General features: G+C 35.9%; 3 protein-coding genes and 1 pseudogene across 8 annotated transcripts; 1 reads left to right on the plus strand and 3 right to left on the minus strand.

Annotated features, from left to right (window-relative positions):
- Nucleotides 1–17,180: 17,180 nt before the first annotated feature.
- LOC114391521 lies at nucleotides 17,181–18,555 on the minus strand. Its single transcript, XM_028352524.1, has 2 exons — nucleotides 18,505–18,555; nucleotides 17,181–17,528 (listed from the first exon to the last, which is right to left on the minus strand). Exons 1-2 carry the CDS (start codon nucleotides 18,553–18,555, stop codon nucleotides 17,181–17,183), a joined length of 399 nt encoding a protein of 132 aa, XP_028208325.1.
- A 1,859-nt stretch (nucleotides 18,556–20,414) lies between these two features.
- Nucleotides 20,415–23,380, minus strand: LOC114391522 (annotated as a pseudogene).
- A 787-nt stretch (nucleotides 23,381–24,167) lies between these two features.
- Nucleotides 24,168–44,635, plus strand: LOC114393363. The gene is made up of 24 exons (XM_028354669.1): nucleotides 24,168–24,506; nucleotides 25,799–25,908; nucleotides 26,588–26,753; nucleotides 26,853–26,953; nucleotides 27,115–27,187; nucleotides 27,298–27,433; nucleotides 27,605–27,765; nucleotides 28,016–28,140; nucleotides 28,213–28,312; nucleotides 29,431–29,527; nucleotides 30,478–30,529; nucleotides 31,145–31,246; nucleotides 31,332–31,478; nucleotides 31,648–31,810; nucleotides 31,895–32,131; nucleotides 32,259–32,419; nucleotides 35,870–35,998; nucleotides 36,263–36,380; nucleotides 36,514–36,709; nucleotides 38,834–38,945; nucleotides 39,028–39,182; nucleotides 41,268–42,690; nucleotides 43,067–43,261; nucleotides 43,848–44,635. Exons 1-24 carry the CDS (start codon nucleotides 24,374–24,376, stop codon nucleotides 44,322–44,324), a joined length of 4,869 nt encoding a protein of 1,622 aa, XP_028210470.1. The 5' UTR covers nucleotides 24,168–24,373; the 3' UTR covers nucleotides 44,325–44,635.
- Nucleotides 44,636–45,819: 1,184 nt separating this feature from the next.
- LOC114392294 lies at nucleotides 45,820–51,563 on the minus strand. Of its 6 annotated transcripts, none has more exons than XM_028353363.1 (11): nucleotides 51,357–51,563; nucleotides 51,160–51,268; nucleotides 50,768–50,869; nucleotides 50,513–50,629; nucleotides 49,514–50,035; nucleotides 48,609–48,973; nucleotides 48,424–48,523; nucleotides 48,224–48,283; nucleotides 47,661–47,744; nucleotides 47,400–47,516; nucleotides 45,820–46,371 (listed from the first exon to the last, which is right to left on the minus strand). In XM_028353363.1, exons 2-11 carry the CDS (start codon nucleotides 51,217–51,219, stop codon nucleotides 46,069–46,071), a joined length of 1,830 nt encoding a protein of 609 aa, XP_028209164.1. In that variant the 5' UTR covers nucleotides 51,220–51,268; nucleotides 51,357–51,563; the 3' UTR covers nucleotides 45,820–46,068. The 6 variants fall into 6 exon arrangements, with proteins under 6 accessions (XP_028209164.1, XP_028209165.1, XP_028209166.1 ...); XM_028353364.1 differs by having other exon boundaries at nucleotides 51,160–51,271; XM_028353365.1 differs by having other exon boundaries at nucleotides 50,768–50,866; nucleotides 51,357–51,562.
- Nucleotides 51,564–72,089: the final 20,526 nt, after the last annotated feature.

The following is a 72,089-nucleotide window of genomic DNA, read 5'->3' on the forward strand; positions in this document are numbered from 1 at the left end:
AGAATTCGCCAAGGACTAACCGTCTGAATTCTTTTTGTGTCTCTCTTCTCCCTTTTCCAAAAGAACGAAGGACTAACTGCCTAAATTCTTTTGTGTCTCCCTTCTCCCTTGTCAAAGAATTCAAAACGACACAGTCTGAGAATTCTTTTGATTCTTCCCATTCCCTAATACAAAAGTGTTCAAAGGACTAACCGCCTGAGAATTCTTTTGTATCCTCATTCACAAAGTATCAAAGGTTTAACAGCCTGAGATCTTTGTCTTAACTCATTGGAGGGTACATCCTTTGTGGTACAAGTAGAGGGTACATCTACTTGGGTTTGACTGAGAACAAGAGAGGGTACATCTCTTGTGGATCAGTTCTAGTGGAGGGTACATCCACTAGGTTCAAAGAGAACAAGGGAGGGTACATCCCTTGTGGATCTTTGCTTGTAAAAGGATTTTTACAAGGTTGAAAGAAATCTCAAGGACCGCAGGTCGCTTGGGGACTGGATGTAGGCACAGGTTGTTGCCGAACCAGTATAAAAATTCTTGTGTGTTTGTTTCCTTCTTCCCTACTCTTTTACTTTCCACTGTGCATTTAATTTCCACTTTTACTTTCTGTTAAGTTTCTCTTCTACTCCATATTCTCTTAACAATTTAGTAAAAGCCTTAGAAGAGTAATTTTTTAATTAGTAAAGGTTTAGGAATAATTAATTCAACCCCCCTTCTTAATTATTTTGAGGCCACTCGATCCAACATAACTTATTGTGATGACTTTAAGACCACTAGGACATTCAAACAATATCCTTCAAATGATGAAATCATGTCATCATCACAATACATAATAACAAATACATTCTTCATGTTTTAAGCAATATGGTAAATATCAAGCAAAGGTGTTAAGTTGCACCAAATCTCTACTATTATTTATATTATATGATATATTGTTCTCTTGTGAGCCATACTAATGGTTGAGATTGCACCAACAATGTAATTGGTTTGCATTGTGTCTATATTTAATACGGTTGGTATGCATATTAGAGTAAAACAGTGTTTAATCAATACGTCTAAAAAAACCAATATTCAATCAATAAATGCAGTGTTGCACTATTTAATCAATAAAAACACTAATGTGTTTATTTTTTTTCATTTTTTAAAACAATACAACAAAATCTAGATTCTATTGTTTAATTTCTTTTCACTTCAACAAAAGTTGTTATGTATGGGGTGATAAAAAAAATATACAACAAAATTATAATTTCATTATACATTATACAACAAAATCACAACTTTGTTGTCATAAAGGGGATGCGAAAATGGTTGCGTAATGGAATCATGATTCTATCATGCATTTTATTTAAGAGAATCATGATTCCATGATAAAGTCATTTTTGAAATAAAAAAAGGAATCAGCTCCTTGGTAGAAGCAAATATCAACTCCCTACACCCACACCCTAGCCCATTCACTCCTCCATCCGAAAGATGGGTGTTGCTAGGTGCACCGAGCACCATTGCTTGTGCACCCAACAATTTAAGTGAAGTGACAAAAATGCCCTTCACTTAAATCTTAAAAACCCTTCCTTCTACGTTGTGTCTATACGCCTTAGCAACCCTGTTCTTCCTCTTCTTCCTTCATTCTGCATTTTGTACCGCGCCGCCAACGTCCTCAGCTTCCATTGCCACTATTGAGGCTATCTCCACCATCGTCATGTCGTTTCTGCCGTTGAGGTAAGTTTTCTTTTATGATTTTAATGGTTGCTGGTGGGCGTTTGGAATCCGTATTTTTTTTAATTATTAATAAATTAATTTTATTTACGTTTTTTAATAGTGAATTTTTTTATTTACAAATATATTATTTTGATTTTTGTTTTTAAATAGTTATTTTTTATTAAATATAAATATATTATTTTGATTTTTGTTTTAAATAGTTATTGTTTATTTTTTAAATAAAAATAAATTATTCTGAATTATATTTTTAAATAGTTATTTTTTTTAATTGTAAATATAATAATTTTATTTTTTAAAATAGCTATTGTTTATTTTAACTATAAATATATTATTATGATTTTTGTTTTGAAATAGTTGTTGTTTATTAATTATAAATATATAATTTTGATTTTTTTCTGAAATAGTTCTTTTTTAATTAAAAATAGATTATTTTGAATTATGTTTTGAAATAGTTATTTTTTTAATTAAAATATATTATTTTGAATTGTTTTTAAATAGTTATTGCTTTTTTAATTATAAATATATTATTTAGAATGTTGTTTTTAAGTAGTTAATATATTTTAATAAAAAATAGATTATTTTCATTTTTGTTTTGAAATATTTAGTTTTATTTTTAATTATAAATATATTTATAATTATTATATATTAGTTTATTTGTAAAAAAAAGGCAAGGAAACCTATTTTTTGTTTTTTATGTAATTAATTAATTATAGTGTTTTTTAAGTTGCTTCTTAATAAAGAAGTTATTTTGATTACATAAAATTAATTAAAAAATAGATTTTGAATATATATATATATATATATATATATATATATATATATATATATATAATAATTTTGTTTATTTATGAATTATTGTATAGTAATTGATTGAAGTATTATTTGAATTTTGACATAAATTTTTATGTATGTTCAAATTTGCAGATTATGGTTAGAATCAGAGGTTTGGGTCATGCTTTAGGCAGAGTTATAGGAAGAGCCCTGCGAAGAGAAGATAATCGTGATTCAGATGAAACTCCTTAGTGGCGAAGGCCCATAACATCTGCACATAGGTAACGAGAAGCTGCCCCTGTTGCTGAGGATGTTCATCACGTGGATGACGTAGCTAATGAGGTCTTCCAACAGCCTCAAGAAGCAGTTGTTAATGCCCACGGTTTTCTAGGCGGGCCGCATGACACATCAGTTCTGATTGGCTATGTTGATCATGTTGCAGTCATTGTTTGGAATGAAGAGGTATTTATATTTTTAAATAAATTATATTTCAATAAGTATTTGTTATTATTGTTAATTTTTTTAGGAACATCCTGAATTGAAGCTATCCTCCCATGAAAGGAAGGTTCAGAAATTTGAGAGGCCTGCTGCAAAGATTGAAGGGTTAGTTGCTGCCACAAGATTGAGTCCTTTGATCGCATGTTCATTGGACACTGGCGATCGAGGACTTATATCGACTTTTGCAGAGAGGTGGCACAAGGAAACTAGCAGTTTCCATCTTCCTATAGGAGAGGTGACCATCACCCTCGATGATGTGGCCTCTTTGCTTCATTTGCCCATCACAGGCGCCTTCCATAGCTTTGAGACTCTTCATGTTGATGAAGCGGTGTTGCTGTTAGTGGAATTACTTGAAGTTAGTCAGATGAAGCCAAAGCTGAGACAATATAGTGTCATGGGGCATATGTACAACTATCATGGCTACGAGACATTTATCATAGCAAATGTGATGCCGCACACTGGATTGTAATAGCTCGAGCTTATCTGCTGCATTTGCTAGGTTGTTCTCCTTTTGCTAACAAGAGTGAACACACGTGCAAGTGGTGTTCTTGGATGCCTTTCGAGACCTCACTCAGAATGGAAGCTATGCATGGGGAGCTGTCGCCCTAGTGCATATGTACGATAATTTGAATGATGCGTCTAAGAGCAGCAACAGATAACTTGTTGCATATATCACACTATTGCAAGTAATTATAATTGAATTTATTTTTTTTGTTTTTTATTTTTTCTATGTATTGATTTGATTTTTTTTGTTTCGAAAATATGTGTAGTGTTGGATTTATGAGCATTTTCCATCTGTTACTGAGGTTATTACTATTGAAAACTATTATGAAAGGAAACCATGTGCCTACCGCTGGACCTCTGGGAAGGCATTACCAATGTCGACGTATCGAAAATGTCTAGATTGATTGACGTCTGATGTTGTTTGTTGGATGCCTTACGCTGACCACCGTGCAGTTAGAGAGTTTGAGCTTATTTCTTATTTTTCCAGACATATACGATAGGGTCCCGTTGTTATCATACATCGACCAGAGAGGGTTGTGCGGCAGTTTGGGTATGTTCATACTATTCCTCCACACTCTTCGGATTCAAGATTATGCTTAGAAGATATTAATGACAAATGGAAGTACTTCTATGAGTACCTTGAACCGGTGGGTTATATTTGTGTTGTGCCTAGACAGTGTGCATCAGACTACATTGATTGGTTCTACATCATTTTGCATCCCTTCATGAGGCCGACACAACCTTGGGATCCAGTTAGACATCCACCCGTCATTCAAGATGACACATATGTCAAACCAGATATGTTTTAGTACCCGGTGGCGGCAACAGCTATGGAGGAAGCACCTGCACATGCAACTTCTCATGTGGAGCAGCCTCGACATGTAGTGGTAACATATATATTCATCTTACTCTGAATTTCATTTTATTTAAACATGCAATATGTATAAAACCTTATCCGTTGTTGTGAATGTCATAGGAGGCTTGCCAAGCAATAGTTGAAAGGTTGGAGTGGTTGCTCAACCTAAGAATAGTGACTGAAGGCACAGAAACATATGATGTCATGGAAGATTGCCTAAGGATCGCTAGAGGTGTGACTGCGGATTGCAATGTATATGTGCGGTCGCGACGAAGGGGCCGCATGGAAGATGCATGAAGACATTTAGAATTTTTTAGGAAATGTGTAGACAATGTTTATCATTTTATTTTATTTGACATCATTTTTATTTTTCCAATTTTATTTGATTTTTTTATATTACTATCAAGCCACTTATATTCCACACGTAACAAAAATTTTAATAAGTTTCGAAGTAACCCTAAACTGTAACTAGTGATGTCACACTAAACACTAGTCGGCAAAACCCCTACTTTTTGATGTACCACTAAACCATGGTCTTCACGTAACAGTTAACCCTAACAACATGCGTAACACTAAACACTACGTATTATAGTAACCCTAAACCGTTTGAACGTAAAGTATAATACATAATTATGTGAATTTCCAATTAAACAGTTGTATATTATTGTAGTACATGACAATTACATAAGTACCTAAATCTTCACTCTTTACTTAAATCAACATAGTTTGTTTTCAACATCATTTGATTTTTGTACTATTGCATTCTACTAATATATGGAGTTGGCCACTGCTTTGCCTGAGGATGACAATTCCTAGGCCATAACAAAGCCAGAGGCGGTAAGGGACAATGGTCTTTTTAAATAAACCTGTTATACATGCACAAACAATTTCAAATTATTATAACACAATTTGTTTCCTGAAGTAATAAATAAGACTATGATGAATCTACCTGAACAAAATGATTGTCATACACTTGATCAATACATATTACGCGATGCACAGAAGAATCTTTTGGTGGTTGATTTCTAAGAGGAAAAAACGTCATGCTTTGTTGGAGAGACAAAGAAATAAGGATGACATTGTGATGTAGCTCCATGTGGAGCTTGTAGGCCTTGGATCTTCATCATCAATGGAGTCCTTTGCTTCTTGAAGATGAATGGCAGCAGAATGGAGAAGGAAGAAAGATGATTGAAGACGCCACTTCAAGGAGAAGATGAGTCTAGAGCAAGCTCACCACCATAGGAAGCCATTGATAAGAGCTTGAAGATAGGAAAAGACGAGTGGAGGGAGAAGGAGGGAAGGAGCACAAAATTTTGTGCCTCAAATGAGGTCTAAACTTTGAAGTGTAATTCTCAAATGATCAAAGTTCAAAAAATGCACACACATGACCTCTATTTATAGCCTAAGTGTTACACAAAATTGGAGGGAAATTTGAATTTCTATTCAAATTTCACTTGAATTTGAAATTGAATTTGTGGAGCCAAAATTTCACTAATTATGATTAGTGAATTTTAGCTATGATTCAGCCAACTAATCCAAGATTAAGTCCAAGATTCTCCACTAAGTGTGCTTAGGTGTCATGAGGCATGTAAAGCATAAAGGACATGCACAAAGTGTGACTATATGATGTGGCAATGGAGTGTAGCAAGCAAATTCTCACCCCCTCCTCTAAAATTTAATTGGATTGACCTTTTCCCAATTCAGTTAAATTTATTTCCTAACACACACATCAAATATTCACTTAATGCATGTGAAATTACAAAACTACCCATAATACAAAAACTAGTCTAGGTGCCCTAAAATACAAGGGTTGGAAAATCCAATATTTCTAGGGTACCCTACCTACATTATGGAATCCTAAATATAAGGTCCAAAAATAATGAAACCTTAATCTAATATGTACAAAGATAAGTGGGCTCATACTTAGCCCATGGGCCCGAAATCTACCCTAAGGCTCATGAGAACCCTAGGGCCTTCTCTTGCATCTCTGACCCAATTTTCTTAGAGTCTTCTATCCAATGCCCTTAGGGGGGAGGGTAGGATTGCATCACATTGTACGTTGATGCAATGACATATCCCATGTCAGCTATATTCATCCACTTATCCATGCTAATCTGCATGTTATAGTTATGATTACATTTATTTAAACTAAATTTTAAATAAAAAATAACAAAAATTACATACCATGGATAATCCATCAACAAGTAGGGACCACTTTAATTCCTCAAATCTGTCTATACCACCAAGGAGGTTGATATACTCATCAGACCATTTGTCAAGTTCTTTAAGCAAATGGTTGCGCACCAAAGAGCATGAATCTTCACCTATACCTAATAAGGCAGCAATTGCACGATATCCACAGTTATCGTCAGCTTTGACATTGACAATGTTTTCAATAGAATCGTGAATGCATGATGAAATTGATCCAACATCGGCATAGTCCTTCTTGGAATTGCTTGGTCAGATGATGATGCACTACTGTTAGTCGGTGAAAATGACTAACTTTTGTGTATAAAACTTGTGTACATTGTATCAAACTTCTCCAATTTATAGTTTTTTTATAATATTATAAGTACTTTATGTTAAATATAGGTAATAGATAATTTATACTTTTGTTTTGTGTGTTTAATAATCAATTTCTCTCAATTTCAGGTTAATTAGGCAAATTGGCAAAAGTGTTGTTTTTCACTCTTTCGCTAAGCCAAGCTGCTGGCTTAGCAAGAATTCGCTAAGCGCAACCTTCAGTGGCTAAGCGCGAGGAAGAATCCAAAAGAAGATGAGCTGTCAAGTTCGCTAAGCGCACCGCTCTTGGTCATCAAGCGCACCGCTTCAGCTCATCCGCTAAGCGAAACAAGCGCGCTAAGCCAGAATCCACTTATGCGCGCTAAGCGATCCAGATCTACACTAAGCGCACAAACACGAACAAGGCCACCTTTTAAGCCTGAAATCAGATTTGCAAGGGGAGTTTGGCATTTTTCTTGAAGAAGCCTCTGCTTGCACGAGAGTCTGACCTTGGCTTGAAGCTTTTGCATATTTAGGAAGTTCTAGAGAGAGAAAGGTCCAAGTTCTAGAGAGTTCTGAGAGATTTTGCTGTGTGAAGATCTACAGAGACGCGAGTTCAAAGCGGAAGCCGTTCTATTAGATCTTCCCTGTAGGTACCTGATGTAAATATATTTCTATCTATGTAATGATGTTTTGTATGTTCTCTGTGCTATCTGCTTTTCATTCCAGTGTGTTTTTACCTTGATCACGTAGATGCATGCTTTGTTAGGGTCATTCAACAATGGCAATTGATCTGATTCTGAAGTCCTTGATAGTGTGGGACTAAGTTGTTGTGCTATCACGAGGGATCGGGGTACAAGAACTTAGTTGTGTATGTGTGTCTTAATGCGGTCTTGGTTGAGTTTAGTCTTACAAGAGGGATCTGCGGACGAGGCTTGATCAGGACTAGGCTAGGCTATCATGAGGAATCGGGGTCTAGCAGTCTAGGAGACAACATAGGGAACGCATGAGCATTGTTAAATAGAGAACATCCTTTTAGCATCAGGAACCTATGAGGAAGACCAACGCTTTCTCTACTTGTTTTTACACAACATTTCTCTTGCGTGATTTTTCTTTCCTTTTTCCTAGATAATTTAAATACCTGTTCATAACCACAACCATATTTTCATACCAGACGCCTATTCATCGAAATAGCTTGCCAGATAACACAAGTTCCCCGAGAGTTCGATACTTGGCTCTTACCGTTTTATACTACTTGTGTGACCCAGTGCACTTGCCGGCTGCGAACAAGTTTTTGGCACCGTTGCTAAGGAACTTTTTTTTATTTGGGAAGTTAGCTCATTTTTAGATGTCTATTCTTTATTTTTTATTCTTTGATTGTTTCTGTGAATATTTGTTCTTTAAGTTATATTTATCTTCTCTAATTAAACTGGATAACCACTACTTTGTTAGTACTGTTTATGCATAAATCTCCTACAGGCACTTTAGTTCCTTTGGACTTAGAAATAGAAGCTACACTAAGAAGGAATGGGGCCTTTTCTCATTTTCACTAGCAGGAGAGGCCAAGAGGTGGCTCCACTCATTCAAAGGCAACAGTCTTAAAACTTGGGAAGAAGTGGTGGAAAAGTTCCTAAAGAAGTATTTTCCAGAATCTAAGACTGCTGAAGGGAAGGCAGCAATATCTTCATTTTATCAATTTCCTGATGAATCCTTGAGTGAGGCGTTGGAGAGATTCAGAGACTTACTAAGAAGAACTCCCACCCATGGATTCTCCGAGCCAATCCAATTGAATTTGTTCATAGATGGGCTGAGACCACAAACAAAGCAATTACTAGATGCTTCTGCTGGGGGAAAAATAAAGCTGAAAACCCCAGAAGAAGCAACTGAGCTCATAGAGAACAAGTCATCCAGTGATCATGCCATTCTGAGGGAAAGAACCCATCAACCCACAAAGAAGAGCTTGTTGGAACTAACATCACACGATGCTTTGTTGGCACAGAACAAGTTGCTATCTAAGCAACTTGAGATCCTAATGGAAACACTTGGTAAGCTGCCAGCTAAACTGTCAAGTGGAAAACCTACACATTCTTCTGTTTTGTAGGTCACATGTTGTACCATGTGTGGTGAAGCTCATGAGACAGACCAATGCATCCCCATTGAAGAAAACACTCAAGAAATTCATTTCATGGGGAATTAGCAGAGGCAAGGGTACACTCAATGAGGGTTTTCAGGCTTCCAACAAGGTCCTTATAATTAGCAAGGATAGTGGACGACACACCCTGGCAACCAATTCAATAAAGACCAAGGTGGATCCTCAAACAGGCCAATTCAACAAGGGCCTAACATCTTTCGGAGGACAACTAAGTTAGAAGAGACCTTGACTTAGTTTATGCAGGTAACGATGTTGAATCATAAGAGTACTGAGTCAACACTAAAGAACCTTGAAGTACAAATGGGACAACTGGCCAAGCAGATAGCTAACAAGTCATCAAACAACTTTGGAGCAAATACGGAAAATAATCCTAAGGAGGAATGCAAGGTTGTGATGACCAGGAGTAAAAGGTTTGTGGAAGCTGAGGATGAAGAAAATGTGGTAGACAAGGAACAACTGAGTGAAAAGACAGGTGCTGAGGTTAAGAAAAATGATGTGAGGGGTAAAGAGAATCAGGAAAAGGGAAGAAAATAATGGTCTAGAATAAAGAGATGGAGGAGCAAGAAAAAGAAAAAGAAAGAGAAAAAGAAATAGAAAATGAGAAAAATGAAAATGAAAAAAATAAGATTGCAGAGAAGAGTAGAAGTGGAAAGACCGTGGAAGAAAGTGTGGAAGTACCATATCCTGTGGTGCCTTCCAAGAAAGAAAAATATCGTCATTTGGCAAGGTTTTTGGATATTTTCAGGAAACTGGAAATAACCATGCCCTTTGGCGAATCTCTGCAGCAGATGCCACTCTACTCCAAATTTTTGAAAGATATGTTGACAAGGAAGCACAAGTACATTCATCAGGAAAACATCATAGTGGAAGGAAATTGTAGTGTTGTAATCCAAAAGATCCTTCCACCTAAGCACAAAGATCCTAGGAGTGTAACCATTCCTTGTTCAATAGGAGAAGTCAATGTGGGAAAGGTTCTGATTGATCTGGGAGCCAGCATTAATTTGATGCCACTCTCCATGTGCAGAAAACTGGGAGAGTTGGAGATTATGCCCACTCGAATGATGTTGCAATTAGCTGACCGCTCCATTACAAGGCCCTATGGAGTGATTGAAGACGTGTTGGTCAGGGTAAAGCATTTTATCTTCCCAGCAGACTTTGTGGTCATGGATATCTCTGAAGATATTGACATCCCGGTAATCTTGGGAAGGCCGTTCATGTTGACTGCAAGCTGCATAGTTGACATGGGGAAGAGAAAGCTGGAGTTAGGTTTTGAAGATCAGAAAATTGATTTCGACTTGTTTGTGGAAGACAAGCCTGCTCCAGAACACAATGTTTGCTTGCAGGTAATGGGAGAAGGTCAAGAGGTTCTAAAGGTGAGAACCAAAACATGAGATTGCCTAGAGAGGTAAAATGTCAAGCTAATGACGTTAGAGAAGCGCTTCCTAGGAGGCAACCCAGTTTTAATCTTTGTTGTGTTTGTTTTTCATGCATTTGATCATTAGGAACTTGCTTAATAATCTTTACATGGAACATATCAACCTCTCTTTGAATGTGAAATTAAGGGTTTTAATTTCTTGGGAAACGACTAAGTTATAACTCAGAAAAAAAAATCTTTTTGAAAATTAGTCCTTTCGCTAAGCGCCTGCTTCTCGCTAAGGGCATAATCACTCATGCGCTAAGCCACGAGTTCAAGCGCTTAGCACACCACCCTGGCACCTGAGTTTGATTATTTCCGCTAAGCTAGCCAAGGTTTGGCTAAGCCAAAATCAATTCGAGTTGAATTCCGCTAAGCGACAGACTGATCACTGAGCGATGGCTTCACCTTGGCTAAGCGAGACCCAATGTCGCCAAGCGCGATTCATTGCAGTCAGAATTGAGGGCCATGAGGCTGAGCGCATAATCTACTAGCTAAGCGGATAATCTTGCGGTTTAAACTGGATTTGATTTAGCTTAGCGCCATTCATATCTGCTAAGCTTAATTGCTTGCGGCAACTTGTGCTCTAAGAGGATCTCTTAACCGCTCAGCGCTAGCTTCACTGCACATAAAATACATGATTTCTGCTAAGCGGGCTCATATCTCGGCTTAGCGAGAGTTGTAGGTTTTCTGATCTGCAGATCTCGCTAAGCGGTAGATTTAACTCGCTAAGCTAAGTATGTGTGTGCTAAAAAAAACCCAAATGACTTTCCCGCTTTGCGCGAGCCCCGCTAAGCGGCTAGCCTTGGAAAACCAAACGACTCTCCCGCATAGCGAAACATTCGCTAAGCGGGAGCGTCGAAAAAGCATTGGTTAAGTGTAACTTCAGCACAATGACAAGTGCTGAGTGTAGGGACAACTGGAGAATTTTGCATAAACCATACCATCTTTTTCTCCCTCTTTCATCTAATCCAGCATCTGCATTGGGTCAATTGTATCAGCGATTCAAGTAAGTTCCTCATGATCCTTATCTTTGTTATTTTGCTTAACCTTAGGATAGACAACTTTTAAAACTAGCTTTAGGAATTATAGGATTGTAGTATGTGTAGGAGTAGCTTAAGTTTAGGTGTCTATATAGGGTGTTTGTTGATAGGTATGTTGGAAACTTTGTATGCGTAATCTACCTGTTAGAGGTTTCAATTTTAGAAGAATATGAACTGCGTTTTCTGCTATTTTCTGGAAATTTGCAATGAACTCGCTCAGCGAACCTTCAGCGCTCAGCGAGTTCATTTATATTCATTGCATACAGGAATTTCCAGTAGAACTTGCTGAGCGCACCCTTTGCACTGAACAAGTCTATCAATAATAGTTGTATTCTTCAATAGAATTCGCTGAGCGTAATTGGCGCGCTAAGCGATTGGATCTGTAGAGGATGAATACTCATCCTCTGGATAAGTACTTGTGGCTAAGCGAGGTTGATTCGCCAAGCCCAAGTAACTTAGAATTTTTCTTTTTGTCATGATAGTCGTGCGCTAAGCCAGTATCCTTGTGCCAAGCGAAGTTCTTTAGGGCAGTGACTGAGCTGAGCGACCCATTTCGCTAAGCTCCCACAACTTAGTAGAATTTATGAAAATTTTACTGGGTAATACCGCTAAGCGTGGCTCAGGGAAAGCTAAGTGCACATCATTGCGACAAGTTTTAGGCTTAGCAGGATCTATAGGTCGCCAAGCGGGTATAGTGTTTATTGTGAAGACTCACTAAGTAAACCCTTTTTCGCTAAGCGGTCTATATTCTTTGGAAAGGACTGCTAAGCGAATGTTGTTTCGCTAAGTGACCTTTATCTTTCTTCTAAATTAAATTTCTTTCTAATGTTCACATTCTTTTCTTACAGATGGCCTCAAGAAAGAGAACAAGAGCTGAAAACATCCCTTCATCATCCAACCCACCTCCTCCAACAGCAACCATGAAACCAGATGGCCTACAAGCACAACCTATAGTTCCTATGTTGCACAGCCTATTCCGGAGGCAGCTGATTATTGTCTACAACCAGCAGTAGTTGGCTCATAACAGGCCAATAGTATCCATGGAGCAATTTTTAGATAAAGTGGCCTGGCCTGAAACTGAGCTGCCGTTAGGAAGATCTCCCGAGGTTGTGCCCCCCAGTCCCATACCAACAAGGACAGAGCCTGCACCAGCTGAGTCGCAACCACCAGTAGTAGACCCACCGGCTTCCCTGAAAGTTGAGATTCTACCACCTCCACCAGCTCCATCGGCACCACCTTTGATAATCATTCCCGATGACTCAGATAACAAAGTTGCAGCTCCACCTGACTCACCAGCCTACTACCTAGAGGATGGTTCAAGCTTTTCTAACTGGATGGACTAGTGAGGAAGTTGTGGTCCATCTTGACAAGAATGTGGATATTTCTGGAGATTTTATGCTTCTTTTTGTGATTTTGAATTATTAGTATAACTTTGATGTTAGTACATTAGTTACTTTTTGTTAGTTTTGTGCATGAGTAGTATAGTTGCTCATCTTGAAGCATCGTGAACAGTTTAACTTAACTCTTGATGGTATGGCAGTGAAACTTGTTATTTATTTTGTGAAAATGGTTGTATACCTTGTTTTAAATTGAATGCATGCTTAAGATGAGATGTGTGTTTCCTTTCATGAATTTGAGCAAATGTGCATGTTCAACAAAGAAAGAACAAGAGTGTGAACTTATAATAGAATGGTTAGTCACTAGACAGACTGATTGTGAAAGAAAAGCTTGAACCAAAAACCGGTGAGAGTGTGACCTTACCCTGTGAGTGAACGACTAACTGTGAATAATGATCTTTGCATAAATCTCTGAATTCTAGAATGATTTGTATAACTCAAAACATGATGAAGGCCATGAACTGTATATACACAAGCCTTTTGACCAAAAAGCTTACTTTGAATGATAATTGCATCCTTTGCTCCCAGTATAAGCTGAATGATTTTATCATAAATTGAACCCTGAATTTAAATAATTATCTCCTGATACCTTGTTTAGATTCTAGGAGAGCATATGGTTCAAGGCAAATTTACTCTAAATTTGGGGGAGGGAAGTCAATTCAAATGAAAAGAAAAAGGTTAAGCATCAGCACACACAACAAATAAGTTGTATGTTAAACAAAAAAAAAAAAAAAAAGAATGTGTGTTGTTTCAATAAGGTCAAAAGCAACTTGAAAAAAAAAATATAGTGAAAAGGCTACGTGTATAAAACAAGAAAAGATCATTGGGATTAGTCTAGGACTTGTGCTCTCTTAGAATCTAAACTTTTGAATCCTAGAAAAACCAGTGTATTTTTGTAGCCAAACCTCACTACAAGCCTGAGAAAGTCCTTCTGATTCTGTTTATACATTTCTGACTTGATGGCATGAGATGAAATGCAAAATTGGACATCCTGTTAGTTGTTATCAATGAATAGCTTAAACACTTGTGCTTGAGTGAAACAGTAGCCGTGAGACTGTGGTTTGAGCTATTTTCCTTGATATCTGTCTTATGATTAACTTCATCTAACTGTATTGTTCACATTTTGTTCTCCTATTTGTCTAGCTGCATATTCTGTGAAAACAAGTGATAGGTACACATTGTTTCATCTTTCTCATCATGCAATCAATAAATTTTGATGCATACACCTTTGTACATAAACACTGCATGTTTTACCACTTGAGGACAAGTGAGTTGTTCTCTTTTGCTTGAGGACAAGCAAAACTGTAAATTTGGGGGAGTTGTTAGTCGGTGAAAATGACTAACTTTTGTATATAAAACTTGTGTATATTGTATCAAACTTCTCCAATTTATAGTTGTTTTATAATATTGTAAGTACTTTATGTTAAATATAGGTAATAGATAATTTATACTTTTGTTTTGTGTGTTTAATAATCAATTTCTCTCAATTTCAGGTTAATTAGGAAAATTGGCAAAAGTATTGTTTTTCACTCTTTCGCTAAGCCAAGTTGTTGGCTTAGCGAGAATTCGTTAAGCGCAACCTTCAGTGGCTAAGCGTGAGGAAGAATCCAGAAGAAGATGAGCTGTCAAGTTCGCTAAGCGCACCGCTCTAGGTCATCAAGCGCACCGCTTCAGCTCATCTGCTAAGCGAAACAAGCGCGCTAAGCCAGAATCCACTTATGCGCGCTAAGCGATCCAGATCTACACTAAGCGCACAAGCACAAATAAGGCCACCTTTTAAGCCTGAAATCAGATTTGCAAGGGGAGTTTGGCATTTTTCTTGAAGAAGCCTCTGCTTGCACGAGAGTCTGGCCTTGGCTTGAAGCTTTTGCATGTTTAGGAAGTTCTAGAAAGAGAAAGGTCTAAGTTCTAGAGAGTTCTGAGAGATTTTGCTGTGTGAAGATCTACAGAGACGCGAGTTCAAAGCGGAAGCCGTTCTGAGAGCTTGAAATGAGTTTGTTAGTGATTGTGAGATCCTGGAGGTGAAGGAGACATCCTTACTACTTGTGTTTTTGCAGTCTTTCATCTTGTTATTCTCTTTGGGTTAAAGGAGGTTTCCGAACTATGGAAAGCTAAATCCTCTATTAGATCTTCCCTGTAGGTACCTGATGTAAATATATTTCTATCTATGTAATGATGTTTTGTATGTTCTCTGTGCTATCTGCTTTTCATTCCAGTGTGTTTTTACCTTGATCACGTAGATGCATGCTTTGTTATGGTCATTCAACAATGGGAATTGATCTGATTCTGAAGTCTTTGATAGTGTGGGACTAAGTTGTTGTGTTATCACGAGGGATCGGGGTACAAGAACTTAGTTGTGTATGTGTGTCTTAATGCGGTCTTGGTTGAGTTTAGTCTTACAAGAGGGATTTGTGGACGAGGCTTGATTAGGACTAGGCTAGGCTATCATGAGGAATCGGTAGCAGTCCTGGAGACAACATAGGAACGCATGAGCATTGTTAAATAGAGAACATCCTTTTAGCATCAGGAACCTATGAGGAAGACCAACGCTTTCTCTACTTGTTTTTACACAGTATTTCACTTGCGTGATTTTTCTTTCCTTTTGCCTCGATAGTTTAAATACCTGTTCATAACCACAGTCATATTTTCATACTAGACGCCTATTTATCGAAATAGTTTGCCAGATAACACAAGTTCCCCGAGAGTTCGATACTCGGTTCTTACCGTTTTATACTACTTGTGCAATTTGGTGCACTTTTCGGTCGTGAACAACTACGTTTGACTGAAGAATTACTATTTTGCACAGAATGTAAAATATCAACATACTCCCAGTAAGACGGATGATGCTTTGCTGATCTTTGATGTTTGGTCATCGGTTTCTTTTGAGCACCTTTGGTGTTGACCTTTTCTGGAAGGGGACACATAGAGTTTAGATTAGGATAGGCAATTTCCGAGAATTTACTCTTTAGAGTAACCTTGCCACAAACATCAAGCTCTTCAAATTGTTTGGATATGGTTTCCATCTCTTCGGTTATGCTCACTTGGGGCTCATATAACCCTTGGTCTGAAAAACTTAGCCTCTGCCAAAACATATGGATTGTCTCAAGTGGTATGGTACTAACAACATATTTGGATAGCTCACATGCACATGGAAGACCGTGAATAATTCTCATGACACATCCACAATGAGAAAGGTTTTTGCTAGCATAATGTACACGCTCAAACTCAGCAACAATCTAATTTAAAGCATACCTTGATATCATGCCAAGTAGTCTCTTGTATAAGGTAACTTTAAAAACATGTCCAACCACATGTGTACTTGTCTCAAAAGATGCCTTAATTTCAGTGTGTTGTAGTGTGACCATGTTGTTCATGGCTTCCCAAATACTACATAGGTCTCCAAGACTATTATGTAATAGTCTTTTTAAAGCCCAATGAGCAAATTCAACCTTACATATGAAATACACAAAAAAAAAATACAAGTATTTTTATCCATTAAGTCCTAAACCCTAATAACAAAAGGACAATTTTCATACCTATTTGTTGTTGTGTTTCCTAAGTGCATCACCTTATTCGTCCAAGCTTTAACAATTTTTTCTTTGTGAGGAATTATCCATGTTTGCTTGACATAGTCAACAAACATTGATCATGGTGAACAAGCAATTTCAAACTTCTTAAGGCAATCATCGAAGTGATCCTCGAAAGGACAATCAACCAAACTCCCTCAGGCATCCATCATATAATCCCATGCATTTTTTTATCCAACCAGGGATTTACATTTTTCCTTGACATTCTTGTCAATGTGAAACCTACACAACAAGTTGGTACACTCAGGGAATACAGTTTTCACTGTATTCATCAATGTTAGGTCTCTGTCAATAATAATAACCCCAGGGAGGGAATCATATCTTAGAAAAAGACCATATTATTTAGACGTTCTCCCTCAAATAGGCAAAACCAATAGAGAATGTCATCTTCGTTGGTGTCACACCAACAAAGTCAAGTAACGGGAGTCTGTATCTATTTGTTTTGTAGGTACTATCTATCAAAAACTCCAAATTATGGGAATTGTAAAACTTCACTGCATCAGGATGACACCAGAAGATATCACGTACAACATCTTCATCCTTTAATCTATGCCAATGAATATACTGATCCCTTTCAAGAAGCTTCATTAGTTGTTGCATTTCAGCATCATTGTCTCTTATGGAAGAACGATATACACTTCTTGCATCGTATATTTGTTTGATTGTTGTATAACTATTGACATTGTGCTCCTTCAGCATTAATATAATATTTTTCGGTTTCACCATTGACTTTGTCATATCAGCAACAATTATCTCTTCATCCTTAGTCGACCAGCGTATGGATGTCCAACTAATAACTTTGCCATTTCATAATTGTGACTCCCACATATTAACTTCACCATCCATCCTTGGCCTCCAACCACTGATTTCCCACAAAGCTTAAAGGAACACTCACATTTCCTACTGTCAGTATCGCTTCTTACAAAATCTTTCTTCCTAGACATATACTGACCACTCCTTTCACATCCAATTAAGACAAATGAAGTTCTTCCTCTCATACCAGTGTTTGTGTCTGGCCTCATAATCACCGCCACAAATCCAATTTCATAAGTAACAGATCGAGCCCAATGTAGAACATCATCTCGGGTAGCAAACACCTACAATGCAATCTACACAAGTTTAGTCTTCAAGGGACATTCATTTAATTACTTTAATAACTAAATCATATTAATACCTAAGAAGTATTGAACGTATCAAAACAATCAACACGTTCTTCATTCACACTAGTTTTGTCTTTATTTTGTTCATTCATATCAACTTTTTCAGACATTATACTGTTATACATCCATTGATCTTCATTTATTTTAATAACATATTAAAAAATTTCAATCACAAACAAATAACTCCTAACCGCACCATACATATACTATCACATAAAATCTTAGGTAATTTTTTTACTGCACATAATATTAAAAAACATTAAAATTCATAACCCTATATATTAAAAACCAATAACAACAATTTTTTCTACTTAAAATTTATAACCATATAATAGATAAAAAAAAATTATAACCTAACCATATGTACTAAAATAAATTATATTATTCAACTTAATTCTAATTCATGAAATTATAACCACAAAAAAAAATCAATTTTAGACCACAACAACTCAAATAAATTATACATAAATTATAAGTGTAAATTATTTTACAATTAATACAATTTCCAAAATATAAAAACAAATACTTACAAATTAATTATCAAACTACACTTATTTAAAAATATTTAAAATAATAATATCATTTACATTTTAGATAAACAAATAATTTTTTTATACACATTAATTTTTATAACAATCATATTAATATATTTATAATCTAATAAAATTTAAAAAAGCAAATATTTATTTTAATTAAAAAAATATAAATCCGTATAAGTCATACGGATTAACGAATATACACAAGTAATCCGTATAACTCATACAAATTGGTTAATCCTTAAAACTTATACGGATTGACAATCTGTAAGTTATATAAAACTTAAGGATTAATGAATCTGTAAGTTTTATATAACTTACAAATTCTTTAATCCATATTTTACACAAAAATAAAAAAGAAAATAATGACGACGTACCTTCGATGTATCTCCGTTAACAACCAAACCAACCATCACCACAACCACCATCGACGTATCTTTGTAACACTTTCACCTCGATCGAAGCGGCACAATGCACCTCTCATGACAATGAAAAATCGAGTAGAAACTGAGAAAACGAACGAATGAATGTGTTACCGTTAAAAAAGTAACTTAAAAGGAAGAAGAAAGAACTAAGGGTATTTTCGGAATTAAATTTTATTGCTGGGTGCACAAGCAATATGGAGGTGAACCTAGCAAAACTCCCGGAAGAGCTAGGCCCGGTAAGGAAATTCAATTGACCCCAAAAGAAACTCAAAATAACTTGAGTGTTGCTAGGTGCACCCAACATTATTGCTGGTGCACCCAACAAAGCTATTAAATGGCCTAATTGTCCCTGCTTGTTTTTCTTCTTACGGATCAAGGTGATCCGTACGTTGATTCGTAAGACACTTACGGATCAACTTGATCCGTAAGTGTTTCACGAATCAACGTACGGATCACCTTGATCCGTAAGAAGAAAAACAATTTATTAATTAGTTTGTTATATATAGAAATCTATTTTTTTTAGTTGAGATTCTTGTAATTGAAAACGATTATGCAATACATGAATTCAAACAGTACATTAACTTCAACATAGTCGAACGAAATTAAATTTCCATCAAATACTACAACTAACTAACTCATGCTAATTTTGCGACAATGACAACTCGTCTTCCATTTGCGATAAAGGTTTACTGAAAACAGCTAAAATTTCTATTGGCCCAATCTTTTTCCAGTAGTTAGACTCAATGAGCACCTTCATCACGTCCTCGTTGGTTTTGAGTTCAATTATTTCAAATTTTATAATTTTTTCTGAATACTCATGGTGACTTGGTTTCCGAAAAAACAATCGTGTTACCATTTGTGTTTCATCAACACCATAAGGGGGAATCCCACGAGGCGCAACTTGTTTGATCAAATCCTTCAGTTCATCCATGGTACATCCGGTGGGAATGTCAAAGTTTTTGGGATTTTTTCCTGTGAACGAGTAACCTACAAACTCATTTTGGTGTGACATTTTCCACCTCCCATTGTAATATAGTAGGGCATCATGAGTAGGGGTCATAGTAGTTTCAAGTAAGTTTAAAATACCATCTGGCGTTCTAGCAATGCTACATAATAACTCAATCGGACCAACAAACGAAAATTCATGATTACACATTAACATTGTGTTAACATCAGCATCATCTTTCAGTTGCATACATTGAAACCGAAATTGATTACCTGCATACGTGAAAGGCTGTCGGTAGTAAATTTCATCCAAAAATTGCTTGTCGGTTAGCTTAAGGGTATTGTGTATTTTGGTTTTTAACGTTTGAAAATCACACCCGTTAGGTACTCGAATAGGAACTGGAGTGGAAGCTTGGAAGGAAACATCACTGTCGTTGTGAACAATGGATCCATTTGGAAAAATAAAACCTAATGTGGAGTTCACAACTGTTTGACTGCTTGTCTCTCCCAAGAATGCCATAGTTTTTTGTAAGACTTGGGTTGATACTGAAACTTGTGCTTTCTTACAAGGTTAGGTTGCGCCATATATATAGATGAGTTTTAATATTAGTGCTGCATTTTTTAAAGATTGAAAATACGCATGCACATGCTTTCTGTATGTGTTGTCAACTACACGAATGGCATGACATGCTTTAGCTTCCATCAGATCTGCATGTGTAGTCATGCTATGTAGGGTCCTTTCACACGCTTTATGTTAATGCAGACAACAATTTATCATACACGGTTTTCCACAATGTGTAGTCAAGTCAGACAACGATATATCATACATGCTTTTTTAGAATTAAGTAATAATTTTGTTGTGGACGTAACAAATAAATTACATGTTCAAAACGATCATGAATTTATAAATTACATGTTCAATCATCATTTAAGTCAACATAGTCTCTCTTGAACATCACAAAGCTCTTGTAATGCTGCATTCTGCTAATATATGGATTTGGCCATGACTTCGCCTGCGGATGACAATTGCTAGACCATAACAATGATACAGGCGGTAAGGGACAACGTTCTTTTAAATAAACCTATTGTGTATGCGAAAAAAATGTTAACTCAATCCTACGAAAGTCATTGCATAATCATAAAAAAAAACACTTCATATCTACAATGTACCTCAACAAAATGATTGTTATACACATGACCGATACAAATTATACGATGCAATGAAGAATTTGTCAGCGGTTGACTTCTAAGGGGAAAGAATGTCATGCTTTGTTGTTTAGACAAGGATACAACAATTACGTTATACCTTGATGCAATGACATGTCCCATGTCCGTTATATCCATCCACTTATCCGTTGTCACCTGAATAAAACAAATATACACGTCAAACTTAATTTCAAACTAAAGTCTTAAAAATCAAATTCATAAATTGCATACCTTGGTTAACCCATCAACAAGTAGTGACATCCTTAATTCCTCAAATCTGTCCGTGCCACTAAAGAGCTTGATATAGTCTTATGAGAAATTGGCAAGTTCTTTAATCAGATGGTTGCTGACCACCGACCAAGAGTCTTGACCCATACCTAATAAACCGGCAACCGACCAATATCCACAGTTACCATCACCTTTGACATCAACAATCTTATCAATGAGGTCGTGCATAAATGGCTGAAACTGGTCCAACATGGGCATCATTGTTCTTTGATTCGGTTGCTCATAGGATGATGCAGTACGTCTCACGGACGAATTGCTATTTTGTTGTGATTCAAAGGCATCTAAATACTCCCAGTAAGATGGATCGCGCTTTGTTGACCTTGGGTTCCTACTCGTAGTTTTCTTCGGTGCCCCCTTTGTGTTAACCTTTGCTGGAGGAGGACACATCGAATTCTGATCAGGGTGTGCAATTTCCCAAAGTTTACTTCTTAGAGTAAACTTGCCACAAACATCAAGTTCTTCGAATTTTTGGTATATTGTTTCCATTACGTCCTTGATGCCCACCTCGGGCTCAGATAACCCTTGGTCTGAAAAACTGAGTCTCCTCCAAAACATATGAATTGAATCAAGTGGGATGCAACCACCAACATATTTGGATAGCTCACAAGCACAAGGAAGACCAAGCGTGGTTCTCACCACGCAACCACAACTTGAGGGATTCTTGCCAGCATAGTGAACACGCTCAAATTCAGCAACAATCTGATTTAAAGCATACCTTGAAACCATTCCAAGCAGCCTCCTGTATAAGGTTTTTTTGGAACACATGTCCAACGACATGTGTACTTGTTTCAAATGATGCTTTAATCTGTGTGTGCTGCAACGTAATCATGTTGTTCACGACATCCCACACACTACATAAGTCTCCAATGCTATTTTGTAACAGTCTTTTTAAAGATGAGTGAACAGATTCAACCCTACATTTCAAATACACAAATAAAAATAAACATATACAATAATACAATTCCATAAATTTTTCAACGTTAATAGAAATAGTTGAACAGTTTCATACTTGTTTGTTGTTGTGTTTCCTAAGTGCATCACCTTATTAGTCCAGGCGGAAACAAATTTTTCCTTGTGTGGTATTATCCATGTTTCCTTGACATAGTCAACAAATATTGGCCAAGGTGCGCAAGCTACTTTGAACTTCTTCAAGCATTCATCAAATTGCTGTTCTGAAGGACAATCAATCAGAGATCCTCAGCAATCCATGACATAATCCCAAACATTTTTTTGTGCAATTAGTGATTTACATTTAGCCTTCACATTCTTATTTATGTGAAAGATGCACAACAAATTTGTGCATTCAGGGAATACATCTTTCACTGCATTCATCAATGCTTGGTCTCTGTCAGTGACAATAACTCCAGGGAGGGCATCACGCTTTAAAAAAAGGCCTCGGAAGCGTTGTAAAGCCCATACCAAATTATTAAAGCGTTCACCCTCCACATATGCAAAACCGGCAGAGAATGTCATCTCAATCGGTGTCATCCCAACAAAATCGAGCAATGGGAGTCTATACCGATTTGTTTTGTAGGTGTTGTCTATCAAAAACACCAAATTGCATGCGTTGACTAACTTCACTGAATCAGGGTGACACCAAAAGATATCACGAACCACGTCTTCATCCTTTATTCTGTGCCAATAAATATATTGATCACGTTCAAGAAGCTTCATCAGATGTTGCATTTCTAGATCGCTTCCTCTTATGGAAGAACAGAATGCACTTCTTGCATTGTATATCTGTTTAATAGTCATACAGCTATTGACATTGTGTTCCTTCAAAGTTAGTAGAATGTTTCTTGGCTTCACCATGGACTTCGTCATATCAGGAATAAGTGTTTTTTCAGCTTTAGTCAATCACCTCGCATATGGATGTCCAACTAATGACTTGGCCAATTCATGATTATGCACTCCACAAATCAACTTCACCATCCAACCTTTTCCTCTAGCCACTGGCTTGCAACGAAGCTTGAAGGGACACCCACATTTCCTAGTCCCAGTGTCTCTTCTGATAAATTCTTTTTTCCTATACCTATACTCGCCACTCCTTTCACAGCCAATTAACACAAACGTACTCCTTCCTCTACTACCTGTGTTTGTGTCCGACCTTAAAATCACCACCACAAATCTGTTTTCATGAGCCACAGATCGAGCTCACCGTAAAACATCATCTCGGCACTCAAACACCTACAAAATCCACATAATTTAAGTTTTCTACCAATATTCATTTTATTAAATATGTGACAAACATTAACATTATAACCTGAGAAGTCTTGAACGTATCCGAACAATCAACATGTGGTTCATTCACACCACATGATTCTGCATTTTCATAATCCATATCTGCTCGTTCAGACATTATTTCATACATCCACTCATCTTCATCCATCTAACCAAATCAAACAAAAAATGACCATACAAAAAAATTAGTAATTTAAAATAAAAAAGGAAAATAAATGGAAAAACAGATGCAAAAATGCAAAAACAGATGCAAAAACAGCAAATACCAAAAATAATACACTTACAGATCAAGTTGATCCGGAACTTACGAATCAACTTGATCCGGAAGAATGTTACGGATCACGTTGATCTGTAACATCCTTCCGGATCAAGTTGATCCGTAAGTGTTTTACGGATCAACTTGATTCGGAAGCTGCTTAATACTCTTTCGGATCAAGTTGATCCGTAAGAGGCTTCCAGATCAAGTTGATCCGTAAGTGTTTTACGGATCAACTTGATCCGTAAGTGTTTTACGGATCAACTTGATCCAGAAGAGTATTAAGCAGCTTCCGGATCAAGTTGATCCGTAAAAAACCTACGGATCAACTTGATCCGGAAGGATGTCCGTACGTCTGCGAACAAAAATGGAGGTTCTGCGTACCTCATTTGCCGCCATCGACCACCGCAACGCTCGACGCCGGTACCTTCACCTTCACGCCGGTACCCTCAACGCTGCTACCCTCACGAACAAGACGCAATGCCGCACGAAAAAGAGAAAACGAGAGAAAGCACAGCAAACAAAAATGGAGGTTCTGCGCCTTTCTTTAAAAAAATTCATTTTTAAGGAAGAAAGAAGCCAGGGGCATTTTTGCCATTTAAAAACTTTGCTGGGTGCACCAGCAAAAATGCTGGGTGCACCTAGCAACACTCAAATAACTTTCCTTCTCCATCTTCTTCTTTGGTCTCCATCACTTTTACACACCAGAGTTGTTCCCAACTTCACACCGCTCCGCGATCTCTCACAATCCCTCTCTCCTTGGATTCCGCGCACTCCATTTCAGATCGATAATCGCGATAGCACCAGCAGAAATCAGTCTCGCGTTTCCTCAAAAGCGCGAACAGGATCTGAATGCGGTGAAGTTGTTGTTTAAGAACGCGATTCATGGAGTGGACGACGCTGCAGCACCTTGATCTGCGCCACGTGGGGCGCGGCGTGAGACCTCTGCAGCCTCACGCTGCTTCCTTCCATCCTCACCAAGCTCTCGTCGCCGTCGCAATCGGAACCTACATCGTCGGTGAGCGAATTACACACTCTCTTTCTCACCTATTCGATTCCGCGAACTAACTTCGATACACTAATTGGAAATTCGGTTTGTATGATTGCGTTGTTTGTTATGGTTTTCAATGCTGCTGTTTAGCTTGCTCTTGAAGTCTTAGTTTCTGAAGGCACGTGCGAATAGAAGCAAATTTGTGTGTTGATTTGATCCGTGAAATCTGAGCCTATGGTAGTTGACTAGGGTTTTTGCTGTGTATTCAGGGCCTTGTCTAGTGATTTTGATGCCTTAGACAAATGTTATACTGAAGTCCTATTATAATAATACTCTTTAATTTTCATTTTATTTTCTGACTTTTTTAGCTGCAAATTTATTAATTAGTTTTATAATCAAACATTTTCAACATCTCACTTTATGCTAATTCATTCAATTACTATCTTGCAGCATAGTTAATCTCAAATTGAATCTAAGAAATTGCAACATAGTTAAGAACTTAGATTGGGGGCCTAAGGTGGCTGTTTCATTGGCCTTGAGGTAGCCACGCGCTGCATATATTGCTTGTATATATAAGCTCTAACTAATGAACTATGAAGCAGACACTCTCTCTCACACATATACACATATTACCGAATGTATAAGCTCTTAGATTTATGATATATTGTTTTATGTCATATTTGCCAATACTTGCTGTTGAGCATCACATGGATCACCATTGCTTTCAACAGTATGTACACGGATTATCATTAACTAGGGTGGTTGCTGTAGATTCATAATCATCTGGTTATGAACTATGAAGCAGACACTTTCATTCACATATGTTTATTATTGTATACATAAGCTCCAAGTTTTATAGAGCCAGTTTGTTTAAACTTATTTGCTGAAATAAGCGCTTATTTTAATAAAAAAAGTAACTTTCTGTTTTTTAGTGTTTGTCTAAACTGCTTTTGCTTAAAAAACAGTTTTCTACTTCTTTTAAGAAGCAAATCCTATCTGCTTCTTTTAAGACGCAAATTCTATTTGCTTCTTAAATAAGCGCTTATATAAAAGAACACTTCTTTTAAGAGTAGCTCTGTTATTGTCAACTACTGTTAGAAAATATGGGTTCAGTTATCTACCTGTTATTGTCCTTTTTTTTTGTTTAAATTTAGCTAGGGATTCTAATCAATCTATTGTCTTGTGTAAATAAAATGGTTTGCCACATTTAGAAATCTTGTTTGAGTGGACTTATTGTTGTTGCATGATGCATTTCTTTGTGTGTTGACTTGATTTGGGCTCAATTGTTTTATCTGATGGTTTGTTTCAATTTATTGCAGAATTTGATGCATTAACAGGAAGCAAGATTTCTGCTCTTGACATTGGAGCACCTGCTGTGCGAATGTCTTACAGTCCTACAAGTGGGCATACTGTGATTGCAATCCTCCAGGTTGACCATACCTGAACTTTTCATGTGCCATTATCCTCCCCCCACCCTAAAATAATCCTTTTGTTGTATTTTAAGTTTTCAAGACATGTTTTCATAATGAAGGATGTGGTTCTGCAAATGATTGTTGTTTGATCAGAAAACATTATTTTTCTCTCGATGAACACAAATGTCCAGAAAATTTTTCTGAAGTTTTAAATACAGGTAGTAATATGCTAATAAAATCCTGATGGATGTATTGTAGATGGTGCAGACAAACAACAATTTAGGAATTAGTATCTTGCTGAACCGCCGAAGTGTTTTACTTGATGAAGTCCAGAAAAAAAAATTAAAGCTATTCGGAAGTTTAATTAGAAAAATCCTTATAATTGTTCTTTGATTTTATTATTCTTGTTCATTAACATACAAAAATGTGTAAGCATAAATTCTCTTGTTCAGTTGAACTTTTGTTTTGCTTATTTATTTTTTTCTTGCTAGGTTTTTTCTTTTATAAATTTCATTTGTTTAATTTTCTGTCACTTAGGACTTGGCAATTATAGCTATTCGTTTGCTGTTTCTGTTTTTCTTTTTTAGTTATGCACCTCAATTGTATTTTGTTTTAGTTTATTAGTTTATATATTATATATTGTGATTGGAGAGTTCTTTTATTCTTATTATGCCTGTTGGTTGCTTTTACATGTAGGATTGTACAATACGGTCTTGTGATTTTGACTTAGAGCAAACATGTGTATTGCATTCACCAGAGAAGAAGACAGAGCAAATTTTTTCTGATACAGAAGTTCATATGGCTTTGACCCCACTACAACCTGTTGTGTTTTTTGGGTTTCATAAACGAATGAGTGTGACAGGTTGGCTCTGTTTTATCATGTGTAGATAAATGTGTTTGTTGTAGTTTGATTACTAATGGTGATGATTTTTGTTAAATATCTGTTTCTGCATAAATGAAGTTGTTGGAACTGTTGAAGGCGGTAGAACACCCACGAAAATCAAGACAGACTTGAAGAAGCCTATTGTTAACCTTGCTTGTCATCCTCGCCTCCCTGTACTGGTAATGTTTTCAGTGTACTTTTTATCATGATTACATTTTCCAGTAAGTTCATGGGATGTGCATTTCTGCTGTAAGAGATTTCTAGTGTTGAGTCTCTTATGTGAATGAGATACTTCAATCCTTTCTTTCTTGAATTTGACTTAATTGTTTTTCCATCCCAGTATGTTGCTTATGCAGAAGGTTTGATTCGAGCATATAATATTCATACCTATGCTGTTCATTACACACTACAACGTAAGGATGATTTCCTACGTATTTTTTTTCCTATTGATATGCTTTATATTTCTCTTATAAGTTCTATTAGTAGTATTATTTGTATTTATATTATAGTGTTTTCTATTCAGTTGACAATACTATAAAGCTTCTTGGTGCTGGTGCATTTGCATTTCATCCAACTCTGGAATGGATTTTTGTTGGGGATCGACGAGGTACACTGCTGGTATGGGATGTATCAACTGAGAGACCTAGTATGATTGGAATGTGAGTGTAATTTACTTATAATCTAGTTTTTTCTTGTACCACGACTGAGACTTGGCTTCATTGTCAGCTATGATTTCTTATTTGTTACTATACTGTGGTCATTTGTAAATATTTGAGTTTAGGCTTGTTAATTTGGTTATATCTGATCATTTTTTGTTATTGAAATTTCAGAAAACAAGTTGGCTCACAACCGATAACATCAGTTGCTTGGCTCCCCATGTTGCGTTTACTTATAACTCTATCTAAGGATGGAAATCTTCATGTTTGGGAAACGCGTGTTACAGTGAATCCTAATGGACCTCCCACACAGGCTAATTTTTTTGAGCCTGCAGGTTAGCTATATTGACACTTTTTGTCTTTACCTGGAATATCTGATGACTTTCTGTTGGTTTTGATTCTTTTGAATTTTTATAGCGTATGTTAATTATATTGCAGAATATTTCTGCTTCTACTTTTCCTCCCTCCTAGTAGTTATAGAATCTTTTACTGGATAGATAGTGAGAGGAAAAACTTAGTCATGCTTCATTCTTGAACTATTCTTTTCATAAGTATTTGGCTAATATGTATTACATTATGATGCAGCAATTGAATCAATTGATATCCCTCGCATCCTTTCTCAACAGGGTGGAGAAGCAGTTTATCCATTGCCGCGAATCAAAGCTTTAGAGTTTCATCCAAAATCTAATTTGGCAGCACTAGTGTTTGCAGTTACGTGCTACCTTACTTTGTTTATACCTTGCTTGTCGTTGAATGTGGAAGATAATTTTTTATTTTAACAGAATGCGACAATTGCGGACAATTCAAAAAATAAGGCCAGATACAGTACAGATGGGAGAAAGCAACTTTTTGCAGTTTTACAAAGTGCACGAGGATCTTCAGGTAATTGTTTTCATTTTTCTAGAATCAACATTAAAGAGCCGTTATAGCATACAGCTTATTTCGAAGAAATAATCTTTTTTTTTTCTTGTGCAAAAAGCTCCGACAAAAAGCTTCCCAAACAAATTATTTTTGGTCCCAAAATAAGCTAATACAAATTCGTACTAAGTATGTTACTATATTTGCTATCTAAATAAGAAAAAAATTCCATTATTTGTGACTATGCTTTGGCCACTATACATCCATCCCTCAACACAAAAGCTTGTGTTGAATGAAAGATCTTGAGTTTTAATGTTTGTCATCATGGGGGCAATTGATTAACTTCTCTGCTCATTGTCCAATCTAATGTCGAAAATATTACATTTTTTAACTCCACTTTTTGTGGGCATCTTTCATAATCCTCCGTCAATGTCTTTAATTTGTGATTTTGAACAACAATGTTGCAGAATATCTACATAATATTTTAGAGGGAGAAAATGATGCATAATAGACTAGTATATTTTTTTGCTTTGTTTTTAGGAAAATTATGTTACCTAATTTGTAGGAATCTTATCTTTTAAGGAACCTTACTTTATTCTTGGAGATTTTATCTTTTTTTTTCAGGAAGTTTTCTTGTTCATGTATTTAATTTAATTAAGATTAGGAGTCAAGTTTATTATTATTTTTGATAAAACAGAATTTAGTAAGATAAAAAAGACAAGTGCAAGAGGATAAAAATTCCTTAATAACTATACCAATCTCTATGAAGGATTAGGAGTCTAGTATTAGTATAAAATAGGCATTTTTGGTTAGTATTTTGTATCACATCATAATACAGTAATACACCATATCAAGTTAATATTTATTATTGAGTCTCTATTCCCTCCTTTTCTTCCTTTGCTATGTAAATCCTATAATTTTAACAAGGAATTATAACAAACTAGAGAGGGAAAAAACGAGAAAGTAAGTGACGAATTCAGGCAAAATCCTTGAACTTCTGCCATCATTGTTACTCATTTATTGTAGTTTATTGTTGGACATTGTATTCTTTTTACTAGTGTCTCGTGTGTCATATTTGCATATTTCTTCTGCTTCCATCCTGCACCTTAATCAGATATGCTGATGGTAGAGGTGCTATGCAGCATCTGTTTTAAAGGAAAAACTTTCTGCCTTGGGTTCGTCTGGAGTGTTGGCGGACCATCAGCTTCAAGCTCAACTACAAGAGCATCATCTTAAAGGGTGAGTTAGAATTTGCAGCTATGTAGAGGAACAGTTGTCAATAGTCTCTCGTAGGAAACATGATGGTCAGAATCCATCAGGTTAATCATAGTATGCTGCTTGGACCTAGGGTCTATTTGGTTTGTTTTTTTATTTTTTTTGGTTTCATGTTTTCATTAATAATTAAACAATGTGTCATGTGGTTTTCACTTTCCTGTTTTCAAAGTTCACTTTGTTTCCACCATTTCCTCTTTGAAAATAGGAAATAAATTGAACATGGGAAATGAGAATGGAAAACATTTTCTCAAACCAATTAGGCTTAAATCTCCTACTATTCTTCTCCATAGAGTTTGGTCTTGATTGGGTACTGCTGTCTTCTATCCAAAATGGTACTTGATACCTATACCTGCACTTGTGGTTTAGTTGCAAAATCTAGTAGTTTTAAAGTTGTTGAAATATTCTACAGTAATTAGTGAAATGTGAAATACTGTACAGTATATTAGGTTGATTTGTTTTCTGATTTTTAGAATTTCGGTTTGGCTCTAACTCAGTATCAAAAAGCTACTTTATGGAGTGAGGGATGCCCCTTATATATGCTAATTTGGCCATATCATTAGTCAATGTGAGATCCTCCCCCTTCATGTCAAAGACTAGACATCCTGAGCGTGAAGTCTGCAGGACTGAATATTTGTGGGTGGTTCAATATACAGATAACCTGATAGGCCCAATAACAACTAGGATTATGCTCTTAGAATTTGGTATCAGAGCTACTCTGGTTCGATCCTTTATTTCTAACAAGCTTGGTGCATATAATTTATATGCATACCTTTGTTGCATTGGGCCCATAAGTCAATTAGTGTAGACTGTTATTATAGAGCTATCCTTGTACTCTATTTTTAATGAGATAGTAATACAATTTCAGTTTGTTCAAGAATCTTATGTCATTGTTGACATCTGCACTTTTCTTGCAGCCATGGGCATCTTACAATATCAGACATTGCAAGGAAAGCTTTTCTTTATAGTGTATGTTTCTTGTTTTATTTATTGTTATTGTATATGAGTTTATTGTTGCATATGGAACTGATCTTCTGCTGTTATCAGATTAAGTCTAAGGATAGATAATAAGGCATCTTCTCAAGAAATAACAAAATAAATTTCTACAAACTAAGATTGAGTCATTTAACAAGGCTTGTCAATCTCCACGTGTAACATAGAAAACACTCCAAACAGTCCTTGAGCAGAACACCACATACTAGCCAAGAAAGTAATCCTGTCCCAAATGTTGTGTTGAGATCACAAAATGCCTTTGAAAATTCTAGCATTCCTTTGTAGCTATAGACACTAGAGAGCCACCAAAACAAGCACTGCCACAGAAGTTTAGCTTCTTTACAAAAAGCCAGATCCTCTAAATTGACTAAGGCAAAAATAATTGAAGGCCTTTGGGCGGACCCAATTTTTATCAAAAATCTATTCCAGAGAAAATTTTCTGTAGAACAATGTAAAAAAAAAATAGTTGCATGTTTCCAAACTAGAACAGCACATTAAACACATTAGGAGACAAAGAAATGAGAGGTCTGCACTTTTGTTTCTTATTGATTCTTTCTGAAATCTGAATGGTACCTTTACATATTTTTGTAGCATTTTATGGAAGGCCATGCAAAAATTTCTCCTATATCACGCTTGCCTCTCATCACTGTTCTAGATAACAAGCATCATCTGAAGGACTTTCCAGTTTGCCAGGTATGATTCATCTGGCAATTGGTTTTGAAACATTTCTTTTTGTTATATTTTCTGTTTCAATCATCTGACACCACTTATGTGCCAGCCATTTCATTTGGAGCTAAATTTCTTTAATAAAGCAAACCGAGTTCTTCATTATCCAGTCAGGGCATACTATATGGATGGACTGAACCTTATGGCACACAATCTTTCATCTGGATCTGACAGTATCTACAGGAAGCTATATAATTCGGTAATATAGAGAGTAGTATTTTTTTTACATATATCATGTATTTATTATTTTTGTTGAGACTTTCATTTTACATAATATTGATATGCTGGAAGTATTTATTTATTGTAAGTGAAAATTTTGCAAAATTGACAAATTCAACCTTGTAATGTTTTTCATTAATTTTCTATAGATTCCTGGAAATGTGGAGTACCGTGCAAAATACTTGATACACAGTAAAAAACAGCGCTTATTTCTTGTAGTGTATGAATTTAGTGGTGCTACAAATGAAGTTGTGCTTTACTGGGAAAATAGTGATGCACAGGTAGCAAACAGTAAAAGCAGCACAGTAAAAGGTATTTCTATTTGGAGTATATTTTTTTCTGAGTCAAGTTTAAGTCATGTGTTATTTGTTAACAACTCAAGTAACTGTCTTGTAGGTCGAGATGCAGCATTTATTGGCCCCAATGAAAATCAGTTTGCTATACTTGATGATGACAAAACAGGATTGGGTGTGTATACTCTACCAGGAGGGGCCTCTCAAGAAGCTAAGGACAATGATAAAGTTTTTGAAGAAAATCCAACTGCAACTGCTGAGACTAGTGCTGGTTCAATTCGGGGCCCGACACCATTTATGTTTGAAACTGAAGTTGATCGCATCTTTTCTACTCCATTAGGTGATTGAATATATGTATTCACATGTGTATATATTTATCTATTTATTAACAGACACACCTAGTCACTTAAGATAAGCATTACTTTGGCAGTAGCATAAAGTATTGAAAATGGTTTCTCTGAATGTAGATTCATCTTTGATGTTTGCTTCTCATGGGAACCAAATTGGAATAGCAAAGCTCATACAAGGGTACCGCCTATCAACTTCAACTGCCAATGGCCATTACATATCAACCAATAGTGAGGGGAAAAAGTCAATTAAGTTGAAAAGAAATGAGATCGTACTTCAGGTATCATTTAGAAGTGTGCTTTTTAATTATCTCTGATATTAAATGAAATAGTTGGAAGATGAGTAAAAGAAAAAGAGGGAAATGGATTGTTTGGTGTTCTTCATGTTGGTGAAGATTGGGTTTGCCCCAAGGATATTCAGAAAAAGTGTTAATTTTATAACTTTTGGCACCAATAGAGATGCTAAAAGGCTTTCATGTTGTGCTCAATTTGTAGTTGTGCTGGGTATTTGGTTGGAAAGAAGTGGTAGAATTTTCACTGGTTGATTGTTTACCTTTGGAAATCACTTGGGTTAGAATAGTGCACTTAACTTCTTTGTTGTATTATGCTAAAGGACTTTTTAAGGTGGGTGTCTTTGGTAGATCTTCGGAGAGATTGGTGTACAATGTTACATGTTTCCTGTTCTTAACCCCCCCCCTGGTTCCCTTTTTTTTATTTAGTTTACAGAGGATATTTTTTTCCCCTGTATGTGTATCTCCTTTCTTTCTTAATAAATTCTTTGTTTATCAAAACAAATTTGGAGGGTAGTTGTGTGTGTGTAATTTCATATAATTTTTTTTAACAATATATATAACCATGTTAGAAAGCAACGAGGCCCAATCTGCTTTCATTGAAGGGAGACATTTACTTCATAGTGCACTCATAGCGAATGAGGTTATAGATGAAGCAAAGAGGAGTAACAAATCTTGCCTTGTCTTCAAAGTGGATTATGAAAAGGCATATGATTCGGTTTCGTGGAATTTTCTAGTGTACATGATGCAGAGAACAGGTTTTAGTCAGAAGTGGATCAAGTGGATTGAAGGGTGCGTGAAATCCGCATCTATTTCTGTTTTAGTGAATGGCAGCCCGACAACTGAGTTCCTACCTCAAAGGGGTCTTAGGCAAGGGGACCCATTGGCACCTTTCCTATTTAATATAGTTGCTGAAGGTTTGACGGGGTTGATGAGGAGAGCTATGGAGGAAAATATGTATAAGGGATACCTTGTGGGTGGCAATAATGTGCCCATCAGCATCCTACAATATGCTGATGACACAATCTTTTTCGGAGAAGCATCTATGGAGAATGTTGAAGCTGTAAAGGTTATCCTAAGGTCTTTTGAGCCGGTATCTGGCTTAAGGATCAATTTTGCTGAGAGTAGTTTTGGAGCCTTCGGAGTAACAGATCAATGGAAGCAACATGCGGCTAATTATTTACACTGTAGTTTGCTGGCTTTTCCTTTCGTTTATCTTGGTATTCCAATAGGGGCCAACCCGAGGAGGGGCCAGATGTGGGAGTCGGTTATCCAAAAATGTGAGAGACAATTATCAAAATGGAAGCAAAGACATATCTCGTTTGGGGGGAGAGTGACATTAATACAATCAGTCTTAACATCAATTCCTATCTATTTCTTTTCTTTTTTCAGGGTGCCGCAATCGGTGGTGGATAAGCTAGTGAAAATTCAGAGGAGATTCCTATGGGGAGGTGGTTCGGACCAAAGCAAGATCTCATGGATTAGGTGGGATACGGTGTGCTTACCAAAAGAAAGGGGAGGGCTTGGCATTAAGGATATTAATTCTTTCAATCTCGCTCTCCTAGGCAAATGGAAGTGGCATTTTCTACGGAACCAAGGGGAACTTTGGGCTAAAGTAGTGGAATCTAAATATGGTGGATGGAGGGGTTTGGAGGAAGTAGGAAGGGCAGCAAATGAGTTAACATGGTGGAAGGATCTAAAAAAGGTTGCAATTCAATCTTACCAGGGAAGGGTCCTTCAAGATGGATTTAGTTGGAAGGTGGGAGTTGGTGATAAAATTAAATTCTGGGAGGATAGGTGGTTAGGTCAGGTGGAATCATTAGCTGAAAAATAACCGCGACTTTACCTCATATCATCACAGCAACAACAGACTATCCAACAATTGGGATCTCACAAGGATAATAGATGGGAATGGCACTTTATTTGGAGAAGACCACTGTTCGAGTCTGAAATCGAATCAGTAATCAGCTTCCTTAATGAGGTAGATGGCAAGACCATACAGCAGCAAGGAGGGGACAAATGGGAATGGATAGGATATCCATCAGGCATATATTCTACTCATAGTGCCTACCAGCTGGTTTGGGAAGGGGGAGCAGCTGCAAGTAATGATGAATGTTTTATGGAGTTGTGGAAATTGAAGATACCTAGTAAGATCGCTGTTTTCGCGTGGAGATTATTTAGAGATAGATTACCTACAAAGAAAAATCTGCAGAGGAGACAAGTGCAGATCATGGATTTGTCTTGCCCATTTTGTGGATGTGTGGAGGAGGAGGCGGCCCATTTATTCCTTCACTGCGCGAAGATACAGCCTATATGGTGGGAGACTATGTCTTGGATGAATATTAAAACCGTGTTTCCATCAAACTCAAGACAACATTTCATCCAATACTCATGTGTTCAGGTGGATGGCATAAGGGTCAAGAGATGGCAAAGTTGGTGGATGGCTGTAGTTTGGTCCATTTGGCAGATGCGAAACAGAGTTATTTTCTCAAATGCAAGTTTTAATGGCAACAAGTTGTTCGAGGATGCTATATTCTTAATGTGGACTTGGCTAAGAAACATCGAGAAAGATTTTACCATTCACTTTAATCAATGGTCGAGTCAAATTCGACAAGGATTTTTGTATTAGTAGGGGATAGCTTTTCTTGTATTTCTAGCAGGTGTTCTACTTATGTAGCCATATTTGGGTTCCTATTCAAACTGTAGCAGTTTCTCTAAGGAACCATGTGTATGGCACTCTACTTATGTACATAGTACCTCTGGTACTTGTATCTATTCAGATTAATATATATATATATATATATATCTAATTTTGCTAAAAAAAAAAAAACCATGTTAGAAAGCTGCATTAATTGTGATCAGCCATAGGTTGGAAAGGGCTACTTATGGAAGCGCTGACCAGAAAGGCTGAGTTAAGTGTCGTAGAGTGTAGTCACCAAGATGCGGTTCTTAGGTGTGTTTAGTCCCACATTGATTAGAGATATACTTAAATAGAACTTATAAAGCTTGGGCAATCCTCACCTTACAAGCCGATTTGTGTGGGGTTGATTTAGGCTCTAAGCCCAAACTTTAAAATTGTATTAGAGCCTATCCTAGATCCATTGTTGAGTTAGTCACCTATATTGCCAGTTTGCCATGCTCTAGGTTGCTAGGTGAGGACTACCCAAGACTTATAAGGACTACATTGGTCATATCTCTAATTGGTGTGTGGATCTCAACACATTTAATTTTTATTTGTAAAATGGGGGCAACAAGGATAATATATTTAGAGCTTTTTCTATCCTCTCTTTGCCCCTAAAAATGAAAAACTTTTTGATCCTTCATTCTTGCTTCCAGTGATTATAGGGTTCCTTGTTTGTGGGAAATATTATCAAATAGCTCTGTACTATGGTTCTGCTATGTGCTGACTTTGTGCTAATTCACGTTTCTTCAAATTGATAGGTGCACTGGCAAGAAACTCTTAGGGGACATGTTGCTGGAATTTTAACAACACAGCGAGTCCTTATTGTTTCGGCAGCCCTTGATATACTTGCTGGCACTTATGCAAATTTTGACAAGGGACTTCCTTCAATATCCTTTATACTTGTTTCTTTATAAAATCAACAAAACATTTATTTATTCTAATGAACTTATTGGTTTAAAGGAGGGGATGGGGTGGAAAATAACATCATCCTAATATTGAAGGGGAGGGTTTCTTGGCCCCTCATTTTTGCTGCCTCTGCTCCAAACTTTTAAACCAGAGGGTTTCTGTCAAAATTCTTCCCCTCTAACCATACAGTATTTAAGCTTCTTGCTTCACATATTCTCTTTTTGGAAACCATAACTCATACTCACTTTAGATCTCTATTGTGGGTTGGGCCAGCCCTCCTTTTTTCTACTGCTGCTGCAATCAGTATACTTGGTTGGGATGGAAAAGTTAGGTCTATCCTCTCAATCAGTATGCCTTATGCAGGTAATTTTCTTGCTGCATACTGGGATGTTGTAATATCTTAACCATACATTATTTCATAGATGCATTATGTTTTTTTCAACTACTGTACATTTTTGCACTGTCCTACTGATCTATTTATGAGTTTCTCTTGCAGTCTTGGTTGGTTCTTTGAATGATCGATTGTTGCTTGCTAATCCAACGGAAATAAATCCCAGACAGAAGAAGAGGGTTGAGATCAAAAGCTGTCTTGTTGGTCTTCTTGAACCAATTCTTATTGGATTTGCCACAATGCAGCTAAGTTTTGAACAGAAGCTTGACTTGTCAGAAATATTATACCAAATAACATCGAGGTTTCCTTCTTTTCTACTTTTAACCTTTTAGAAAAATTCAACTGATGCTTATGTAGTGGAAATATTTAGGGATTTTTACTTAAGAGGTGCAATTTGATTTGCATATTTGCAGTTTGCTGAAGTTAGCGGATATTACCCAAAATGGTTTAAAATAAATAGTTGCTTAATGCAATTCATAGCTGCATGACATAGCTTGGTGTTAGTAATTGTTATATTTATTGTTGAAGTCATATAGATAAAAGTCATGGCTCAGGTACAGTCTGTCTGTCTGTCTCTCTCTCTCTCCATGAAAATCATGACCATGAGCCATGACCACCGTTAGTTTCTTTTCTTCTATTTTTTTTGGTTATACTGTTTTATGTAAATTATGTGGCCCATGGCTGCAATATAATATACTCTACCTTGTTACATGAATAGTTCCAAATTGGAAATAGATATTAGATACTCACATGTGAGTATCTACTCACATGTCATGTTGGTACTACTCCGTGTAATCTGTGAGTTATTATGCAATTAACCACAAGGCAATCCACTCACAATGTTCATTGGCAAAAAAACCTCTTCTTTACCTTGCATATTAATGTTATGACATCATTGATATTAGGTTGATCTCATCAAATGCATTGTTAATATATATGAAGTGGTCAACCATTATTCATCCATATGTAATTTAGTTGGTCTAAATATACTAATATGTTTCCATAAAACCCACCTAACCTCAATGTCATTCATTATGTTGATATGTGAGGTAAAGAAAGAGTGTTTTGGCCCAATGAGTATCCTGAGTGGAATGGCCTGTGGATGATATGTGGTAACTGTCTTTTAGGGGATTTCATGCTCTGTTTTTTCACATGAGAACTCATTATTTGGTATGTACTTGCATTTCACCCAACAATATATATCTCGGAAGGAACAGATTTTGGTGGTTCTTTAAGAAAAATGCTTCATTATTTACTTTAGTATTGCAGGAAATCAATCCTGAAATATTATGATTTATGAGAATTACAGATCTCATAATTGGAAGGATTGTGGTCAACTATCCTGATTTTATTGTCATTCCTGTATTTTTGGGACTCCTAGTTAATTCAGGAAATTTCCCGTTTATCATTTCCTTTTTCATATTTATTTCCTTGCATTGCAATATAATGTATTTCTGATCATACAAAATAAGAACAGAGATGGAATAATTTTCTTCATATTCTGCTCTAAAATGTTCTTACAGTTTGTGACTTGCCTATCCCTGTATTCTATGATGCACCCAATCCAGAGTTTTTTTGCCCCTCCAAACCACACTGATAACTTCATATATTTTATTAATTTGATCTGTGCGGATATGCTGCCTTTGTTATCTGAGATCCATCTATCAGCCTTCTCATCAGAACATGAGGATGCTGCTCTTAAATATTTTATTGTTCCTGAGCAATAGTTTGGAAGACAAAGATTATGTGTCTACTCATATCTGAGGGATTATAATGACAAACATACATTGGCATATCATCATCTCATAATGATTAGCATGCTGTATAAGGTTTTGTCAATCATGACCACACAGTATCCACAATCATTTCAATTTTTTTTCCCTCTACAACTAAATATGTTGGAACACCATCATCATTTCTTATTGTGCAATATAGCTCTCCACTCTCAACATTCATAGGTGAACTGATGATTTCTGATTATTGTCCCACTATGCCTTCACCAGCCAAGATGACCAAGGATGATGAACTCTCACCATTACAACAGATTGTAAGAATCATATAGTTGATGCAGTTATAACAAGTGGAGGCAGCACCTAAGTTGTGACTTTGACTTGGAGCCATGACTTAAGTAATAATATTAAAAAATGAGACACGTCCAAGTCCAAATCCAAGTAGTGGTTTTTGACAACAATGACAAAAAAAGTTATTAAAATAACTAATAGTGTTGTGGAGCCATGATCTGCAACAAATGATATTCAATTTACCACATATTTCAAATAATTTTTAAATTGCACCAAATTTCTGATATGCACAACGAATTGCACCTATTGGGTATAAAAGCCAGGTTGTAGACTTCAAGAACACTTTTAATAAAATTATATTAAAGCTGGTAATGCTGACACTGTAAATTTTTATCTGAGTGAAGGTTTGACAGCTTGCGCATAACACCAAGGTCTCTGGATATTCTTGCTAGAGGATCTCCTGTTTGTGGAGATTTAGCTGTGGCTTTATCACAATCAGGTCCACAGTTCACTCAAGTAAGCATCATAAATTCCTTGTTCTTGGCATTTTAGTTTTGGTTTTTCTGAACTTCTGACCATGTGAATATTTTGATCTTAGGTGATGCGAGGTGTTTATGCTGTGAAAGCTCTTCGTTTTTCCACTGCTTTAAATATTTTGAAAGATGAATTTCTGCGTTCCAGAGATTATCCAAAATGTCCTCCAACATCTCATTTATTTCATCGATTCAGGCAGTTGGGTTATGCCTGTATCAGGTAGGCAAAATAAGAAATTTGATTGTGCTTTTGATATTGAATTATGATGCATGCTCCATTTTTTCTAATTTGCTTAAACTATATCTTTCTCGAGGATTTTAATCTTTGTTAATGTAAAATAAGAGAAAATGAGGGATATTTGGACTGAAACCGTGTGTCAGAGTACACAGCGGATGCGTGTTTATATAGGATAATTACATTAGTTATACATAAATAGAGGATATTTAGTCTCCTCTTAATCAAAGATAATATCCTTATAAACTTATAAACTGTAATTAATACTAGAATCAGAATACTAATTCTGATTCTCAACACTCCCCGTCAAGCTGAAGCTTACTAAGCAATCAGCTTGTTACAAGAAAATTTATTCCCAACGATAAACATAAAAGGTGAGCTCCACTAAAAAGGAGATAGTTTGAATAACAACTCAAGGATGCTGGTGAAGTTGGGGGAATATTGCGTCAGCCTTAGAAAAGCAAGTTCCAACTTTCTTAAAACCATCATTTTGAAGCTTCAAACGAATATTTTGAAGACGATGGGATCTTGGGGAAATCGGGGAATATTTCTAGGAAGAGAGAGCTGGAATATCCATCAGCCTAAGAAAATTCAAAGCAAGTTCCGATCTTCTTAAAACCAAGATTTGGAAGCTTCAAACAAACACTGGAGACCCAAAATTATTCAAACTTGAAAAGGAGGAAATAGTGGCAGAAATGCACAACCAGTGAAGGACAAAAGTCACCGAGAAATACAGTGACATAGAGGCAACCAGAGAGTTTTTCGCCAGAAAATGAGCGGCGAGCTGAATGCGGTTTCCAGAAAACACACTGAAAAAGAGACGATGGCAGGATAGCTAACAAGTTCTCTGCCGAAAATGAACGACAAGTACCCGAAGGAGCCATGAGAGTGCAGGAAAATGACAAACAGTACCGGCAACAAAAGAAAGATGCTGGAAAAATGAACAGGTTACAAAAGAGAGACCACGTCAAACGAGGTCGAAATGGGGAAGTGGGTCGCCGTAACAAGTGCAACGACCAGAAAGGTCCACCAGAAGAAAGGCGACGAGCAAAAGGGCTCATTGGGGACAATGGGTCGTCGGAAAAGTGACGGTGGGTGGCTGGCCGGAAAAGTCACCGGAAAAGAAGAAAGGGTTGTCGAAAAGCGAAAGTAGGTCACTGGAATAAGTGCGACGACAAGAAAGGGCCATCGGGGACGGTTTTCGTTATTCCCTCAACCTGGCTCGATACCATGTAAAATAAGAGAAAATGAGGGATATTTGGACTGAAACTGTGTGTCAGAGTACACAGTGGATACGTGTTTATATAGGCTAATTACATTAATTGTACATAAATAGAGGATATTCTGTTTCCTATAAATCAAGGATAATATCCCTATAAATTGTAATTAATACTAGAATCAGAATTAATATTCTGATTCTCAACAGTCAATATGTTAGGGCTTTACTTTTGTTGGAATATTTGAAAAATATCTGGAAATGTTTCATATTTTCTTGATTATATTTTGACAGTTTAGCTTCAATGTAAGTATCTATGCTCAGTGTATCATCATGTAAATATAGTAAATCGTAATTAGGAAAATTATTTCTTTCTATTGTATTTGTTATATAAAGAGTCCATTTTGTGGTTGAGACATGATTTTCAACATATGCTTATTTTCTTCCTATTCAATCCACCCATTTGCTACCTGTAGATGAGTAGCATCATGGAAAAGGAAAGTTTGTGTACGATATATGATTACTATTTATTATCATTTCTAGCTTAATTGTTATCCATTTTGTGAATGATTGCTCCCCTCCTTCCCCGGATTCCTTGTATAATGCTTCAAATTAGCTTTGGCTAGCTATTGCATGCTTATATGTAAATAATGTTTATGTCGTTAAAGATCAGTATTATTTTCCTATAATTTTATAGCTCTTCATATGTTGACTAGATCTATGACATATTTTTCTTCTGAATGTTGGAACTTGGAGCTCCCACAATTGATGCTTTGGCATGTGGATGATACTGTAGTTATTTGAATGGCATGATCTACAAGTTTGTTATTTTTCTAATTGAAAGTCACTTGCAGGTTTGGTCAATTTGATAGTGCAAAGGAAACATTTGAAGTTATAGCAGATTATGAAAGTATGCTTGATCTGTTTATATGCCACCTTAATCCCAGTGCCATGCGGCGTCTTGCTCAAAAATTGGAAGAAGAAGGTCTTGACTCGGAATTGAGGAGATATTGTGATAGGATATTACGTGCTCGATCTACAGGATGGACACAAGGTATATTTGCCAACTTTTCTGCTGAGAGTATGGTTCCAAAAGGACCTGAATGGGGTGGTGGAAACTGGGAAATTAAAACACCTACTGCTGTGAAGGATATACCTCAGTGGGAGCTTGCTGCAGAGGTGACACCATACATGAAAACTGATGATGGTACAATTCCATCCATTATAGTAGATCATATTGGTGTGTATTTAGGCTCAATCAAAGGAAGGGGCAATATTGTAGAGGTGAGGGAAGATAGTTTGGTTAAGGTTTTCATGCCTACGGGTAATGAGAATAAAGTAAATGGTCTTGAAGCATCTTCAGTTAAATCCATATCTAAACAGTCTAATGTGGTCAGTAATACCAAAGGTGATTCATTGATGGGTCTGGAAAGCCATAACCAACAGCTTGCCAGTTCCTCTGCTGATGAACAGGCCAAAGCAGAAGAAGAATTTAAGAAATCCTTGTACGGAGCTGCTGCTGATGGAAGCAGTAGTGATGAAGAAGGAGTATCCAAAATGAAAAAATTACGCATAAAAATACGAGACAAACCAATTGCCTCTTCTACTGTGGATGTGAATAAGATTAAGGAAGCCACTAGGCAGTTTAAACTTGGTGAAGGGTTAGCTCCACCAATGAGAAGCAGGTCCTCATCTGGTGGAAGCCAGGATCTTGGTCAGATTTTGTCCCTGCCACCACCAACTACAGGATTGGCGTCTTCCACTGTTTCAACTCCTGGTGACCTTTTTGGTACAGATGCATTGACTCAATCAGAACCCATTTCACAGCCAACTACTGGGGCTTTGGGTGGGGGACTTAAGCCAGGACCTATTCCCGAGGATTTCTTTCAGAATACAATTCCATCCCTTCAAGTGGCTCAAACATTACCTCCTGCTGGAACTTTTCTCTCCAATTACACTCCAGGGGTTGAAATTAACAAGACAACTCCTAATCAGGTTAGTGCTTTTCAGGTTAATGTTGGTCTTCAAGGTGGTGTTCCCCCTCAAACCATTCAGCAACCTGTTGTTCCAATTGAGTCCATAGGACTTCCTGATGGTGGTGTCCCACCGCAATCCTCAGCTCAGGCTGTGGTCATGCCCCAATCTCAGTTACAGGCTGCTCAGGCTCAAATTTCTAGCCAACCTCTAGATCTTAGCATACTTGGAGTAACAAATTCTGCTGATTCAGGGAAGCCTCCTCAAACTGGTGCTCAACAAATTGCTGTGCATCCTGGACAGGTATAAATAAATAAATACATGTGTGAATTGTTTAAGGTTATATGGTTCTCTACATATTTGTCCATTATTTTCTGTGGGTGTTAATGGAAGAATGCGGGAAGCAATGCAAGAATTAGATGTTCTGGATTGAACTTGCCTCTAAATATAACAAAAAGGAATACATCTTTGTTTTTATGACATAATTTTATGGATTCTAGGGAAGAAATTAGGACAATTTGCTTGAGAAAAGATCCTGACTTAGGTATTCTACTTGAACAAGATAGGGTTATTTCTTCTGATAATGACACATCTAGGAAATTAGCTTTTTACTTAACCTGCTGGGCATATATATTGTTTCACCATTGTTTCCAATCTCATGTCATGGATTTTATGACAGGTTCCCCGTGGAGCTCCTGCTTCTGTATGTTTCAAGACTGGACTTGCTCACCTTGAGCAAAATAATCTTTCAGATGCATTGTCTTGCTTTGATGAAGCTTTTCTTGCCTTGGCTAAGGAACAATCTCGTGAAATTGATATAAAAGCTCAAGCAACAATCTGTGCTCAATACAAGATTGCAGTCACTCTTCTTCAGGTACTATAACTATTATTCAATTTTAAACATAAGTAGAATGGACATCTTACAAAAAAAGTAACTGTGTTAAGTCTTAATTCAGTTCATCAAATTTGCTCACCCCTAGGCCGTAAGCTACTGTATCACAGAAACTGTGTTAGGACTTAAGAAGTCTTGTATGCTGTCAAGTGTCAATATTTGTTGTGCTGTAAGAGATGTCAGCTGACTCCTGACGTTGGATAACTGAAGTCCTACATCGAGCAAATAAAGTGTAAATAAGCATAGAGGGGTTAAGTCCAGTTGGTTTGAATCTTTTGGATGATATATCTCCTATGCTTGATACACATTCAGCCCAATCCACACACCTATTAGGCCTGTACTACACATTCTAACACCTAAGATAGCAAAGTGGTAGAGAGACAAGAAAACTGGTGATGTATGCTACTTTTTCATCTGAATATGTGCAAAGAAAATGTCATGTTTTTTCTGTTTGACATCACAAAATGTTGGTTTTCTCTGTTTAGACATGAACCTCCAAAATTGCTTCCACTTGAGTTTTGTAATGCAGTTGGGTGATTGAAAATCTGCATTTCCTTCATTATTGCAGGAAATTGGACGTCTGCAAAAAGTCCATGGTCCAAGTGCAATAAGTGCAAAAGATGAGATGGGAAGACTTTCACGTCATCTCGGTTCGTTGCCTCTTCTAGCTAAGCATAGAATAAATTGCATTCGAACTGCTATCAAAAGAAACATGGATGTCCAAAATTATGCCTATTCAAAGCAAATGCTGGAACTACTGTTGTCTAAAGCACCCCCAAGCAAGCAGGATGAATTTAGAAGCCTGATTGACCTGTGTGTTCAGAGGGGTTTGACTAACAAGTCCATTGATCCTTTGGAAGATCCCTCGCAATTCTGTTCTGCCACCTTAAGCAGGCTGTCAACCATCGGATATGATGTTTGTGATCTCTGTGGAGCCAAATTTTCAGCCGTGACTGCGCCTGGATGCATCGTCTGTGGAATGGGAAGCATCAAGAGATCAGATGCACTAGCAGGAGCAGGACCAGTTCCTTCTCCGTTCGGTTGAGTCTCAAAGATGGGTCTTAATCCTTGCTATATATAACCTTTGTTACCCTAATGTTGTAAAGAGAGAGACAACTTTGTAGAGAAAGTAAACAAGCCATTATAGGGTAACAAATATTGCACCACAACTGGAGAGATTATAGGGTTTCACTTACTGCTTGAATTTTGATGATTGTGATGGTTGTTTCTCGGCTCTCATTTTTTTTCCCTCCCCGATGATGCATTGTCTGTGATTACAGAATGTGTTGCTCTCCTGTATGTTTTTCCATGATATAAACACGAAATTGCAGTATATAGTTGTTTTGCGTCATCATACATCCCCAATGTGCACAAAATATAGGCAACTTTTACCAGTATCGTGAAAATCCAACGAAAGATAATTTTCCATTTTACGTTTTCGTATCATATCGTTCTAATAAAATTTGATGTTTTGAAAATCTATTACTCGTGATTGGTTGGGGTTAAAATGGTACAGCGAAGGAAAGTTACATTTTTTAAGCGTTTAGTTAAGTAACATTAGCAGTAAAAAAAAGTTGAGTAAAATTAAAAAAAATAAAATCGATTCCTTAGGTAAAGAGAAAATGGGAGAGGAAAAGAAAACAATTATTAAAATGAAGAAAAATAATATACAATTATCTTATTTTTATAAGCAGACACCTTAAATTTTCATTGTCTATTTATTGACGTATTGATCATCACAATTAATGTAACAATTATTTAATAAAAAGGAAAACGAATATACAATTATCTTCATTTTATAAACAGGCATCTTATTATTGTTTTAATTTTATAAACGGGATATAAATGTTTATTGTCTTAATTTTTAAAATCTTACTATTGTTATAACAAAGCCTTTTGTTAACGTGAAGTTTATTTAATAACAATAAATAAATGAATGCTAAATTTCTCGTTGGTAGAGAAATGAAAACTATGAAATCTACATCATATTGTATAATCTAACGTAACTAACTCTATCGATTGATTTTTACATTATAGATATACTAGTTATACTACTTTATTGCTACACTCAGAATAAGTTGCTGCAAGTGCATGAAGTGCCTGAATTTATGTAAAATTGGATTTCTAGAGAAATCTATTGAATTACAACAAGTTATGAATCTGAGCGGCACTATCCTATTTAATGTTTATAGCTGTATTGCCATTTGGTCCCAAGGTGTTAAAGCAATATATAAGATTAGGGTTAATTAAGTTTTTACTAATTTAATTTTTCAGATTCTAATTTTTATTTCTTCAAAATGCTTTTAATAAATTTTAGTATTCCATTAATTTTTTATCAGCATTTTTAGTCTCTTTTTTGTCATTTTAGTCCCTTATTTATTTTTATTGCTCTAGATTAGTCATTGTTTATGTCCATTTCTATATATTTTGAACAATAAAAATAAATGAAGGACTTAAAAATAGGCAAAAAATTTAGAGACTACAAATGCTAAAAAAAAATTAATAAATGACTAAAAGTTGTCAAATAAATTTTAAGGGACTAAAAATTAAAATATGAAATAGTTGAGACTAAAAACTTAATTAACACATAAGATTATTATGAATCCCAAAACGTTTGCAGCCAAATGAATGTCTAATAAACCTCCGCCTCTATGTATATTTCCTAAAAGCATAACTAACCCATTTCCCAATTGAAAAACATCTCATGCTTCGGCTTATGTACTTCCTGTGTGAACAACCCAATGTACAAAAACCCACACCAAAGATGAGAAAGTAACACCTCTCAGAACTTATTGGTGCAAAAGCAACCTGAAACTGAAGTCATAGGACATCATTTGTACCATTTGTGAAAGAGAATCTCTTCCCCTTCTTTCAAGGCATTCAACTGCTTGGTTTCTCAATTCGTCCGGTAATTGGAGGCAAACCCAATCCAATAAAGATTCCAAGTCCTTTGCAAAGTCCAATAAATACCAGTCCAACAACTTGGGGATTATTAACTTGTTTGTTTTAGTAATGCCAACTGAAGCATGTAAATAGTCCCTCTTTGCTGCTTCTAACTCTTCATCAACTTTTGATGCTGTATAAACTCTCACCTATTAAAAACCAAAAGGAGTTGGCATGTGATGTGACATTGGTTATGTAAAAGTAAAAAGTTTTTATTAGAAAAATGTTTATTATATTAGAAATAGAAAAAAACATTTAACTCGTGCGTTTTTGAGCAATCATAATTTTTTATATAAAGATGTACTTAATGTTTCTACACTAATAAGCAAGTTCCTAACTCTTAAGTACTCCTTCCGTCCTAAAATAAATGTTATATTTGAAAAAAAATCCAAAATAATGTTCATTTTTTAATGGAATATTAATATTAAAGTTAATTTTGTAAAATTACCAATTTTTCATCTACTTATTAGTTTTTTTATCTATGTAAAATAATATAAGACGAAACTTATTTTAAAATTTAGGGATTATTTTCCTGATGTACAATAATGACAAAAAGAATCAAACCTAAATTCCCATCTATTTACCATTCTACCTCAACCCCACCACTCGGTGGACCCTAGTGATTCTCAAGTTCCTAAGTATACTAATAGTCAAAAATAGAGAAGTGGAAAATGGAAAACATTTTAGTCTTTTAAAATGTACTATAATGCTCTCAGAAGTCTCCCAGATTGACCCAAATTTGCATTCCTAGTTCCTGTCTGCAATGTGGAATTAATTTTAAATTTCTCACAATCAAATTAACGCCGCTGAACCTGATAATGTTAAGCTGTTTAAAATAATTTTCAATCCAAATTGATTCAAGAAAAATTGGGTGCGGAGCACATGACAATGGTAATTGGTAACATTCTAAAACTATAGCTATAGCTAAAAAATAATTAATCGGTGCCCACATAATAACAATATGGTTCATGCTAACCAGTGTCCTTTGATTAAAGAACTAAAAGGAAAAAAGATTTAATGTGAAAATCATAGGAGAACTCAAATGATCATAAGCAGTGTAATTTTTCACCTCCCAATAAAAATATTTCTACTTTAAGTTTCTTAGCTAGTTCCCTAAGGACACTGATTATCATTTGCCTAACAATATTATCTGCTAAAGTGAGATTGAAAAACATACTGCAGGTGAAGACCAGCTTCCACAGGAAAGTGCAAATGTTACTAAGGGCTCAGACCATTCCAGGCCAAATATGCCTGGTGCTTTAACCTCATCATTTTTTGCAGCTTTTGGACAGGTCTGTTGCATGAAGCCAACATGAAAATTAAGGGATTAATTTTAACATCTTATTAGGATATTGCAGTATAAAGTACAATAAGAACTTCAACTTTATTTTTGTCTAAACTCTAAATTTAAAAGAAAGGACAAGATTAATGCACTTACAAACTTGAGGTGATAAGGCAGTCTCAAGATAAAATGCTCTATTGTGATTGCATTGAGAAACTGGCCTCCCACTACTATCGTTGCCTGACACATGCATTGCCATATTTTAGTTAACTTGGATCTTGATTTAGAGATATATATTGATATTGATAGAACATTACATACTTAAGTAGTGTTTGTTAAATTTAGATTAAAGAAGCTCGGAACTAAAGTGGAAATAGCCTTTAGCATTACAACAATTTAGCAATCTAATCAATTTCAAAGGGACACTCTGAACATGCTTTAATGTCAGACATCAGCTAACATTAGAATCTATTATAGGATGGGAAGGGATACATGGTCAGATTGAGTCTAATGAAGTTTTTTTTCCCAGTTTATTGGATTTTGTGGTTAATAACCATAGGGCTCATGATTAGTACTTTGTAGCAGCATATAAGAATCACTACAAGTTAGACAAGAAGACAAGCAATGCTTCTACTGCTTTGAATATTCTTGTTTAACAACATCATCAACAACAATAATAATAATAATATATGTTGAGAATATTGTGCAAATCACCATACCTTCTGCATTAATGCTACAACCATTTCTGGACTCTCAGGTATGCCGTGCTCTAAATATGCCTACAACATTTAAACCAAAAATCTTTCAATGTGTTGACTCACAGCATATTAAGACCCTTCAAGTGTTGCATTGTAATGTGTTGTAACAATTGTTCTAACATAATGAGATGCAGTAAATCAATGGCAGAAAGGTGTTTTACATTCATCATGCAGGAATTGTAAGTGTTTATCCAGAATGCAAGTTTTTCCTGATGAGTAAGACCCTTCAAGTTCAGAGAGGCTAGTTTCCCAAGTAGGAACCTGAATTTGTCAGCAAGATTAGATAGATACCTACATTATCATCAATCAAAACAGTTAATAACTGTCTATAACTATAACTACTTACTTTAATCTGTGGATCAGAAACACTGCATTTGTTGTTCGGTTCATATCAGCAGTGGTAGCTTTAACTTCACATAAATTTTTATAAGGACCAACTTCCCTTGTTTTGGATTCTGAACAGATACCATAAGGATCACAAGATTGATCCTTTTCCTTGCTGCATTGATGGAAAGCTGATGCAGAACGTGAAGGTGTTTTTGATTCCCCAATTTTGTCCTTAGATGTACCAATTCTCACAAATATGCTACACAAGCACTTGACAATATCCTCAGAAACTCTATTGGGTGTGCTATCAATTTCTGACACCTTATCATCTGAAGAACTTGAAGAACTTTGAGCCCTTTCATGATCTGCTAATCTCCAATCCAGCTGGAAAAGCAAAAACAAAAAAGAATGTTGTTGAATGGACAGCACAATCATATCAAACAATAAGTACATGTTAGGTTCAACTTATTTTGAAGAAATATCCACCCACTTATATTGTTAGTTCTAAGAAATAAGCAGTTCCAGAGATATAAAGTTGGGTTACTGGTGAAGGGAGAAGGGAGAGCGGAAGAGGTCATGAGTTCGAATTCACCCATTGTTAACAATAGCAACTGGAATTCCAAAGTGTATGAGAGAAATCACACTCATACACGCAAACACAAGAGATTTAACGAAATTCAACAAATGTGCCTACATACTCGGGAGCAGAGCAACTGTTTCTTTTTACGCTTATGCTTTGCTCCAACATTTGCCCGCTCATAAAATGAGTCATGCACAACACCCAGTAACAAAAACTAACAATTAACAACTAACATTTGTCGATAAAAGAAAAAAAAAGAAAGAAAGAAGCAGTTCCAAACACACACTAACTAGTAACTAATTGAACATTGTATTTGTGGGGTACTGGGGTTATCATCAAGTTACCTGTAACTTCAAGTGATCAATGCACTTCTCAGGTGATTCTTGTTTGAATGGAGACTTCTTTATTGGAGTAACAACTTTGGTTGTTTTCTTCTCAGGTGATTGCTTATCCTTCACAAAATTACCAAATGATCGATTCTCTTTTCCCCTTCCATCTTCTGGGATAGAAGAGAATGAATCATGTTTTCTGTGCAATTGCTTCCCATGGACTAGTTTCACGGTGTGGTCATTGACAGCATCAGAGAACATTAGCTTTCTGCTGGAAGCACTTCTGGCAAGAGAAGGCTGCGGCCTACCCATCATCAAAGTTGAATTGAACTCACTTTGAGACATGGATTTTGATCTCTGATGCTTGGAACTCCTTATGGTGTTTTGGTCAATAGGGTCATTCAAATTCTCTGCATTCCTCTTTGAGGAAATGTACACAGCTTCCTGATATAAGCCTTGTCTAAAATTCACAACCTGCTCTTCAAGTCTTACCACCTCCTCTTCCAACACTGCTACTTCAGCCAAAAGCTCCAATGTCTGAAACAAGTACGCACACACACACACTCCTCATTACTCTCCTTGTATCCATAAATCAAAGCAACAACAATAAAAATTACAAGAGTTCAATTCAATTCCTTAGGTACTTTTGGTACTATTGTCTAATTAGAATTAGAGTTTCGCCTCATTAACTTATATTGATGTTTAATGCAAAACTCTACTATGCGAATTACTGAGGTGAAACTTCAATTTTAGTTAGAAAATAATATAAAAAATACTTAAAAAATTATATCTATTTTCAATAATAATAATAATAAAAGAAAGGTATGCAAATACTATTATTCAATCAACAGGAATTAGGTCTAGTAGAAGAGGTTAGTCCCTCACAATGTGGCGAAACAATATTAAAGGTGCCCGACAATGCTTCGATCAGGATTGATACAATGAACTAACTCATTGCCTGAAACTCCTGTGTGATTGAACAACAAAACATGCAAGAGAGAGAGAGAGACTAACATATGGAGGAAGATAAGGAGGAAGACGAGGTAGAGATCCCAAAGGCCTAGTGAATGCTCTTTCTAAAGCTCTATGAACATTCTCTTCATGTCTGAGTTTCCTCTTCAGCTTATCTACCTGCATTTTCCACCAACCTTGAAAACATGAACCACTAGTGATTGATTTTGCAGAACGAACCAAAAGCATGAATGAAAGAACAAAAAGGAACACAATGTAATAATAATAACATGGGTTTGGGGAAGATTCAAAAGTTACATCTTGGATCAAAGCCATTTTCCTTTCTCGATTGGATCGACGCCCGTTCTTGTGGCCACCACCCATTGCTCTCTTCCCTCCTCCAGTTTCCATCTTCCCCTGCTTTCCACATTCACCAATAAACAAAAAATCATTATCATAATAAAATAAAATAAAAAAACTCAATTTTCTTCATTCACCAAAAAAAGAAGAAGAACCATAAAGTGAAACATTTCAAATAAAGAACTAAATTATTCGTTTCGTGAGAGAAGATCAACGACCCAGTTTAGATTTGGATCAAAAGCACACACCTTTAAACTTTATGCAGCTCTTAGTTTATGCTTCAAAGTCAAGCTTCTTCTGTTTTTCAAAATTAAAAAAAAAAATGTAGAAGAAGAAGAAGAAGAAGTTACTTTGGTTTCATTTAAAGGAGGTTTCATTGAGTGAAGAGTGGTGCGTGCTCTGGCATTCATTGCTCGTTCAACTTTCCCTTTCTCGCGAAACGAGAAAGCGTGAACAATTCTGCTTCAGAAAAAAAAAAAATGGGTTACTTACGAAATTGCAAAAAGCGGGAAGAGTTATGAATAAGACAGAGAAGAAGTTTTCATACAAAAACAATTGAGGTAGCGGAAAATGGAGAAAATGCAGAGTGCAAAAAGAAAGGTTTTTATGGTTTTGTGTGTATTGATAATAATAATAATAATATTGTTGTTGGTGTTGGTGTTGAGATGACAAATCTCGAACAGAGTGAAAGACAGAGCAACAGAAGAAGAAGCAAAACGACGGGGTTGAGGTTGTCTAGTTTTCTTGCATCCTAATAGTAAAGCCTTCTCCCACTTGGTTTCATTACCTACCACCAACCAACCTCTTTTTTTTTTTTCACTCAAATTAACCATCAAATATCAAATAAAATAAACAAACAAAATAAAAAAATGCCAATCTTAATCTAAATCAATTAATAATAGCTTTTTACTATCACACTGTAACCCTTTTATTTACAACAGTTTTGTTAGTGTAACATTATATAAGCATCATTTTTTTCAGTACGGATAATTTTTAAACAACTATTTAATTACAAATTATTATAAATTATTATGTATTGTAATTTTATTCATTTTTATAATAATAATAATAATAATTCTCTTAAATGTTATACTATGGACACTTTTTTTTTATTAATTGTACTTATAAGTTTTTTACATTAACAATTCATATAAATTAATTTTTGTTGACAACAATTTATGTTATGACATTCCTAATTAAGTGTGCGTGGACGCCTATTGCCGTGTTTTTAGGTATTATTTCGATCCTGAAGTATTTACGTATGAAAGAATATATGATAGGAATGATCACATTCTTAAATAAACTTTTATATTTTGAAAGATTAGTCTCTAACTATCCAAATAAAAGTTATCAACTTAAAAAATAGTAGTTTTATTGTTTAACCATTGAGTCAGAAGGTAATATTTTGATCATATTTAATTTACTTTTGGAGCATGCTTTGAGAGTGGCCATGGAATTTGATGCATTTGTGAACAGGAATGCAGATATTGTGTGAGTGTATGAGAGAGAGAGATGTATATTGCCTGTGAAGGTGCACTTTTTGCCTTTGGCATTGTGTGTGAATCGTGAAAGTGAGGGTGACAACCCGCTTTCATAATGAATTAACGCGCGACCCACCTTCCTCCCTCTTACTCTCTCTCTCTCTCTGTTTTGCCAGCATATTCTTCTTTCTTTTGTTTTTCATTGCGTTCTATCTCACATTCCCCACATTAAGTGGCACTCATAAATTCTAAATATTAATAATACTAGTGTACTCTCCTCACTTTCTTGTTCTCCTTATCACTTTGTTTTGGAGCAGGTTTGATTCAACTTAATTATATTTAAATGATGTTTAGTTGTTAAAAATCTGTATTATTTCCCACCTATGTGACCCATCAATAATTTTCACCAAAGACATTCTTCACTAATTAATCACTATTTTGGTATTCAGTTAAACCAAATAACTAAATTGAGAAACACGTGAAACGATTTTCCATTTAAACCCAAGTTAATCAATAATTTATCAATGTCAAGTTTAGAATTAATTACTACTTAAACAAGTTTTCAATTTTGGGCCTTTCCAATTTTGTTTTCCACTTTTCATGCTGAAAGGTGAAAATTCCCTCCTTTCACTTTCGCTTACTTAACAAAACAAAAACAATAATTTCAAGGAAATAAAAAGGAGAAGCAAGTGAATGAAAGAAAAGAATTGAGTGAGCTTTGTCGGGGCATGTGATAACAACTAAACTTTGAAAGGCATCGTCCTGAAGTACCACTGGCCAAAAAGTCTAGAGGGACCATCAAATAAATTATTTATTCAATTAAAATGCCCATATTAGTTAATCATAAGCAGATCATTAATGAAGTTGATACATGCATTTTCATTTCATTACTGATATCCAGGATCTGCTTGATACCTTATTCAAAAGCATTAACTAAAATGCCTTTTGAAGTAAGCAAGCCAACGTGCTATTAAATAAGAGAAGAGTTATTTACTATTCACTTTTTCACTAGTAACAAATCCCGATTAGAGAAAAGATGTAAGTCAAAAAAAATAAAACACATTCTTTATATATATATATATATATATATATATATATATATATATATATATATATATATATATATATATATATATATATATATATATTCATAAGTTTTGCTACTAAAAGTTTTTGATGATAACATCTAGTATTTTTATTTAATGATAAATTACGAGTCAAACCAAGGCCCAACTTTCTCTGGCGTAACCTGTACTATTTTTGTTTCTTAGCTCTATATATAAGTAAACAATCCATTCAATAATATATAAATGTAAAGTGCAATATTAACGATCACAATAGTAGATTTTTTTTCATACATAAACAAAATACCAAAACATACAACCCCCATTATTTACATCAATATACATATTTACTATCCAAAGTATAAATTTATGTTAAAAGGACCCGAATTTACACTGTAATTTTAAAAAGAAATTGCATTTTTACATTGAAAATTCAAGTCCCCTCAACCCAAATTCTCAACATACTTTTTCCTTTTTCTTAAAAAAAATAATTTTAATTTTTTTTTTTAAAAAAATATTTTTTAGAAATATATATAAATAAAAGAAATTAATAAAATTAGAGAAGATTATAATATAATTTTTTTAATTACGATGTAGGCATTTTTTAGCTAAATTTATGTGTTGTTAGCGGTTGTTTTGTTATGTACGTTAATTAAAAAATGAAAAAAAATAGTTAATAGTATTAAAACAGATTAGAAAACACAGGGAATAAATAATATATACATCTCTCTTATATAATACACATAAAATTAAACAGTACAATGACTAAGATGATAGACGAGAATAACGAAACATGCTAAAAAATACAATTGCAACGCAAATATGACAAAACTAATGATAGTATGAAAGATGTTATGCAGGAGACATGTCTTCTTCCATTTAGGTTACTGGTTTGCTAAAAAAAGCTAAAATTTCTATTGGGCAAAATCGTTTCCAATAGTTGAATTCTACTAACACCATTAGTACGTCTTCGTCGTTTTTCAACTCTGTTATTTCATATTCGATTAATTTTTTTGAATATTTAGCATGACCTGGTTGTCAAAAGAACAATCATTCAACCACCTGTGATTCGTGAATTCCATAAGAGGGAACACCTAAACATGCAAGTTGCTTGATTATATCCTTGAGTTTGTCCATGTTACATCCCGAAGAAATGTCAAATCTTATTGAATTTGTTATAGTGAAGGAGTAACCCAAAAACCCACTTTGGCGTGGTATGTTCCACTTCTCGTCGTAATACAACATTGCATCATTAGTAGGAGTAATAGTGAATTGAAGTAGGTTGAGTATACCATCTGGTGTTCTATTGATGGTACACAATAATTCTATAGGGTCAACACACGAGTATTGCTCATTGCACATTAACATTATGTAAACATCATCATCATTTTTCAATTGTAGAGATTAAAAAAAATATTGTTGACCTGCATCTATGAATGGTTGTCGGTAGTAAATTTCATCCACTAATTGATCATTAGTTAGCTGAAGGGTATTGTGCATTCTACTCTTAAGTGTCTCAAAAGAATAGTCATTAGGAACTTGCATTGGTGTTGGAGTGAGACTTTGAAAATAAACATCAGTTTGGTTGTGAGTGATTGATCCATTTGGAAAAATGAAGGCTAATCTCGAGTTAGCAATGGTCTGACTGCTTGTTTCTCCCAAGAATGCTATAGTATTAAGATTGAATTTGGTTTGTGAAAGTATGTTGTGTGGAATTGTGTGGTTGTATTGAGGGTTTTGGTGTTATTTATAGTTGTATGAACATTTTGCCCCATTGATGTGTATTGGAATCTCATAAGGTTAGAATTATGTTCCTGCTAAAGGCTTCTCTGGAATTCAATGTTGATTTTTCCCTAGTACTTGATGCCAAAGACGTTCATTATAATTTTCAGACTAAAAAACATATTATGAGTTGTCCATTTTATGTTAGTTTTGTTGATGAAACATTTATTTTTTTAGAGACGTGTCCAAATTACAGAGTTTTCAATTTCGACTGTGATTTTTCACTAGTACATGATGCATCAGACCTCCATTATAATTTTTAGACTGAAAAAGAGATTCTGAGTTGTCCATTTTTTGTTAATTTTATTGGAGAAACATTTATTTTTTTAAGAGACATGTGCAAATTGCAGAGTGTTGTAAATTTTGAATATGATTTTTCCATGTTACCTGATGCAAAAGATGTTCATTATAACTTTCATACTGAAAAAGAGATTTTGAGTTGTCAATTTAATGTTAGTTTTGTTGGTGAATCATTTATTTTTTTAAGACACGTGTGCAAATTCCAGAGTGTTGTCAATTTCGACTGTGATTTTTCCCTGGTACATGATGCAACAGACATCCATTATAATTTTTTAGACTAAAAAAGAGATTCTGAGTTGTCCATTTTATGTCAGTTTTGTTGGTGAAACATTTTTTTTAAGAGACGTGTGCAAATTACAGAGTGTTATAAATTTCGAGTGTGATTTTTTCATGCTATTTGATGCAGCAGACGTTCATTATAACTTTCATATTGAAAAAGAAATTGAGTTGTCAATTTTATGTCAGTTTTGTTGGTGAATCGTTTATTTTTTTAAGACATGTGTGCAAATTGTAAAGTGTTATCAATTTTGACTGTGATTTTTCCTTGGTACACGATGCAACAAACGTTCATTATAATTTTAAGACTGAAAAAGATTTCCATTTTATGTCAGTTTTATTGGTAAAGCATTTATTTTTAAGAGACGTGTGCAAATTGTAAAGTGTTGTAAATTTCGAGTGTGATTTTTCCATGCTACCTGATGCAGCAGACGTCCATTATAACTTTCATATTGAAAAAAAGATTTTGAGTTGTAAATTTTATGTCAGCTTTGTTGATGAAGCATTATATTTTTTAAGACACGTGTGCAAATTCCAGAGCGTTGTCAATTTCGACTGTGATTTTTCCCTGGTACATGATGCAGCACACGTTCATTATAATTTTCAGACTGTAAAAGAGATTCTGAGTTGTCCATTTTATGTCAATTTTGCTGGTGAAATTTTTTTTTTTTAAGAGATGTGTGTAAATTGCAGAGTGTTGTAAATTTTGAGTGTGATTTTTTCCATGTTACCTGATGTAGTAGACGTCCATTATAACTTTCATATTGAAAAAGAGATTTTGAGTTGTCAATTTTATGTAAGTTTTGTTGATGAAACATTTATTTTTTTAAGAGAGGTGTGCAAATTGCAAAGTGTTGTCAATTTCGACTGTGATTTTTACCTGGTACATGATGCAGCAAACATCCATTATAATTTTTAGACTGAAAAAAAGATTATGAGTTATCCATTTTATGTCAGTTTTATTGGTGAAACCTTTATTTTTTTAAAAGTCACGTGTAAATTGGAAAGTGTTATGTTACCATGCCACCTGCTACAGTAGAAGTGGGTAAACTGGAAATTGTTAACATAAATTTAAACAAACAATTTATTTCATTACATAAAGTGATCACTAAACACCGACATAAGACACCACAGGAAAACTTCAAAGCAGAAACAACTAAGACATGAATCATCCCCAAATTACCAATCTTGTTTGAATATTGTTTCGTGGGATCGAGACATGTTACTTCTTTCGGGCTTGGAAGAGGAGTCAGTATCACTACCATAGTTTTTGACCCCACAACTCTCGTATTCATCTTATAGGTCCTCAAGATTGGAGGTTGAGTCATGTTGGTTGCTTGGTGGGTTATTGTTGTCACAAATTATGAAAAATAACTCCACAAATGGTAGTAGTGGGTTGTCGTAAAAAATGTTGAACATTTGTTGAGCATCAGCATCATCTCGTAGAATAAAAGATGTGTACATATAATGTTGTCCTGACTCAAATATGGGGCATCGAAAGTGGAGATGTTGGATATGTTGGTATGGTTTAATGTTTAGTTTTTGGTGAACAAGTTCAAGCAATTGTGTAAAGGTTATGGCCTTGTTGACCATGAAAGTTTTTGTGTTGTTACTAATGAAGGTGGTGCCCTCATTAGTGTTGTAGACTTGACCGTTGTAGTAAAGACAAACATATGTAGTTGGGTGACACATTGTGGTAGGGGTTGAGATGAATATTTGAAAGTTCTATGAATGTCTTTAATTATACTGGTATTTATAGAATTTGTTTATAGTTGGGTAACTCATTAGTGTTAACTGTGCATTTAGATGAACTGGTAAATGGACATTTATGCATTGTTGCAAGGGTCCAAATCATAATTTTTTTTTTATTTTGTTCTCCTAATTTGAGGTGGTTTTTCATGGAACTGGTGCACAATATTTTTTTTGGATTCTTTGACGTTTAAACTAAGAAAAAAAAGTGTCACAAATATTAATAATGTATTGGACATAATTTAAAAAAAAAAATGCATAACATGGCCACTTAAGCATTGTTGCAAGGATCAAAATCATAGTTTTTTTTTATTTTGTTCTCCTAATTTGAGGTGGTTGTCCATGGAACTGGTGCATGATATATTTTTTTTTCTGATTCTTTGACGTTTAAACTAACAAAAAAAAGTTTCACGAATATTAGTAATATGTTGGACATAATTTTAAAAAAATGCATAACATGGCCAATTAAGCATTATTGCAAGGGTCCAAATCATAGTTTTTTTTTATTTTGTTCTCCTAATTTGAGATGGTTTTTCATGGAACTGGTGCACAATATATTTTTTTTTATTCTTTGACATTTAAACTAACAAAAAAAAATGTGTCATGGATATTAGTAATGTATTGGACATAATTTTAAAAAAATGCATAACATGACCAATTAAGCATTATTGCAAGGGTCCAAATCATAGTTTTTTTTTATTTTGTTCTCCTAATTTGAGGTGGTTGTCCATGGAACTGGTGCATGATATATTTTTTTTGGATTCTTTGATGTTTAAACTAACGAAAAAATGTGTCACGGATATTAGTTGGGATAAATGCATAACATGGCCACTTAAGCATTGTTGCTAGGGTCCAAATCATAATTAATTGGGATTTTGTCTGTTGCATGTAGGCATTCATTGTTCAATCACATGCACTGATAATGTGCGGAGACCCACATTAATAAAAAAAACCTTTAATCGATCACATAGGTGTTGATGGATTGGCAAGTGCACCAATGCGCCCCAAGTAGTAAAGTTAAAACGGAAGACCAAGTGTCAAATCCATAAGGACTTTGTTTGTACTTCGGTAGATGAATATTTAATAAAGAAAAAGATTTGGAAAAGGTAGTAGAAAACAGTAAATTAAATTGTTGAAAATTAAATCAAACAAGAGGAGAAATTAAACATGAATTAATTAAGAACAAGAAAGATGAGAAAATCCAATGTTATTGTAGAAGGAAATCCAGGAGATGAGAATGTTGAGAACTTAGCCTACCAGAGCTACTCCTTAATGTAATGTTAATGATTTTTCTCCATTTATAATTATTCCAATTTACACCTGCATCTACTAATATACTCTAACTTTGGTCCCCCACATAAAAGAGCCTAATTTATCTATTTTCTCTCCCAAATCCCTTTGCAGAGTTAAAATAGTAAATTAAATTAAGAATAGAGATGTATAACAAGATAAACAAATATCAACTTATCCCTAGTGATGACTTTATTTAGATACTCTTTCCCAGTTCTATTAGAAATAATGTTTCCCAACGCTACCCCTAAAACTTATCATGCAAATGAGTAATCAAGCCACAAGCAATAATACCAAGCACAAGAAAAGATACTACATATGTAATATTCATAAATAGATAGGAAGATAAATTACATCAAGAGTAGTCGGCTACCAAGTTCCCAACAAAAGGGGTTTAGCCTCTCATTGTCATGGAGGCTTTACAATTGCAAGAGGAGAATATTTCGTAAAGGGGGAAAAGGTAAGAAAAGGAATGAAGGGAAGGAATGATTCCAGATGCTTGCTTCTCCTTCTTCTAGCCTTTGCCTTCTATAAGGAATTGTATTCTCTTGAAATTTCTATTTGTTTTTTCCTTCTTCTTTCTTCTTCTTTTATAGGTGCAGATTAGCGGGCTTCTTGCACTAAGTATGCCTTTACTTTCCTTAATTTGTCATGCTTTCCTTAATTATTGTGTTTTCCTTAATTATTCTTCTTTCCTTAATTTGCCCTGCTTTCATCAATCAGTCTTTTTTCCTTAATTAGCCATGCTTTTCTCAATTAGCTTGCTTTCCTTAATTAGCTCTACTTTCCTTAATTAGCTTTATTTTACCCACTAATCATCATAAATTCACCACTTTTAATATTCTCTGCACAAAAACTTAAATGATGTTAATTTAATAATTTATTTGCTCAAAAAAGAAAAATTAGGAGAGAAAAAACCATCTTACTGCCATGCCTCGTGATTCCAATTGCCTTTAAAATGATAACCTTATTGTAATGCCTCGAGATTCCCAAACCCCTTTGCACGACTGTCTTATTGTCATGCCTTTAGCTTCCAAAGCACGACTACCTCTATATTTAACTGAATATATTCACGAGCTGATGTTGGTGTACTTAATCCCCATAATGGTGTCCTGTTCCACATGGAGGACGTCTCCGATTACATCCTGGATTTCGACGTGGGTGTTGATCTGGTATATCATGTAGTGATGGATTATTCTCTTCAACATCTTGGCTAAACATCAAATTCAAACTTGGTTCCACTTTGTTATGTAGGCTATGCATGTATTCACGAGCTGATGTTGGTGTACCACAATCAATTCTATAAACATTGCTAAGGAAATCATCTGGTTAGACAATGGATGGAGTGTAGTCCATGTTTGAAATTGGTGTGTATGTGGGTGGAACATAATCTGTCATGGGGGAATTGGTGTGTATGCAGAATTACATTCTGGTTGCATGATGTTTGTTGCCCTTGACGATTGACCAATTTCGAAATTCATTGATGATCCACTTGGCGGTTGCATATTTAAAAAAATAATAGTATTACTTTGATACCACACCATGTATTCCTAAGAATGCTTTGCACGCCCTATAATCGGTTGCCTTGTAAAACTATTGATTGATGTTGTTGCCAATACCTTATCCACTTTGCATGTTTTTCAGCCCAATTTGTGTCAATTCGACCTCGCATGTCAATTTTGTGAAATTTGTCCATGTTTCTTGGGGGATCTGGCATGTCTTGTCAGAGGCGGAATTGAAGTTTAGCTATATCCGTTTGGTGCCATTCTACTATCGAGAAACAAATTAGAGAGGTGCAGGTTGTCCATATGGAGGAGTCTACAAAAGCGGTCGACTCCAAAGCATCCAAAAAGTGGAGATATGGATTCCACAAGAACTGAAATAATACAAAAGGAATAATTAATTAATTATTAAAAACACAAAACTCAACATTATTTTTATGTAACCCATAGTTTATTTATTACCTGTTCAGCTGTCATGTGGTCTAATCTCATTCTATAACTGATGACATCTCCATGTGGTGTACCAGTAAAGCTGAATCCACCACCACTCCATCTAATAAATGAAAAATTATTAATTTAATACATACTATGCTAATCATATAACAATGAATTTGATATTCATATTACCTTGTAACCAACGGATACGATGGTGTCCGATTAACTCTTGTTGCAATGAAGAGCATGTGATACCTTGCCTAAGATTGCAACAATGACGCACAACTGCCCATGGTTTTAGCATCAGGGTCAGTGGCCCTACACATTTCTCTACACAACGTTGCCAGTCAAGTAGAGCCTCAACTATCCCGCCTAACTCGGTCAAGATCAGCCAACACAATGAGGTACATCAAATGAACCCGATTTCCCGTCTTGTATGGCATTAAAACCCCACCAATTAGCCGCAAAATGTAAGCTCTACAATGTGCTTCTAACTACTGTTGTGTTGGTTCCGCGGGAAATGACAACATATTATCTTGCAACCACTTAAGCTTAATGGCAGAGCCTACTATTGCTTCTCCTTTTGGCGGAACAACACCCAAATATTGTTCACACATTTCCTTCCAATCACAGTAGGTTGCACCAGTGATTGGCCTACCGTCCACCCTTATGCCAAGCTGTAGTGCTACATCCTCCAGTGTAATTGTACATTCTCCAACAGGAAGATGAAAAGTGTGCATCTCTGGTCTCCATCGCTCAACAAGTGCAGTCACTAGATGATGATCAATTTTGAAGTGGCGTAATTTTGCCTCATCAGCAAACCCAGTATGAGCAAGCAATGACTCAATTAAAGGATGAGGAGCAGGCATCGAATGACAATAGGAAATGATTATTGGTGGTTGTCCCTATAAAACAAAAGTTACATTTTTATAATGATCACGACAATAAAAGGTTATAATATCATCTAATTGGTACTTACCATGTTTTGTATCTTTGAAGCTCGATGACAATCTTGTTTCCATAACAATGTTGTTGCCTCCATTCTCCCTTTGCATAATCAAATGATTGAAAATTTAGTTGTTGATATTCAAAAAGAACAAGTGAGTCTAATAAGTTGTATGGAATAAAACCGTCTGAGATGGTTTTTATAGGCCAAAAAATATTTACACGTTGCACTGTTCACTTTACTGTTCATGTCAAGAATCCTGTAGCGCCACTATGCGTGTCAAAATACTGTTCAAGTCACTATGCGCGTCAGGAATCCTGTAGACACAATGTTCATGTCACTGTGTGCGTTAGAATACTGTTCATGTCACTGTGCACGTTAGGAATCCTGCAGACACACTGTTCTTGTCACTGTGCGCGTGAGAATACTGTTCACGTTACTGTAGACCAATTTTTGACTACAAAAAATGTCGGTGAAATGTTCACGGCACTGTTTACGCAATTTTGACCGCAAAAGTTGTCGGTGCACTGTTCATGACACTGTGGAGGCAATCTTGATCGTTAAAATTGTCGGTGCGATGACGACCGTTGGATCTATCCGTAGCCACGATTAGTCTCCAAACATATTCTTCTACACACATAAAATACTTCACAACAAAAGTTTTGAATCACTCTTAGTCTCCAAACCAAATCACTCTCAGTCACCATGGAAAGCAAAAATGAAAACGTCCATGCCGTAGTCTACTATGATGCCTATGTAGCCGACTGTGACGATGGCCTAGAGTTTAAGGGTGGAAACAATGTACATTTTCAATGAAGAGACACATGACCTTCAAGGCCTTGAAAACAAAAATCCAACGTAAGATGGGCCTAAACCGAGGTCAAACCATAACCGTAGTCATTTATTGATATCCTATTTCTGCTGGGTCTAGCATGTTTAATTACCAGGCTATTACCATTAGAGATGATGAGGATATTTATGGCATGTTCGACGTCTATAACCAACATCAATTCTTAAGTGGCTTTCAGTTTCTCGTACAATACGAACAACAACCTTCTTCTACTACCAATGTCAAAACAACCGTTCAATCACCACAAATTCACAAAACACCATACACTGACTACCATACAATGATAACAACGATAATGACATACAATTACTTTTCCAACAAACATCAATTGAAAATGTCTATCATCCATATCCAAATAGAGTTGATGTTGGTGACAACCAAGTGCCCGACAACCCCGACTATAGTCACTTCTCGTGCTAAGCGCATCAACCCTACTCATTGGCTGAAAGGGCCTCATTGAGCGAGCCCTGTGTACTAAGCCCAAAAACTTCTTTGTAATTTCATCTTTTGGAATTGGGCTAAGCAAGTCATCTCGCTAAGTGCATAATTGCATCTCGCTAAGCGCAATTTCCTCTCTGTTGGACCATTAATGTGAATTGGGCCCAGCGGGTCAGCTCGCTAAGCCCAAATCCCTCTCGGGTTTGGAATTGGGCTAAGCAAGAGTCGCTTGCTAAGTGAGCCCCACTACTGCATTAGGAAGCATTTTATTCGCTAAGTCGGCCAATGGCCCGCTAAGCGAGAGTTGTAGACCAATCAGAGCTGCAGAGCTCGCTAAGCGAGACCCTTCGCACTAAGCCCAAATCCTTCTTTGGATTTTCTAATTTTTGAATTGGGCTGAGCGAGTCTACCTGCTAAGTGCGTGAGTTTGAATTCTGAAAACTCAAAAGTCATTGAGTGTTTGCTTAGTGTGTGACCCGCGCTAAGCGAGGTAGTCGAAATTGCCAAAAATAAGGCTTAGGTAGTTACTTTGTGCACACAATATACTTCTCACTCTTATCCTTTGCATCTTGCACTCTCTGCATTGTGCTTCCTTGTGTTCTCTGCATCTTGTGCTTTCCTCTTGCTTCTTTTTCTCTGCAATCCAAGTAAGTGTTCTTAACCTTTCACTTTAATTTTTGTTCTGAACCTTAGGGTAGATGTTTTACTGTAACTGTTTTAAAGTTTCAATTTTGTGAATTGTAATGTTGCTATTAGGTTAGTTGTTAGTAAGCATGTTGTTAGGGGTTTTGTTTCGTGCACAATGTATATAATTTTGCTATGGTTTGATTTAGTTTTGAGGCCTAATAGGAGACTGTGTTAGGGGGCTAAAAAGCCCCAATATTTTTGGAATTTTTGATGTGCTTGCTAAGCGCGCTTGTGCGCTAAGCGAGTTCATCAGTTTTTATTGAATTTCTGGGTTTTTGGATGGACTTGCTAAGCTGGCCCTGTCCCGCTAAGCGTGTTCATCAATTTTGTTTGAATATATGCATGTTTGTATGAACTCGCTAAGCCATTGCACCTTGGGCTTAGCGAGTGTTCAAATTTCCAGTTTTTTTTTAAGTGTCATATAAACTCGCTAAGCCAGCATGCTGCGCTCAGCGAGTTATGTTTCTTGGGTCAAAGTCTAAGAGGTTGTTAGTCTTCTCTTAATGGCTTAGCGAGTTAGTCTCGCTAAGCCACCCAGCCTCTATAGGTTGAATAAGCCTGGGCTAAGTGAGTCAGTCTCACTAAGCCCAAAGCATTTTTAATTTCTGAGTTTTTGTTCATGTGCTAAGCGAGTCAGTCTCGCTAAGCGCAATTTCTTCTCTGTTTTGTTTTATTTTGGAATTGGACTTAGAGAGCTTGCTCGCTAAGCCAATTAAGTTCTAGTAGTTAGTTTGGGCTAAGCGCGTGATGGTGCTAAGCCTATTTAGTGTGTCGCGCTAAGTGAGTTAGTCTCGCTAAGCGCAATTAGCTCTCTATGAGAGAATAAGGCTTAGCGAGCCATGCTAGCTTAGCCACTATGTTGTTTCAGCTAAGCGAGTGTGTCTCGCTTAGCCAATGTCTTTGTTTTTGTGTTGTCGTGCTAAGCGCGCCCTGCACGCTAACCGAGTGCTGTTATTTTCATAAGACGCGCTAAGCGAGTCAGTCTCGCTAAGCGCCCAGTCTATTTTTCAGCTTTATTTTTCTGATTTTAGTTGGAAGAAAAACCTATCTAACTTGAATCCTGTGACTATTTTTGATGCAGATGGCCTCCAGGAAGAGGAAAGCCATAACCTCCCAACCTTAGGAATCTTATGCACCACTTGTTTCATTTTTGGGGTCGCTTGGGAGCGATATTCACAAAACGTTCACTCCCAAAACATCCTTCCGAAGAGGAACATTAACCTTTTTGTGACATAATATGATGAATTTAGAAGAGAGCTTATCAGAAGAAACTGGCGCAAGGCCTTGACCCAGCACATGGACGGGCACATTGATATGGCCCTGGTTAAGGAGTTCTACTCGAACCTGTATGACCCTAAAGACAAATCACCAAAACAGGTTCGAGTTAGAGGGAAGCTAATTAAGTTCGATGTGGCATCACTGAATGCCTTTCTGGAGACACCACCACTCATTTAGCCAGGGGAGTAGTACCCCTCATATTCTGTTTTCTGCAGGGCGCGCACAGATCCTCAGGAGCTTGCTTCCAAGCTCCGCATTCAATGGGCGCGGGTTCGTTTTAAATGTTGAAGGGGCACCTTGGATAATCCTAAGGAAGGATTTAACTACACTAGCCCAGACTTGGAGTATGTTATCATACTCCAACCTCGCCCCAACTTCTCATACGTCCGATTTGAATATGGACAGGGCAAGGTTAGTCTATGGGCTAGTTATGAACATGGACATGGACATGGGCTTCCTCATATCACACCCAATTTCTCAGATGGCCTAGTCCAACTCCTCGCGGCTCGGCTTCCCAGCCCTCATCACCGCTTTATGCGTTGCCCGAGGAGTTATCTCAGATTCTCTGACTTTCGAGTCCCTCAGCCCTGCCATTAATTTGGCGTACATAAAGAAGAACTGCTAGAAGCTAGATGATCCCATGATCGTATTTCTAGGGACCCGCAAGGCTCAGGCTAGAGGATCTGAGGGCCCATCTTCTTCTGCTCCTGCTCCTGCTTCTACTTCTGCTCCTGCCTCTACTGATCCAGCTCCCTCTCCCTCTGCTCCACCATCATCAATTCTAGCATAGTGCCGATGCTCCGAGGTCACAGTGCTGATGTTGTAGAGCATCCACCATGGCTTATGCCTGGTGATGCAGAGTATTCACGACTCGGATCAGCATCGGCCTATCATTAGCATGGAGGATTTCATGGCACAGGTGGCCTGGCCAAGAGTCCAGCCTTCTCCTTTGGGGGGAGGTGAGGCTTTCACAGCCCAGGAGCCTCAGCCAAAACCTCAGATGAAGGTAGCTCCAGAGGCCACTCCAAAGGCTACTCCACAGGCTTCACCAGTTACTACACCAGGGGTAGAGGTCTCTGAGGAGGAGGATTACGCTGCTTATGTGGATTATGCAGCTGATATGACTGTAGCATAGAGCACCTGGGACCCATGGCCTGTTACAGCTCAGGATATTCCTCAGCCAGCCTAGGATGCTCCCTCCTCACCTCTGAATGAGCCCACAACGACACAGGACGAGCCATGACAGGATTTTCATTTATTTTCCTGTTTTTGATACAATTTATGTTTAGTTTACATTTTTAGTTTTAGTTTTATGTTTCAGTTTATTTATTTAGTAAATTTGAAAGCTTGTTGAACAATTTACTGTTTTGATTGCTATGCAGTGGTTTGATTTGATCTGAAAATCTGGTGTTTGTTGAATGATTTGAATTAATCGATTGCATGAATTGAGTGAATTGCGATGATTAGATCATATGCTTTGAATGAGTATACAGTAATTAGAAGAGAAAGAACATGAATTAGGGGCATGACTGAAAATGTTAGTTGGTTTGACAGATAAATTGTGAAGGTAATCATTAGCCACAACCCGATGAGTTGTGCAATCTTTAACTGTGAGAGAACGACTAGCATTGAGTACCGATTTTTGCATGAATCTCTGATTACTGAATGAATGCATGAGTTTGAAGATGATGAAGGCCATGATTGATTGAAATAGCCACTTAGCCAAAAAGCTTACTTTCTTCATGAATGATGAATCCCTTGCACCCATGTTGAACTTGTTTTTGATTGATTGAACTGAACCCTAAGCTTGTAAAGTTATATCTCCATCTACCTTGTCTTAGGTTGTAGGAGAGCATTGTGGTTCAAAGCAAATTTGTCCCAAATTTGGGGGAGATTATTGGGTGAAGATAAGAATGGTAAGACAAATAACAGCCACACAAAAAATTGTAAAGAAGCAGCAAATAAAAGCTTCTAAAATAAAATAAAATAAAAAGAAAGAAGAAGAAAGTTCAAGAATAAAGGTTGCGTGGGTTGTTATTTGAAGCAAAGTGCTGTAAATATTGATAGGCAAGTAAATGAAGTTGGAATAAAAAGGAAAAGAGTTGATCTAAGGATGAATGCTCTCCTAGAACTTAAGCTTTTGCATCCTAGAAAAACCATGAATTGTTTGCAGCCCAGCCTCATTACAAACCAAGAAAAGTCCTTCAGATTCAATTTGTGTGTTTGTGACTGTATGGCATGAGATGAAATGCAAAAGTTGAGACTTATGTTGGTTGTTGATTGATAAATAGCCTAAACACTTGTGCTTGAGTGAAACAATGACCGTGAGGCTTTGGCTTGATGATCCTTCCTTGATATATGTCTTGCTTGCTAGCTTATTTCACTTGAGTTGCTTAATAATCATGTTCCTATCTTTGAAAATCTTCATATCTTGTGAAAAGTTGTTGGTTGAAGCATTGTATGCCACTTGTGTCATGTGCTTAAATGCTTGGAAATAAACACAATTTTGAATAACCACTATGAGCTTGTCACTTGAGGACAAGTGAATTGTTCTTTCTTTGCTTGAGGATAAGCAAAACTGTAAATTTGGGGGAGTTATGTTGTCATTTACGACTAACTTTGGTGTTGAAAAGATTTATGAAAATCATGTCTTTTCCCCAATTTATGGTTATTTTTTTAGGTTTGTACATATTTTTAGGTTTAGTTTGATTTTTATGCAGAGACATGCCCTTTAATGTGAATTATTGAGTTTTCAACTTCAGTTTCAAGTGAAAAGATGAAGAATAAGAAGGTTGTTGTGGCTGGTGTCTCGCTAAGCGAAGCTTGTGCGCTTAGCGAGAATCATCCGCTAAGCGAGGCACTTAGCCCGCTTAGCAAGTTAGGAGAATCTGCCAAGCATCTGCGCGCTCAGCGCATAATCAGCTCGCTCAGCAAGTCATTTGTCTTCTCTCGCGCTAAGCGCGCCCAGCTTGCTCAGTGAATTTTCACTAACTCGCGCTTAGTGCAAAAATGGCACTAAGCGAACCTTCAAGGTCAGAATGCCCTTAAAAGCTGAAGTTGGCAAAAAATAGGTAAGAAGCTTGAGAGCCTATACAATAGAGCGACGTAACAGAGCAAGGGAGCACCAAAAACCTTAGCTTTCAAGAGGATTCTAGGTTTTAGAGTGATTTTTAGGTTCTTAGAGGTGGAGGAGACATCCCTAACACTGTGTAATCTGAATTTTGCTTCGAAAACCTCCTATTGTAACTGAAAGGTGATAACTTGTCATGGAAGGCTAAAGCTTTTGTTGGGAATTTCTGCTAAGTCTTGATGTAAATATTTCTTACTATCTATTTAATGTTGTTTTGATGTGTTCACTGCTTCTATCTGCATTTAATTCTTGCATGTTTTTGGTCTGATCATCCATTTGTGTGTAAAGTTAGGATTTTTAGCATTGGGAAATATTTTGAATCCTTAGAACTGGATAGAGCAGGGCTAGATATCTGTATTGTCTGGACACGGAGTGCAGGGAGGGACTCTAGTTTTTAATATGCTATGATCTTAATGTTGTTTGGTTAGGCTAAGTTCGATGAGGGATCCAAGAATGAAGTTTAATTAGAATTAGCCCATTCATGCAAGACATTGATATTTGGGATAATTTTCCTCATTATAGAACACAGAAACAACATTAGATAGAGAAAAACCCTTAATTGCATCAAGTCACTCAGTAGAAAGGCCCAACATTTTAATCATTTGTTTATCTCTCGCATTTACTTAGTTAATTTTGTAGTTATCTTTAGAATTGCAATTATATCCTGTTTTTAATTCCATTTCATGATGTTACACAAATGTCTACTGATTGAATGAACGCTTTTCTGAATGAAACAAACTCCCTGTGGATACGATACTCGGTCTTATCGTTTTATACTACTTGTATGACTTAGTGCACTTGCTGATAAATTCCGCAGTTGTCCCAAGGAGTTAACATTAAGCAAATGTGACGTGAAGCTTGTTACAATTTTCATTGTTAACCTATTTAGATACAATAATCAAAAGTAAGTAGCATAATGAACCAATACTTTATTTATTTTGGCAGTAATAGCGTTGGGTAATGAATGACATATTGTGATTGTCAATTTCACATGGCTCAATGGTGCTGATATTTGACAGTAACAACTATTGATTGACAAAATACGCATGCCATGCTTAAAATCTTATGTTTTGGATTCCTATATATTCAAATAGTGTCGTTTAATAGTGCCTACTAACTTTTGTCATTAGGAAATGACAAGCCACACTCTCGAGCACATGACAGTTCACACTCTCCTTCTTTCCAAAACTTCTGATATGCTGAAGAAAATTAAAATCTAGCAAACACATGTTGGAGCAAATGCTAAAAAAATTTGAGTAATAGCAATGGTAACTGGAACAGTAGACAAGTATAAACTCCTTCTGTTCAGACCCATCCAATACAATGTCCATGAATTTATATGAGTGTTTGCCATCCTCATTGTTGTATTTCAGCATCTCATTTCATATTTGTACACAAAATGGCATTTTCAGAATTCATATTAATCCCAGTAAAATCTATAAGTCCTTCTGTAACCTGTTGGACTGTAAAGGTTCAAGTTAGTAAGCTATGGAAAACTGTTGACCATGTTAATGGAAAGGCAATTGGCAAGTTGGAAATGATTTTGTTTGATAGTGAGGTAGGAAGTTATTATGTTTATATGTAATCTATTTAAGTTTAGAAGTTGATATTTATTTTGTGTCTAACTAAAACCTTCATATTTATTTGGAATAAGGGTGATCAAATACAAAAATGTGTTATGAAAGATATTTAGAATATGCTTTGTTTAAATATGGAAGAAGGAAATGTATATATTTTGCAAAATGTTAGTGTTACGAAGAATGGTGCTGAATTATGATTAGCAAATCATGAATATAAGCTTGAACTAGCAAGATTCTTTATGGTTACCTCAATGTTATCTGAATCATCGAGTTAGCTATCTTGCCAAAAACTACTTCCATTTGAAGCCTTTACTGATTATACTAAAATTCCTGCATATTGCATAAGTATCATAGTTGTATTTGAAGCCTTTACTGATTTTACTGAAATTTTTGCATATTGCATAGGTATCATAGTTGTATTATAGGCTTTAGTCCATATGTTATCAACAAATTTTTTAATCAATTTTTTTTATATGTTATATGTTGAAGACATTGCTGAGTAGATTTCAGGAATATCCTCAATTGAACACTTTGTCAAAGATGGCAACAACATTCAAAGAATTTTTACTCAACTCAGTGATGGACAGTATGATTCATTTAACTTAAATTTACATTATTATATATTGTCTAGTGTATGATAGAACATATTATGTATTTTTATACATGAATGTTATTGAGTGCATTTTTTGTGGTGAATATGTTGAAGCTATCATACATTTAGTAAGAGATTGTAATGTTTCACCTCCTTTTTTGGTGGTTTAATATAGCAAACTCATACCATGTGGTGCCTTGGCTCATGGTATGATTTAATATTAAGGTTTGAAGTGGTTTTATATGGAATTACACAACATTAAAATCTTCTGGACAATTTACAAAATGCATGACAATAAAACAGGTGAAATGTATATTGAAACTGTGTCTAATGTGAGCAAGATTATATTGGACCCAGACTTATCAATCATGTTTAACTTTTGAATGAGGTATAGATTCATTATCTGTGTAAATACTTTATCCTTGACTTTGTGCAAATGTATGTTGCCTTTGTGCAGTGTATGTATTGGTTGAACCTTAACTTTATATTTGTTTTATCAGAGTGAGACCTGATAATGTCTATGTCATTAACATTGGACCAATGAAAAAAGACATCTATTTCGAATCTCTAATCATTAATCCTCACAAAAAGAATTCCAAATTTTCATTTAATTGGATGAGTTAGTTTTTTTTATTGTATCTTAATTTAGTATGACATTTAATTTAGTTTTTTTTATATTAATATTTGAATTATTAAATATGGTTAATATGAACTTTATGTGAATGTATGTATACATGATTTTGATGATGCCAAAGAAGAATCAAACAAGGCTGCTTCAAATGATAAGCATTTGCTTCAAGAATAATTCAAGATTGCTTCAACAAACAAAGCCTTGTTTCAAGATTCACTAAAGACCAAGCCTTGCCTTAAAACAAAGTGCTTTCAAGACATGCAAGGCTCTGGTAATCGATTACCAGGAAGTGTAATCGATTACCAGAAGACAGGGTTGAGAAATAGCTGTTGAAAAAGGTTTTGAATTTGAATTTTCAACATGTAATCGATTACCATATGTCTGTAATCGATTACCAGCAATGGAACTTTGGAAATTCAAATTCAAAAGTCACAACTCTTCAAATAATAACTGTGTAATCGATTACACAAACATTGTAATCAATTACCAGTGGAAAGTTTTCAGAAAATCTGCCAACAGTCACATCTTTTCATTAGATTGTGAATGGCCATCAAAGGCCTATAAATAGGTGACTTGGGCATGAATTTTACAGAGAGAGTTTTGATTGATTAAAAATGTTTTATCCTCTCAAAAGATTAAGAGAGTTTTGCTTGGCAAAAATGTCTTATCCTTTCAAAAGACAATGAGAGAAATTCCAAAAGAACTTCATTGTCAAATGCTCTCTCAAAAAGAAATCCTTGGCCAAACACTTGCCAAATCTAAAAGGATTCTTACATGATCTTCATTGTAATATTCTTCTCTTGAAGAAAGAATTCTTCTTCCATTCTTCTTATTCAATGAGAGTGGCTAAGAGACTGTGAGTCTCTTGTTGTAAAGCATCTGAACATAAGGGATGGGTTGTTCCTGTGTGGTTCTGACTTTGTAAAGGATTTTACAAAGATAGTGGAAATCTCAAGTGGGTTGCTTGAGTACTGGACGTAGGCACGGGTTGTGGCCAAACCAGTATAAAACTGTGTTTGCATTTTCTCTTCCCTTATCTTATTTATTTTGTTGCAATCAATTGTGTCTTGCATGTTTAAAGAACATTGTTAAATTGATTGTTGTTGCCTCTTCTGCATTCTAAGCCTATCCCTCTTAAGATTATTGAGGCCATAAGGTCCAACATGAAGCACCAGCCTAACCATAAAGGACTTCTATATTTTTAAACAAATATCAAGGGCACACCTTTGCAGGCATACAAATCCCAGGTTTTCTTAAAAAAAAAAAAGA

Source organism: Glycine soja, chromosome 17 (genome assembly GCF_004193775.1).
Source record: "Glycine soja cultivar W05 chromosome 17, ASM419377v2, whole genome shotgun sequence".
Classification (NCBI taxonomy): Eukaryota; Viridiplantae; Streptophyta; class Magnoliopsida; order Fabales; family Fabaceae; genus Glycine; species Glycine soja.

Bases quoted from the DNA above. Each gene is read 5' to 3' on its own strand.
- LOC114391521 (XM_028352524.1), bottom strand. From the start codon at position 18,555: ATGGTGGTTGTGGTGATGGTTGGTTTGGTTGTTAACGGAGATACATCG. The intron at 17,529-18,504 runs GTACGTCGTCAT...ATTGCATTGTAG, and splicing joins TTAACGGAGATACATCGAAG to GTGTTTGCTACCCGAGATGA.
- LOC114393363 (XM_028354669.1), top strand. From the start codon at position 24,374: ATGGAGTGGACGACGCTGCAGCACCTTGATCTGCGCCACGTGGGGCGC. The intron at 25,909-26,587 runs GTTGACCATACC...TTTTACATGTAG, and splicing joins CTGTGATTGCAATCCTCCAG to GATTGTACAATACGGTCTTG. The intron at 31,479-31,647 runs GTAATATAGAGA...AATTTTCTATAG, and splicing joins ACAGGAAGCTATATAATTCG to ATTCCTGGAAATGTGGAGTA.
- LOC114392294 (XM_028353363.1), bottom strand. From the start codon at position 51,219: ATGAATGCCAGAGCACGCACCACTCTTCACTCAATGAAACCTCCTTTA. The intron at 50,870-51,159 runs GTAACTTCTTCT...GAATGTGGAAAG, and splicing joins CTCCTTTAAATGAAACCAAA to CAGGGGAAGATGGAAACTGG. The intron at 48,524-48,608 runs GTAAGTAGTTAT...TGACAAATTCAG, and splicing joins TTTCTGATCCACAGATTAAA to GTTCCTACTTGGGAAACTAG.